The 72,089-nt window shown below is 37.1% G+C and overlaps 3 protein-coding genes across 3 annotated transcripts; 2 read left to right on the top strand and 1 right to left on the bottom strand.

The window, feature by feature from the left end:
- The first annotated feature begins 13,587 nt into the window (after positions 1-13,587).
- Positions 13,588-18,670, top strand: LOC127836453 (perlucin-like). The gene is made up of 5 exons (XM_052363097.1): positions 13,588-13,752; positions 15,724-15,812; positions 17,290-17,380; positions 17,828-18,065; positions 18,550-18,670. Exons 1-5 carry the CDS (start codon positions 13,701-13,703, stop codon positions 18,578-18,580), a joined length of 501 nt encoding a protein of 166 aa, XP_052219057.1. The 5' UTR covers positions 13,588-13,700; the 3' UTR covers positions 18,581-18,670.
- Positions 18,671-22,131: 3,461 nt separating this feature from the next.
- LOC127833727 (ubiquilin-1-like) lies at positions 22,132-48,601 on the top strand. The gene is made up of 16 exons (XM_052359148.1): positions 22,132-22,288; positions 31,093-31,245; positions 32,819-32,875; positions 33,322-33,456; positions 33,855-33,980; positions 34,487-34,537; positions 35,279-35,356; positions 35,722-35,839; positions 36,801-36,941; positions 37,763-37,902; positions 39,765-39,848; positions 41,216-41,331; positions 42,504-42,625; positions 44,059-44,186; positions 44,873-44,957; positions 45,384-48,601. The coding sequence occupies exons 1-16, from the start codon at positions 22,175-22,177 to the stop codon at positions 45,455-45,457; spliced, it is 1,722 nt and encodes a 573-aa protein (XP_052215108.1). The 5' UTR covers positions 22,132-22,174; the 3' UTR covers positions 45,458-48,601.
- A 374-nt stretch (positions 48,602-48,975) lies between these two features.
- On the bottom strand, positions 48,976-60,849 carry LOC127833728 (aldehyde dehydrogenase, mitochondrial-like). The gene is made up of 14 exons (XM_052359149.1): positions 60,682-60,849; positions 58,447-58,551; positions 57,633-57,773; positions 55,026-55,155; positions 54,529-54,590; positions 53,960-54,088; positions 53,195-53,308; positions 52,873-52,975; positions 52,153-52,337; positions 51,725-51,889; positions 51,235-51,392; positions 50,221-50,295; positions 49,781-49,820; positions 48,976-49,537 (listed from the first exon to the last, which is right to left on the bottom strand). The coding sequence occupies exons 1-14, from the start codon at positions 60,730-60,732 to the stop codon at positions 49,508-49,510; spliced, it is 1,488 nt and encodes a 495-aa protein (XP_052215109.1). The 5' UTR covers positions 60,733-60,849; the 3' UTR covers positions 48,976-49,507.
- Positions 60,850-72,089: the final 11,240 nt, after the last annotated feature.

The following is a 72,089-nucleotide window of genomic DNA, read 5'->3' as shown; positions in this document are numbered from 1 at the left end:
AAAAAACAACAACTCAGAGCCTGGTATACGAAGATCAAAACATAAGTCAACATCAAGATAAAACAAATCTCTGTAAGTGAATAGTATTTTGCCAACAAAGATGTCATAAACGTTAAATATTAAGGCCTTTAAGTGAAACTTTATTTGCATGTATTCATGATTTTTTTGTTAGAAAGGGGCGTAACTGTGTTAGCAGAGGAAAGCTCTTAAGCACGTGCGTAGCATGATAGGTAGCTATACTTGGAATGAAAGACACAGTATGTTATGTATCGATATTATATTTAAACATTATTGTATATTATTTAAATTACATGCTAAGTTTTACCCGATAGATTGGTACTAATTTCTGAAAGACATCGTAGGAGTATACTCCATTTGTTTAATGTTTATTTTACAATATTTAACGTTATTGTATATTATTGTATATTATGATTTTTTATTGTAAATTATTGTATATGATATATTATTTGCTAAATACATCTGTTAATTTACACGCAATTAATTAGTAATAATTTCTGAAAGACATCATGGGAGCATACTTCTTACATGGACATATATACACATTGTTTAATCGGTTGATACACGCATGTGATAGAGAAAAAAAATAAAAATAAACAAGATGCACAGTTTCTACAAATTATTTACGGTTTGATGGTACCCTGGATCTTTGACCATCGGGGTTTTCAACACAGTCGGAGTACAGTTTTTTTTTTGGCCAAGGCTTTTCCAACCAGTTTTTGAACTCTGAGTGTTTAATTTGCGTTGCATTTTGATTTCCTTTAAACAACGCAAATATTTTCCCTTCGAACGACCACGACTTTTCAACGGTGTCAGGCTGCTTTAGTCGCACGGATGCCAACACCTCTGCATTTAATTTCGTAAGGTCTTCATTTACATAAATTCCAGACCCTTTGAATAATTTTGCCTTTTGTAGTATATCAATTTTTGTCTGTCTCCTCACGAACCTTACAATTACGGGCCGATTTGAGTTGGGTCTGAACTTTCCGAGCCTGTGCGCTATGTCTATGTCATAAGGCTGAATTGGGATTCTCAAATGCGAGTTTACTAGCTCGACGATTTTTTGTGTCACAAACATGGAGGATTGACGGTCCTGGTCCTGTGGAACACCGGCTATTCTGATGTTATTCCGCCGGCTATACTGTTCAGTGTTGTTTGCGAATTCTTCGTGGTTAAGTGTGTCACAGGGCTGTTTGTTCCCTAAAGCTGCGTTTTGCGATTTTAGATCTTCAATCTGTTTGCTTTTTGATTCGCTTTCCTTTTTAAGCTGCTCAATTTCTCGTTTCTGCTCGAAAACGTCATTTTCTAAAATTTCTATACGTCGGATGACGTTACCTAGAAGTTTCTCTTTAAGCTGTTCCACGGTTTCTTTAATAATGTCTTTTATAAATGTTGAGTCATCTTTGGTAAGGACGTTTGATAGTTTGTTACTAATTTCTTCAAGACGTTTGTCTATTGTTAATTCACTTGAATCGCGATTTTCGTTTTTCGTGTTGGTGACGAAAGTTGACATGGTTTTTTGTTTTTTGGGGTCCGGTTTTGATTTTCCTTTAGCACTTTTGGTTTTGTAACTACTTTTAGCCGAGAGCTCGCTTTTCTCAAAAACTGATGTCTCCAGCAAGCTTGTATTCGTAGATGCTTCACTTGCTGTAGACGATAATGACCGCTTGCCTTTATTCATTTGCACTGAATTGAGCGCCCTTTTAGGCGTGAAAAATTGGGGTTTACAACTAACGGTAGATATTGCAGCCTATATCGAGCTGCTTGCACTATTTAATTATTCAATTATGCTTCTTCAAGCGTGACGATCGATCTGTCATGTAGAGCGTGACGGATGAACGGTACTCGCAAGCCGCTCAAACCCGCTAAAAACCGCTCACAATAGCGCCATATAGGAAAAAAATACCCCACCCAATGTATTTTACATAGACAGATTACAGTTTATCAAAGTACTACTTTGCTTTCATTTATTTTCACACGTTTTTATACATACATTTTTGAAAGTCTGTCCTTATTCACATAATAACACTTTTAATTCTTCAAACTACACTGATTGCACACGTTAAAAAAAAATAAAGTCTACATTTTATTTCTGTACTGTTTACACCGGAAACGGAAGCCTCTCTCCTCTCTAATTTCCCTTGGAATTATGTCAATTGTTTAATGTGACCCCTTTCAATCACATAATCTTCTACGGTAATGTCGTGTACTACACAATTAAAAAACGTCTATTTTTAACATTTGTTTACACTTGCGCTTAAGTAAGCCTCTGCAACAGACGATGATCATATAATTTGTGAATTTCAACGCCTACATGTGCGTATGTGTTCATTGGCAATGTTGTATTCGATATAATAAAGCCATGTACATGTATGTATTACGAATTGAAGATAAACGCATTTGAGTCATTCGTTTTGATTGCGAATACTAGTATATGTGTGCCCCTTTGATACTCTTTCGGCACGTGTGTTTTGTCCATTCACTGCATGATGTTTTGTTATGGTGCGATCACACTATTTCCCCCATTGATAACAGAACAGAAAATAATATTTTATTTTGACTTTTAAGCATATATACAGCTCATCATCATAAACACCCGGGGGTGACAAGAAGCCGAGCTAAGAATCGGCTTCCAGTCACCAGTGTATTTTTTCGGCGTTAGCTGTATACGCCAGCTTTTCACCTTAGCCTGACCTTTGTTAGCGTCCAATAGAATTCAAATAAAACTTCCCGCGGCCAAGTACAGATGAATGCACTTCATTGACTGCATTGGCTGATTTGAGAATACGACCAGAACATTGGAAACATGTCCGCGTCTTTGTAACACCGTTTTACTGCGTGTTCAGCATGAAACAATTTTATATCTAATGAAAAGGCTTAATAGATAGAACAGTTTTACACTCAATCTCGACATCAATACAGTTTGTGCGTCCACCTTTTATTTTCAGAAGATTTTCAGCGCGAGAACTTTTGCACTTAAAGGCTATGTTCTCATATTTAGTACTAACTTCCATATTCCTGTCAACATGTTAACATGTTTAAGTATAGAGAGCAGTGGAAGCGAAGACTCACTTTAATGCATTGCATTTCAACTCGCGAGGGATATCGGGTCAATTGACCAGTCGCCAAATTATCGATCGCTCCGCCCACATAGTCACGTGGTCTAGTGATTATAAAACTCCGACAAGCAGATCGCAATTATAGCGGATTACGTGAGGGAAATTCTATATTTGTAATGCTGTATTATGCTCTTTTCTATAATATAAATTATTAAAGCCGCACACTAAACTAAACTGCTTTGTAAAACATTAATACAATCATAAAAACTTAGAGAGAAATGGCGTAATCAAAATAAATGAGTTAACGGCAGACTGACTATCAGAAACGTTTCTTTTACATATTATATAGGGAGTTGATGAAAAATCCGTTGTAAAAATTAGCATTTATTTCATATTGATTTTGAACGTGTATTCAACCGTCTGACAGTGAACCCGGTGGCTATTCAAATATAATTTTGAAAATATTTTTATTAAATGCAAATGACATATCCATATCATGATGGGTTTTTTGTTTATTAAAAATGTTTGGATCTTTGTTTTATTGTATTATTTTTAAAAAGACACCGATTTTTTTTATTTAGATATAAATTAAATTTTGATTGTAACCATAATTTAATACAGGCCTAATTTCGTGGTTTCATTAACAGATAGTCTAATATGCATTTTTTTCATTTATGTTTAATGCGAACCTGTTTCATTTCACTATCAAAAATGAAATGTTGGTATTACGGTGCTGTTCACGAACATTCGAACTGAATACATTTAGCATATTATGCATTTGCTTATTTATAACAAGATGGCCCTTATATGTTAATTGCAATGTTTACATTTCTCCCCGTATCAATATATGTTGTATTAGAAATGTTGTTGTTGTATTATAAGCCGTACATTTTACACTTGAAGTCGCTTTAAGCTGGCTAAGCCGCGTTGAAATCACCTTTTTGTTGTTTACTTTAGTTAAAACAATATTTAAGATAACAATTTATAATGAATTCCCTTGTTTATGATCCACAGAAAATAAATATATAATTGGAAATCATTTAAGTAACTAAATAGTTTTCTTTTCTTGTGTACAGTACCTTACAATGCCTTAATGTTCCTTCATTTTGAGATCCACGCAACATACTATCATTTATTAATCATCGACAATTACGCTGAGATTAATAAGCACGTGCGGCAATTATATTATGTTGCCCAAACTGCTTAATAATATTGTGCATCAAACGGTATAACACGTTTTATAGAACACACACCTGGTGTGTTTAAACTATTTATTGTGTTTGTTTTCTCATTACTCGTTCATATGTTCAAGAAATAAAGATAAAATAATAACCTTTTATAAAGTATGTATAGCACCTACAATTTTGAATAATGATCGAACAGTAATGATCATGCATTTGATATAAAATCTGTGTAAACTCTTAAAAATTACGTCCATTCCATATGTACAACGCGCTTTGTTTGTCGGACAAAATGGCGGCCAGATAAGCGTTGCTGAGGGGTGTGTGAAAAATCGATATCTGATTGGCTGATCGACAAAATGTGGGCGGAGTTGGCGACTGGTCAATTTGACCAGTCGCCAAATTATCGATCGCTCCGCCCACATAGTCACGTGGTCTAGTGATTAGAAAACTCCGACAAGCAGATCGCAATTATAGCGGATTACGTGAGGGAAATTCTATATTTGTAATGCTGTATTATGCTCTTTTCTATAATATAAATTATTAAAGCCGCACACTAAACTAAACTGCTTTGTAAAACATTAATACAATCATAAAAACTTAGAGAGAAATGGCGTAATCAAAATAAATGAGTTAACGGCAGACTGACTATCAGAAACGTTTCTTTTACATATTATATAGGGAGTTGATGAAAAATCCGTTGTAAAAATTAGCATTTATTTCATATTGATTTTGAACGTGTATTCAACCGTCTGACAGTGAACCCGGTGGCTATTCAAATATAATTTTGAAAATATTTTTATTAAATGCAAATGACATATCCATATCATGATGGGTTTTTTGTTTATTAAACATGTTTGGATCTTTGTTTTATTGTATTATTTTTAAAAAGACACCGATTTTTTTTATTTAGATATAAATTAAATTTTGATTGTAACCATAATTTAATACAGGCCTAATTTCGTGGTTTCATTAACAGATAGTCTAATATGCATTTTATTTCATTTATGTTTAATGCGAACCTGTTTCATTTCACTATCAAAAATGAAATGTTGGTATTACGGTGCTGTTCACGAACATTCGAACTGAATACATTTAGCATATTATGCATTTGCTTATTTATAACAAGATGGCCCTTATATGTTAATTGCAATGTTTACATTTCTCCCCGTATCAATATATGTTGTATTAGAAATGTTGTTGTTGTATTATAAGCCGTACATTTTACACTTGAAGTCGCTTTAAGCTGGCTAAGCCGCGTTGAAATCACCTTTTTGTTGTTTACTTTAGTTAAAACAATATTTAAGATAACAATTTATAATGAATTCCCTTGTTTATGATCCACAGAAAATAAATATATAATTGGAAATCATTTAAGTAACTAAATAGTTTTCTTTTCTTGTGTACAGTACCTTACAATGCCTTAATGTTCCTTCATTTTGAGATCCACGCAACATACTATCATTTATTAATCATCGACAATTACGCTGAGATTAATAAGCACGTGCGGCAATTATATTATGTTGCCCAAACTGCTTAATAATATTGTGCATCAAACGGTATAACACGTTTTATAGAACACACACCTGGTGTGCTTAAACTATTTATTGTGTTTGTTTTCTCATTACTCGTTCATATGTTCAAGAAATAAAGATAAAATAATAACCTTTTATAAAGTATGTATAGCACCTACAATTTTGAATAATGATCGAACAGTAATGATCATGCATTTGATATAAAATCTGTGTAAACTCTTAAAAATTACGTCCATTCCATATGTACAACGCGCTTTGTTTGTCGGACAAAATGGCGGCCAGATAAGCGTTGCTGAGGGGTGTGTGAAAAATCGATATCTGATTGGCTGATCGACAAAATGTGGGCGGAGTTGGCGACTGGTCAATTTGACCAGTCGCCAAATTATCGATCGCTCCGCCCACATAGTCACGTGGTCTAGTGATTAGAAAACTCCGACAATCAGATCGCAATTATAGCGGATTACGTGAGGGAAATTCTATATTTGTAATGCTGTATTATGCTCTTTTCTATAATATAAATTATTAAAGCCGCACACTAAACTAAACTGCTTTGTAAAACATTAATACAATCATAAAAACTTAGAGAGAAATGGCGTAATCAAAATAAATGAGTTAACGGCAGACTGACTATCAGAAACGTTTCTTTTACATATTATATAGGGAGTTGATGAAAAATCCGTTGTAAAAATTAGCATTTATTTCATATTGATTTTGAACGTGTATTCAACCGTCTGACAGTGAACCCGGTGGCTATTCAAATATAATTTTGAAAATATTTTTATTAAATGCAAATGACATATCCATATCATGATGGGTTTTTTGTTTATTAAAAATGTTTGGATCTTTGTTTTATTGTATTATTTTTAAAAAGACACCGATTTTTTTTATTTAGATATAAATTAAATTTTGATTGTAACCATAATTTGATACAGGCCTAATTTCGTGGTTTCATTAACAGATAGTCTAATATGCATTTTTTTCATTTATGTTTAATGCGAACCTGTTTCATTTCACTATCAAAAATGAAATGTTGGTATTACGGTGCTGTTCACGAACATTCGAACTGAATACATTTAGCATATTATGCATTTGCTTATTTATAACAAGATGGCCCTTATATGTTAATTGCAATGTTTACATTTCTCCCCGTATCAATATATGTTGTATTAGAAATGTTGTTGTTGTATTATAAGCCGTACATTTTACACTTGAAGTCGCTTTAAGCTGGCTAAGCCGCGTTGAAATCACCTTTTTGTTGTTTACTTTAGTTAAAACAATATTTAAGATAACAATTTATAATGAATTCCCTTGTTTATGATCCACAGAAAATAAATATATAATTGGAAATCATTTAAGTAACTAAATAGTTTTCTTTTCTTGTGTACAGTACCTTACAATGCCTTAATGTTCCTTCATTTTGAGATCCACGCAACATACTATCATTTATTAATCATCGACAATTACGCTGAGATTAATAAGCACGTGCGGCAATTATATTATGTTGCCCAAACTGCTTAATAATATTGTGCATCAAACGGTATAACACGTTTTATAGAACACACACCTGGTGTGTTTAAACTATTTATTGTGTTTGTTTTCTCATTACTCGTTCATATGTTCAAGAAATAAAGATAAAATAATAACCTTTTATAAAGTATGTATAGCACCTACAATTTTGAATAATGATCGAACAGTAATGATCATGCATTTGATATAAAATCTGTGTAAACTCTTAAAAATTACGTCCATTCCATATGTACAACGCGCTTTGTTTGTCGGACAAAATGGCGGCCAGATAAGCGTTGCTGAGGGGTGTGTGAAAAATCGATATCTGATTGGCTGATCGACAAAATGTGGGCGGAGTTGGCGACTGGTCAATTTGACCAGTCGCCAAATTATCGATCGCTCCGCCCACATAGTCACGTGGTCTAGTGATTAGAAAACTCCGACAAGCAGATCGCAATTATAGCGGATTACGTGAGGGAAATTCTATATTTGTAATGCTGTATTATGCTCTTTTCTATAATATAAATTATTAAAGCCGCACACTAAACTAAACTGCTTTGTAAAACATTAATACAATCATAAAAACTTAGAGAGAAATGGCGTAATCAAAATAAATGAGTTAACGGCAGACTGACTATCAGAAACGTTTCTTTTACATATTATATAGGGAGTTGATGAAAAATCCGTTGTAAAAATTAGCATTTATTTCATATTGATTTTGAACGTGTATTCAACCGTCTGACAGTGAACCCGGTGGCTATTCAAATATAATTTTGAAAATATTTTTATTAAATGCAAATGACATATCCATATCATGATGGGTTTTTTGTTTATTAAAAATGTTTGGATCTTTGTTTTATTGTATTATTTTTAAAAAGACACCGATTTTTTTTATTTAGATATAAATTAAATTTTGATTGTAACCATAATTTAATACAGGCCTAATTTCGTGGTTTCATTAACAGATAGTCTAATATGCATTTTATTTCATTTATGTTTAATGCGAACCTGTTTCATTTCACTATCAAAAATGAAATGTTGGTATTACGGTGCTGTTCACGAACATTCGAACTGAATACATTTAGCATATTATGCATTTGCTTATTTATAACAAGATGGCCCTTATATGTTAATTGCAATGTTTACATTTCTCCCCGTATCAATATATGTTGTATTAGAAATGTTGTTGTTGTATTATAAGCCGTACATTTTACACTTGAAGTCGCTTTAAGCTGGCTAAGCCGCGTTGAAATCACCTTTTTGTTGTTTACTTTAGTTAAAACAATATTTAAGATAACAATTTATAATGAATTCCCTTGTTTATGATCCACAGAAAATAAATATATAATTGGAAATCATTTAAGTAACTAAATAGTTTTCTTTTCTTGTGTACAGTACCTTACAATGCCTTAATGTTCCTTCATTTTGAGATCCACGCAACATACTATCATTTATTAATCATCGACAATTACGCTGAGATTAATAAGCACGTGCGGCAATTATATTATGTTGCCCAAACTGCTTAATAATATTGTGCATCAAACGGTATAACACGTTTTATAGAACACACACCTGGTGTGTTTAAACTATTTATTGTGTTTGTTTTCTCATTACTCGTTCATATGTTCAAGAAATAAAGATAAAATAATAACCTTTTATAAAGTATGTATAGCACCTACAATTTTGAATAATGATCGAACAGTAATGATCATGCATTTGATATAAAATCTGTGTAAACTCTTAAAAATTACGTCCATTCCATATGTACAACGCGCTTTGTTTGTCGGACAAAATGGCGGCCAGATAAGCGTTGCTGAGGGGTGTGTGAAAAATCGATATCTGATTGGCTGATCGACAAAATGTGGGCGGAGTTGGCGACTGGTCAATTTGACCAGTCGCCAAATTATCGATCGCTCCGCCCACATAGTCACGTGGTCTAGTGATTAGAAAACTCCGACAAGCAGATCGCAATTATAGCGGATTACGTGAGGGAAATTCTATATTTGTAATGCTGTATTATGCTCTTTTCTATAATATAAATTATTAAAGCCGCACACTAAACTAAACTGCTTTGTAAAACATTAATACAATCATAAAAACTTAGAGAGAAATGGCGTAATCAAAATAAATGAGTTAACGGCAGACTGACTATCAGAAACGTTTCTTTTACATATTATATAGGGAGTTGATGAAAAATCCGTTGTAAAAATTAGCATTTATTTCATATTGATTTTGAACGTGTATTCAACCGTCTGACAGTGAACCCGGTGGCTATTCAAATATAATTTTGAAAATATTTTTATTAAATGCAAATGACATATCCATATCATGATGGGTTTTTTGTTTATTAAAAATGTTTGGATCTTTGTTTTATTGTATTATTTTTAAAAAGACACCGATTTTTTTTATTTAGATATAAATTAAATTTTGATTGTAACCATAATTTAATACAGGCCTAATTTCGTGGTTTCATTAACAGATAGTCTAATATGCATTTTTTTCATTTATGTTTAATGCGAACCTGTTTCATTTCACTATCAAAAATGAAATGTTGGTATTACGGTGCTGTTCACGAACATTCGAACTGAATACATTTAGCATATTATGCATTTGCTTATTTATAACAAGATGGCCCTTATATGTTAATTGCAATGTTTACATTTCTCCCCGTATCAATATATGTTGTATTAGAAATGTTGTTGTTGTATTATAAGCCGTACATTTTACACTTGAAGTCGCTTTAAGCTGGCTAAGCCGCGTTGAAATCACCTTTTTGTTGTTTACTTTAGTTAAAACAATATTTAAGATAACAATTTATAATGAATTCCCTTGTTTATGATCCACAGAAAATAAATATATAATTGGAAATCATTTAAGTAACTAAATAGTTTTCTTTTCTTGTGTACAGTACCTTACAATGCCTTAATGTTCCTTCATTTTGAGATCCACGCAACATACTATCATTTATTAATCATCGACAATTACGCTGAGATTAATAAGCACGTGCGGCAATTATATTATGTTGCCCAAACTGCTTAATAATATTGTGCATCAAACGGTATAACACGTTTTATAGAACACACACCTGGTGTGTTTAAACTATTTATTGTGTTTGTTTTCTCATTACTCGTTCATATGTTCAAGAAATAAAGATAAAATAATAACCTTTTATAAAGTATGTATAGCACCTACAATTTTGAATAATGATCGAACAGTAATGATCATGCATTTGATATAAAATCTGTGTAAACTCTTAAAAATTACGTCCATTCCATATGTACAACGCGCTTTGTTTGTCGGACAAAATGGCGGCCAGATAAGCGTTGCTGAGGGGTGTGTGAAAAATCGATATCTGATTGGCTGATCGACAAAATGTGGGCGGAGTTGGCGACTGGTCAATTTGACCAGTCGCCAAATTATCGATCGCTCCGCCCACATAGTCACGTGGTCTAGTGATTAGAAAACTCCGACAAGCAGATCGCAATTATAGCGGATTACGTGAGGGAAATTCTATATTTGTAATGCTGTATTATGCTCTTTTCTATAATATAAATTATTAAAGCCGCACACTAAACTAAACTGCTTTGTAAAACATTAATACAATCATAAAAACTTAGAGAGAAATGGCGTAATCAAAATAAATGAGTTAACGGCAGACTGACTATCAGAAACGTTTCTTTTACATATTATATAGGGAGTTGATGAAAAATCCGTTGTAAAAATTAGCATTTATTTCATATTGATTTTGAACGTGTATTCAACCGTCTGACAGTGAACCCGGTGGCTATTCAAATATAATTTTGAAAATATTTTTATTAAATGCAAATGACATATCCATATCATGATGGGTTTTTTGTTTATTAAAAATGTTTGGATCTTTGTTTTATTGTATTATTTTTAAAAAGACACCGATTTTTTTTATTTAGATATAAATTAAATTTTGATTGTAACCATAATTTAATACAGGCCTAATTTCGTGGTTTCATTAACAGATAGTCTAATATGCATTTTATTTCATTTATGTTTAATGCGAACCTGTTTCATTTCACTATCAAAAATGAAATGTTGGTATTACGGTGCTGTTCACGAACATTCGAACTGAATACATTTAGCATATTATGCATTTGCTTATTTATAACAAGATGGCCCTTATATGTTAATTGCAATGTTTACATTTCTCCCCGTATCAATATATGTTGTATTAGAAATGTTGTTGTTGTATTATAAGCCGTACATTTTACACTTGAAGTCGCTTTAAGCTGGCTAAGCCGCGTTGAAATCACCTTTTTGTTGTTTACTTTAGTTAAAACAATATTTAAGATAACAATTTATAATGAATTCCCTTGTTTATGATCCACAGAAAATAAATATATAATTGGAAATCATTTAAGTAACTAAATAGTTTTCTTTTCTTGTGTACAGTACCTTACAATGCCTTAATGTTCCTTCATTTTGAGATCCACGCAACATACTATCATTTATTAATCATCGACAATTACGCTGAGATTAATAAGCACGTGCGGCAATTATATTATGTTGCCCAAACTGCTTAATAATATTGTGCATCAAACGGTATAACACGTTTTATAGAACACACACCTGGTGTGTTTAAACTATTTATTGTGTTTGTTTTCTCATTACTCGTTCATATGTTCAAGAAATAAAGATAAAATAATAACCTTTTATAAAGTATGTATAGCACCTACAATTTTGAATAATGATCGAACAGTAATGATCATGCATTTGATATAAAATCTGTGTAAACTCTTAAAAATTACGTCCATTCCATATGTACAACGCGCTTTGTTTGTCGGACAAAATGGCGGCCAGATAAGCGTTGCTGAGGGGTGTGTGAAAAATCGATATCTGATTGGCTGATCGACAAAATGTGGGCGGAGTTGGCGACTGGTCAATTTGCGGCCACTGTGTGTGAATGTCAGAGTTTACATACAGGTCATCGCTGCGTCTCTACCCTATGTGCTGATCGGAGTTCGCGGCCAGGAAAATAATCGTTACATAATAAAGACGCTATAGCGTGAACTAGGTGAACTGGAATTTTCTTTAGACCAGACAGATGTTAAATGAAGATATCCAGCGATATCATATGGTATGTCAATAATAGATTCTAAATGTGTTTTACAACAATACCATTATTAATATTATTTTTAATTAATTTAACAAGAATTATGTCATCATATTGACTAATGAATTGAGCGCAATGATTCTCGATACTGTTAATAATCGAATCAAAAAGCAACGCCAGACAAACCACTCAAACAGGTTTGTTCGAAGAACGCGCGTATAAATATTTAAAATATGTACGGATACTTCGCGTGTGGCCGATTGACTCATATGTTTTATATTTCACTTCCATTCTTCTTTTGGTTTTCTGTTTTGTATCTATACGTTTATGACCAGCAATATGTAATAATGTAAAATAAGCCGCGAAAACTCCGCGTATCATCCCGTACTGCGTTTGCTGCAGCTAAGAACTGCACAGAAAAAGACATTCGCTATCTTTGATCTCATTCATTGAAGTCTTTACCTTTCATTAACTGCAACCACAATCAACGACGTATATCTTTTTTAAAGATATTTCTTGTTTATCATACGGCACCGCATCCAGGTATCTAATATAGGCTATTGTGGCTTGTTTTTTTTTAGACATTTAGCTCTACGTTCGTGTTTGTAGTATTTTTACACAAAATCCCTCGCATGTGAACGACCAAATCATGTATTTTTTGTTGAAAAAGTAAAATTGTTGCCGAGGGTGACTTTATGCTGATTTCGAGGGTGACTAAAATCTTTACATTTAATATTTATTTACAAAATTTGCGATGGACGCGCTTAATGTTTTCCGCTTTGATAAATCCCCAAACCTCACAGTTATAGTTCAGAATTGATAATACATATGCGTAAAATAAATTTAATATGACATTTATAGATACGTCCATGTCTTTTGTAAAGGTGAACAAAAAATGAATCGCTTTTAAAGATTTGCCATACAGTGTATTTGTTGCGTCCACAATTGGTCCACCGCTTGACATGACCATTCCCAGGTAACTAAAATTGTTAACAATTTCTAGCTCTTGACCTTAATATGTCGATTGCAATGTTTTACTGATTGTACCTCCTTTTCGGAATACCATGACCTTAGTTTTTTCAATGTTAACCGTTAAATTCCACTTATCGCAGTAGGTTTCTAAACTATTTAATGATTCTTGAATCCCCTCCTTGGATCATCGTACATTGATCGAATAAGTGTTAAATGTTTACCGTCGATGCCCACATTTATCATTTTGCTCCATAATTGACTGCGATAACGGACAGATAAGAAATTTCTGTCATAACTTATACACGAAGTTTCTTGTAGGAAAAGCACACGTGTGTTGGTCGTCAGAATGAAATTTCTAAAGAGCTTGGTTATACTAGTAGTTCAGTTGTGTGTACTCGGTAAGTAAGTCAAAATGAATCTAACAGCTTCAATAACAGAATTTTTTAAATCCTGCATAAATTGTATTTAAAGAATGATTAGTACATAGCAGGACCGTAGTTCTCAAAGTGTACAGGAATGGTATTAGTTATTAAATATTTCAGTTTCATCTTTGTGGAATCTTTATATAGATTGTATTAAAATAACATGATATGATCAGATGTTATAACCTCACAGAATCACGATAAATACGAGTACTCTTACTCTCACTCTCAACTCTCGCGCGCGAGATAGGAAGCGATGATGTAAAGTATGAGGAGCGAGGCGTCGCGCGCGTCGCGAGCGAGAGTCAGGAGGACGCTAGAGAGAGAGCGAGAGAGAGAGAGAGCGCGAGAGAGAGAGGCTCGCGCGCGAGAGAGCGCGCACGAGCTCGCACGCGCAGCGCACTCTCGCACTCGATCTCATCGCTCTCTCTCGCTCTCTCTCGCGCTCTCTCACTCTCTCTCTCTCCTCTCTCTCACTCTCTCTCACTCTCTCTCTCTCTCTCTCTCTCACTCTCTCACTCACTCTCTCTCTCTCTCTCACTCTCATTATCACTCTCACTCTCTCTCTCTCACACTCTCTCTCTCTCACTCTCTCTCTCTCTCTCTCTCACTCTTCATTCTCACTCTCACTCTCTCACTTGTGTAACGTAATGTACATATAATATATATAATAATAGAATTTATCTCATAGAACCTTCGGGTAGGGTATACATATAATATATAATAATAGAAAAAAATCATTTGAAAGAGTGAGTTGTGTAACGTCATAGAACTTTCGGGTAGGGTATACATATAATATATATAATAATAGAATTTATATCATTGTACATTATTGTGTTATTATAGAATTTATCTCATTGTACATTATTGTGTTGTTATTGTCGTGTTATTGTTGTATAAACAAACTAATTTAGGAAATAGAACCTTCGGGTAGGGTGTAATGAAATTTGAAAATTGATTATGTAGATGTGTAATGTAATGGTTTATAATGAATATATTACTTTATGAAAAGTCAATAGAAATATTTCAACGAGATGTAACTAACAGAAAACATGGGGGTCGTGACTCTCAAAATGCATATAAGCAATTAGTGAATACATTAAGCGGGAGGACCAGAAAACATAAGATTCGTGACTCGTAAAATGCATATAAATGGTTGGTAAATACGTTAAGCGGGAGGACTGACGTTCCGATGCGTGTTCCAGGTGTGAATACACCTGTGAACACAAATTGGCTTGTCAAATTACATAGGGGCCCGCGATTACAGGCGCTGTAAAATCTGTAGGGATCATACATCATCTGTCTATATACGTCAAGATACACACGTTGACGTCCATTACTTGTTGACAGGCGTGGGTCACGAATTAAGCGAATACACAACGGGAGCAGTATAAATAACCCTCAAAATAGGCAGACGGTACCTCGCTTTCTCTTAGGAATTATTCACGTTATGTTATTTACTTTGACTTTGAAATTATTATAGTACAATTTTGGTGTTAGGGAATAGAGTACAATAAAAGAAATATTTTAGAAATCAGAGACTTGTTTTATCTTCACTAAAGTACATCTGATTACGTGACACACTCTCTCTCTCTCTCTCTCTCTCTCTCTCTCTCTCTCTCTCTCTCTCTCTTCTCTCTCTCTCTCTCTCTCTCTCTCTCTCTCTCTCTCTCTCTCAATCTCTCTTTCTCTCTCTCACTCTTACTCTCTCTCGAGGGTTTAAACAGAGGTTTCAAAACATAAGCATATGTTAATATCAATAGTGAACCACCCTAGTTTCAAGGAGCATTTTATTCTTACAAAAAAACAGGTACCGGTATACTAAGAAAAAGTAGCTTTTTTGTACAAAAAAAACGTTCATCTTAAATAATAATTATAACACCCAAAGAATGACAATTTACTGCTTGTGTTATGTTGTACTTCTTTCTTGTCGGACTTTCTTTCCAGTATCTGGCCAGTGTCCCAACGGTTTCGAGCTCAATGACAACTCATGTTACAAGGTGTCGGCGCTTGAGGCGAGCTGGATAGAGGCCAAGGTCAGTACTTACGGTACACGTGCACTAACAAATACCGGTAAGTGTCATTCATTAATTCAAGTAGTACGTTTAAGTTTTTTTAGTATTTGATTTCCGATTTTTTAAATTGTCGTTGACAACAACTACCTGTAATGACTTGACCAAGTAGAAACGATTGAACTCCAAATATGTCGAAGTGGAAGTTATTGCCTATTTCGCCCGTTCTTATGTCTATTTTTAAAATAAAGAGCTTCACACTGAAATTTTAACTCTTTGATCATAGCTTGAAAAACTTATTGGTTTTGGCTTATTGTACGGATATTTTACGGATATTTTATCAATTCATATATAGGGATGAGTGGATTTTATCTAATTCTAAAAGGTCTATATTCGGATGTGTCGGACTACGGATAAGTCGAAATGCGGATATTTCAAACCCTTTTCGGAATTCCCAGCGAGTCGAGATAACGAGCTTAAGCTGTACATATCAGTAAAAGAATTATATGTTTGAAGTTCAGTTTTCAAGAAAAAGCCAATTGATTTTCATCAATTCTTCGACAAATAGCAATTCCGCGTGCTCCGTATGCGTCTACTGATGGTTATGTGTTTGTCCACCAAGTGTGTGCAATTCAGAAGATTATTTACAGATCGTAGCTTAGTCATCACGACTACAGTATGTGCATATCTGCCCCTGTGACCTTTAATGAGAAAATATTAAATTTTACCCCGGCTTCCCGCATACTCGCCAAAAAATATTTTTAATCCAAAAAGACCAGTGCACTGTGGCCAATGAGACCTTAATAGTGAATTTAAAGACATTTCATGCCTGGTCGCCTTTAGAAGAACAATGCTACTCCGCAAAGGGAGTGCTGAAAATTAACAAAGACCTCATTCCCGCCTCTCGCGCGCTGCACAGCCTTTATGGCCTCTCTAGACGTCACGAGTGTCGACCCGACCCCCAGAACGGCTTCCCGAGCAAATTGAGCGTACTGGGTACCGCCGTCCTGGGACTTCATCATCTTCATAGGGCCACCCCTCGAGGTTCTGGTCTGCATTTCTGCCCCAGGTCCGCCTCTTAGGCGATGTGGTGAAACCACTATCCACTTACGGACAATTACCTTTCCGCTTGACGATCATTCCAAGTTTTGGGAGTCAGCGAAGTCAGCGGGAGAGGACATCCGGTTCGAGGAATGACGGTAATCGATGGATAAGCAGATCCGACCGCGAAAGTTCCCATATCTGGCCCTTCTCAGACGATTAAATGAAACCACTATCCACCTACGGACAATTACCGTTCCGATTGTTGATTCTTTTAATAAGTCTTCAAGAAAATCTTCTGCTGGTGACTCTCGTCGCGGTCGCAACGTACACGCCTCAGCTACTCACCGATTTTTTGTTTACCGTGTTATGTACTATTATTAATACGGTACATCTGAAGATATTAGCACTAAAAAACGTTTACCCACGCAGATAAAAAAAATATAATTTCTTTCAACAGAGCTTCTGTCGTCTTCTTGGCTCTGAGCTGCTGGTGATCGAAACTGCGACAGAGGAGGCCATAGTGGAGGGTCTTTTAACCAAGCTGCACGGTACGATACAGCTAGCTAGGGCGAACAATAATCAACGACTATTTCAATATTGATTGTTTTAGTCATACAAAACTATGAGCAATATTTGTTAGATAAAGGATATGGGTAACTGTTTCCACTGTTTGTTGACTTTTTCACGTGTACTTTGGTTGCTGTTAAATTAAACGTTGGAAATAAAATTTGCTTAACGTATTTGTCCGCGATTGCAGAAGAGTGTGGTATCATGTGTTTGTCACGAATGCTTTGCACTCATTTAAAAACGGCGACTAAAGGTTATCCTCACACTTAAGATTGGGCGCGTTTATCAGTGCCGACTAGTGAGAAAGAGTCATAGTCAATATATTACACACCATCCATAATTATACGACTTTCACTCACAGTGGCAACGGAACGTTTATCTCTTAAACTGGCATCGTGCATCACCTTAAATACCGGTATTTTACACAGGCTCGCACATCGATGAGGATTACTGGGCCTCGGGTGCGGACATCGCGCGGGAGAACGACTGGCGATGGATGACATCGGACGGGGTGAGCTTCCGAATGAACTATACGCACTGGGGAGCGGGGCAGCCTGACAACGGGGGCGGTAACTCAAATTGCCTGGTCATCCACTTTCATGGGGTTCGGACCATTTGGAACGACACCCTCTGCAGCCAACTGCACAGTTTCATATGTGAAGCCAGGTACGCTAGTATGAGTTTAGTATGCTATATACAGACACGGCTACTTAAGAAAGTAAACTTATATGTACCGTTATATCAGATTGAAAGTGTAGTTGTAGTGTTACGTTGAAGTGTAAAGATTACGTTTCCAACGCGTTATTGTCATAGAGGAAGGACGAATACCTACAGAATTCTTAACCTTATTGACAAGTTGCAGACAGGAAATACTGCATTTCTTCTTGGTCGTACTTTAGACTAAAACATCGAGCATGCTCGTATCATTGACTGGGCTGCTTCTTTCTCCACTCTGTTAGTGTACACATGTGGTCCATTCTCATGAGAAGGACTATTAATAAACCTCAATTATAAAAGCGTTTGTCGTATGTTGAGCATGAACTAGAATTAACACTGATGCATTAGTTAAGCCAAAACATGTGTAACTCAAACGGGAAAGAACAGATTCGCTATTCAGATGTTTATAGATATGGCTATGGTTGTCTTTCAGAGCTCAGGAACAAGAAGTCATAGTAGGCTGAAGTGACCCAAATACATACTGGTAGATGCATGGTGTTGTTGCCACATATTGATTGTGTATTTATTCAAATAAAGACGAATTTTGAAATATATTTCATAGTTGTTTTTCGCCACTCAAAGTACACATACAATTTAAAAACAGTTATAAACCCAACTATACAATATCCAACATACATGTAACACATTCCTAATGGCATTCGACTGGGGAACAATATTAAATTAAGAACATATATTGAAGAGAATAATGTAGAATGTAAAAAGCATAGCAAAATTGTGTGTTAAACCACAGGAATACGTTGTACTGAAGTGAAGCAGACACTAGCTGTTTCCTCGAGATACATGTATATTGATTTAAGCAAATTTTATATTGCTAATATTTAGAACATTAAACGAACCAAACGTGAATTCATATGCCCATAATTAATTAAATTAAATAACTGATGAGCGTCAAATATATATATATATATATATATATATATATATATATATATATATATATATATATATATATATATATATATATATATAAAGTAAATATATTTCCTGTTTTTCAGTAGCATATCGACTAGTTTACCATTTACATCACAGAACAAATACGCAAATTCTCAACTTAACCATCAGACATTCATCACATTTTGGGGTATAAAATAGTAATCAAACCGTTATAAACAAATGAACCTACCTTCGTTATCAGAATGTTGTTATATGAAGTGTAGTCTTCTTCTGTCCTTTTCTGGTTGACTTGCTGTTAGCGCAGATCTGTCTGGTTTGAGAGACCGCATGGAGGTATTAATTAATGACAATGGAATTCATAAACCAACACAGCATTTAATAATCTGTCCAAGCTTGTACCAAATGGTCTCATTATACCACAAACTAAAGAATGGATTCAGGTTTGTCAATTCAAAGGTCTACAGAAACAAGCTTCCAGCTGGCAAAATGGTGTAATCAACGCCATCATCCGGAAAGTATGAGTAATGAACGCTGTGGAAGGGTGTTTTGTTTTCACCATTTATCTTTGAACTGAATGTGTACCGGGCTAAATAAATTGACTTAAAGTGTCTGGACAATGGGGCGGAAGCGACGATCACTGCATTATTTTGTCCTCTAGACGTTAATACATGTTTTTTTTTGCCCCCAACGTGTGTTTAAAATATGTACATTCATGCATACAATTCAGACCTTAAGTTTTCAATAGTCAGAATTCGACTTGAATGGAATGGTCATAGATGTCATAAGCGAAGTTGTCAAAAGTCATATGTCGATGTGCATGGAATGGTCATAGCTGTCGTAAGCGAAGTTGTCAAAAGTCATATGTCGACTTGCATGGAAAAGTCATTGCTGTCGTTAGCGACGTTGTCAAAAGTCATATGTCGATGTGCATGCAATGGTCATAGCTGTCGTAAGCGAAGTTGTCAAAAGTCATATGTCGACTTGCATGGAAAGGTCATAGCTGTCGTAAGCGAAGTTGTCAAAAGTCATATGTCGACTTGCATGGAAAGGTCATAGAGTGGTGGCATCTAATGCCGAACGTGCATCTAATACCAAACACTTTACAAGCCTGTTCTCTCTCCGACAGAGGAAAAACGTATCGTGCAGTGGGCTGTCGGTATGTCTCGCATTGGCTACGGACGCACCCGTTTAGAGCTTGCTTCAACAGTAAAGAAGATTCTGACGGTCGTCCTTATCCGTTCAAGGACAACAGGCCTGGAAAACAATGGCTCAGGTTTTTTTAAACGCAATCCCGAATTAAGCCTGCGAACTACAATCCAGATAGGGAAGAAACGCGCCCTTGTCACACGAGAAAATGTAATGAAAAGGTTCACGGACTTCCGTAACTACATTGAGGTTGAAGTTGGTGACAGTGACCTCCTTAAAGACCCATCCAGGATCTATAATACTGACGAGAATGGGTTTGCCCTATGTACCAAGGGAAACCGGGAAATTGGTTGTCGGGGGGCACCGGTAGTCTACCATTTCGCAAACAGCGACAAGTCACAGCTTACAGTCATGGCAGCTGTAAGCGCAACTGCACACTATATACCGCCAATAATTTTTTATCCCTGTCAACGATTCACGTACACCCCCTCGAAGGATTCGAAGATGCAGCATTTGGAAGATCTGAAAACGGCTGGATTGACTCCGAGTTATTTGCGACGTGGCTGTAGGACGTATTTGTACCCTCGATTAATGAAAGGCAAGTAAAGAAGCCAGTGCTCCTCCTTCTTTATGGTCACAAGACACATGTCACCATGCAAGCGCCTGACATCAGCAGATCCAACGGAATATAACTGCATTGTCTACTTGAACATGCATCCCATGTCATCCAGCCGTTGGATTTTCGTTTGTTTGGGTCACTGAAGCGCAATTGGAAACAGTCTGTTCGTGAATGGCAGCTTGAAAATATTGGTAAAGTCGTTACAAAGCGCAAATTTGCCTCTGTGTTTCGCAAGTCTTGTGACCGCAGTACAATCGTTGATGTTGCCGTCAATGGCTTTAAGGAAGCCGGACAATGTCCTTTAAACCCCGACGTTGTATTACGTTCTGTTGAACTGGACCCATAGCATTTTTCGTTATAAAATCGGCATTTGACCTTTAAGCCAGCGCTAAGGACACTGTAACAGAAATGGGTGCAGCTCAACCCACGGTTTCGCCAGATGCCGGCAATTCAGACATACCGCACATTTCTGCTAATGCAGTTCAACCCTCCGTTTCTTCTGTTTCCGGCAACGCAGACGTATCGCATATTTCTGATGAAATGATCCAAGGTGCACCATGTGAACCAAAAGAATCGGCAACTGAGTCTCGCTCAGACGTAAACCCCGCACCACAATCACCGATGAGCAAAATATTAGTCATACCAAAAGTACAAGAAACAAATAATAACAAAGTGAAACATACACCACCACCCAAAGCTGTAACTGGGCAAAGTTTCGTGACATTATAGAACAGAAACGTCTAGATAAGGAGGCCGAGGAAAAGGCCATGATGGAGCACCAGGCAGATCGGGAACGGAAACGAAAAGAGCATGAAGAGGCGAAAGAAAAGAAGAAAGCTTAGAAAGATGAAAAGCGAAGAGAGAAGATCAACGTCGCACGAGAGAAAAAAAAAACGAAGGAGGTTGGAAATGCGAGCACGAATTCTTCAGGCAATTGAGGAGTCGTCTGATGACGAAGGCATTAAGGTAGCAGACGGTCACTGCTACGCTTTTGTGAGCGTTCATATGATGTGTACATTGAGTGCAATGTCGAAGGTTTCATATGGAATGTGTCGACGATGACTAACTGGATGATGTGCCTTTCATGTTTCATTTACCAAAGGTCTTAAATTGTATCCTGTATTGAACTGGCAGGTTGTCTAGTACCGTGAATCAAATTTCATCGATCTCCGTGAAATAAGTAATAGTTTTGAACTAAAAAGAAACCCTTAACGAACGTTTACTTCAGAACCCTATGATTAATGCTAACACGCAAGAAAGGTAACCTCACGGCTGAGAGGAGTTTAAATTGATATTATATCGACATTTCTTACAACGTGTTGACTCTAGACCGGCTTGACCTCAACCTAACAGGAAGTACGCCATAAAAATAATCAAAATGGCCGACGTGACAGAAAATGCCGAAAATTCTGGAAAAGAGATTACAATTACGGTTAAGACACCTAAGGAAAAACAGGAAGTTAAAATACACGAAGATGCAGATGTTAAACAGGTATAACCGGTGTTCGTGTTTCCTCTAAATATATCTCCGTTTGAAACTTGTGAAAAGTGTATATTCCAAAAGCACACGTCATTTTTATTGAATATCCTCCAATTACATTGAATCGAGCGGTTTAGGGAACAAGTAAAATAATTTATGAATAAATGCAAACAATTACCTTTAGGCTTTAAAGATTTATTTAATTCCTATTAAATCCTTCTTAAAATTGTTTATTTACATGGTCTTTAACCTCGCAAAGCCAATGGTTCTATACACACCCGCAAATTACATCCACTACTTGCGTTAGATGTAGTGGATACCACTACCTGGTATCGAGTCGTCACATCCAAAAAGCAAGAGTGCTCTATTGTGATAGGCTTTCGACCAACAAAACTTCGAAAATTTGATTCACTGAACACATTTATACAAACTGAAACAGTAATTAAACCTTTTTTACAACCACTATTTACAATTTTGAGCATAATTGACACATAAAAGTGATCAAGATTTAAGTCAAATCCAAACTAGTCAAATTTTTACATGATAGTAGGTCTTGTTAAATGGGAAAAAATACAGGACCTCCTCTTTTTTTACAGGACCTACCGGCTACAGATTATAATAGTAAAATAACTTGTGTCTCATTGCTGGGATCAAGGTGTTTATGATATTACATGATAAATGATAAAAAAAGCTTTTAATTTCAAGGTCATACGTTTGTATCTGACATTAAATAATAATACAGGCCATAAGTGGTACTAGTCTTGTTTAGTTAAAATACATCAAAAAAAATGTTGAACAAATGTTACAGTACACTCCACGCGTTTTCCCCAAAAAACGCGCTCCCTCCGCGGGTTTTTTCTGCTAGCGAGTGTTCACGCGGCGTTGGAAGAGCGAGGTGAACTCGATAAAACGCTCGGCGTTACGCCGCGTTCGCTAATTCCCGCGGCGTGTATTACTTAAGGCTAGTCGGTAAATGCAGACTCTTTCCGTTCTTATCAGTGATCGCCGCGCAACGCCGCGTTAGCAGTGTGCTACTGGGCATGCCAAAAAATAAAAACATTGTTATAATAAATTGTTTAAATACTGTAGTACATGTATAAAAAAGATAATTGTATAGAAAATTAATATGTATAAAAATTATGTTTTTTAATTCACAGGTACGTCTACAATATGAAATAGTCTTATAAAATACATTTGACAAATTAATATTTAAATCATAACACATATGACACAAGAATAAATGTTCCGTAAAATTTCCAAATGAGATTAATAATTAGTAATCCGAAACACACTACGATTTTTTAATTGTTAACACGACGTTTACAAATGCTTCCAATATACAGTTATCATTAGATTTCCAGACAAAAGCGCGCGAAAATTATGCTGCAATGTACAAGGTCAAGGTACAATGTATACTTCGCAAAGCGTGCGTGTATTGATTTTGTGATACAAACTTTGTAGCGCAGAGAACATTGAATTTTGTTGATTTCGGTTAAAAGTTTCTTTGGTATTTATTAACGAAATTATATCGCGAATAAGTTGATATTTCCTCTAAAATTATTTCAAATCGAACACGCCGAATCTTTAACGTTACGGTATTTTAGTAGAGTAATTATTTTAACACTGTAATTGTACTGTAAACGGATTAAAGAAGACATCTGGGCGGAACTGGATTTAAAGTGTTTGACGTTATGAAAACACGCAAAGCTTGTCTACTGACCTATTGTGTAGACTGCTGTCTGCGGTGTTTTGACAAAAGGGATTAACATGTGTGAATGTCACTCTGCCGATTTGGTCCATAATTACTGATTAACATTGCTTAGAATGTCGACGCAACAAGAATACAACTGTGAATATTAAATGCAATTATCAACTCAATAGTTACCACCTTTTAGCAATCAATAGAATAACCTACAAACAAAGAGAAAATCAATGCATTAGCGAGCAGAGAATTGACTTTGTTCCGCCAATTAAAACCATTCCTTATGCATTCGTTGAACGTGTTTACTTGAGTAAGTAATGCCTTTAGACAGGAAGCGGCTTTTCTTTAATTACGTCAAACTGTCAATTCACACAGATTTGCGAGATTTTTAAGGTCCTTGGTCATTTGTATACATGTTCAGTATAGAAAATCACCTGCTAACATGAAAACTTTGGATTAAATTATCAAAATAAAAACAATGTTGCAAACTGTGTTTATATTAATTGGTAAGTATTAGTTAAAAGACGACGTTTTGTGTGTCGTAAATCAACGAGTTTTCTATACAACAACAACTACTTCTACAACCACGTCGGGATCGATCTATCTTGGTTGTTTTTTTTTATTGTAAATATTATACTACATGTACATGTATGTACTTGTAATAAATGTTGTTTTATTTGAAAATCAGGAATCAACAAAATTAAATTGATTGTTATCTCGTAAAACGCGGAGTTTCCCCCGCGTTGCCAACGCGGAGGGCCGCCGCGTCGGTTTATCAGTTTTGCCGATCGTTAACCGCCGCGTCCAAAATCATGCAAACGCCGCGTATAGCGTGATTTTCTTAATCTCCCTCCAGGTCGAAACCCGCGGAGTATGGAGGGAAATTGGGGAAAACGCGTGGAGTGTACTGTAACAGTAAATATACATTTTCTCATTAATCATTCTAATTGCACTCTGTACACAACATTTTTAACAGGGTTTCATTTTCTTTTTCATTTTGAAAATCCACACTTCAATCATCCTGATACAAAAGGTCGCAGTAAACTGTGTTCAAAATGTCAATGTCAGTATCCGCCGGGAATCGCTCTTTCGTAATATCTTAAGAACATTTTCCAAAACGAAAGTAGCCGATACTTGTTTACCTCAACCATGCTTAGCGCGCATGTCAGATAGCAGTCTGGTCAATACAGCATAAACAGACAACTGCCTCAATGAATGACGACCAGCCTTTTTCACGCATTGATTGACAGCCAAGATAATAACGGTTTGAATGACAATGATCATTATTTTACATTACTATTGCTATTACAACCACGCAAACTGATATCTATATCATTTAATAAACAGATTTATGATTATCTTGTTAAGCGACTAGGCTGTCATGGATTTGGACTGTCCTGACCCGCATTCGTAAGTTGCACAAAAACAGACCAATCAGACGCCCTCGGAAAATTCTGTCAGCAGAAAGAGCGTTGGTACGGAAAAGCACATGTATAAAGACGCTTTCGCTATTTTTGCAACTCATAGAAAATGTCAGAGCCGTAAACAAACCTATACAAACCAACGAATTTGTTCTTCATTTTTTACCGGACAATCGGTCCTGTAAATTTAACCAACTGGCCGAACCTTTCCAAATTTTACAGGACATGTCCGTCGGTCCGGCCATGTTTGGCTGAGACTGAGAAATGCAAGAACACAAATGTTCGCAATGTGTTCAAATAAAATTTTGGCATGTTTATTACTTTTAAATGATTAGATCAAATTATCATCCAATCGGGACAGGGTATACCCACTGAACATGTGCAGGGCTCAACATTAACCTAAAAACCAACTTGCCCTGCCGGGCAAGTACTTAGAAAATCTGAACGTAAAGCCATTTGCCCAAACATGAAATATCACATTAACTGTTAACCTCATATTTTTTAATGAAGATCAAAATGATACACCACAAAACCTTTTTTATTTTTGCACATTTAACAAAATGATTACAGCAATTAAAGTCTAATTAAAGTCTAAATTATATGCTTTGTTTTTTTTGTACTTGCCTGGGCTAACAACTAGATAATAAAGTAACTTGCCCGGACCCAACTTTTACTTGCCAGGGGCAATAGGACAACCGTTAATGTTGAGCCCTGATGTGTATATGGTCAAGTCACCTATTTAAAAGAATTTTACTTTAAAATAAATAAAATACATGTAAGTGTTGTGTTTACACTAGCGCAGTTGTCTGCAATTTATGTGCAAGTTAAATGAAGAGTACCGAAAAAAATGAGTGGAATAGCGCTAAATTTTGATAATTTCAGTTGAAGTAAGATTTTGAAATGCAATTATACTTTTCCTCATGATAGTTGCGCCTTTATTTATTTTCCAAGTGTAGTAGTGTTAGTGAGACAAAATACTCGTGGCGCATGTGTGTGACGTCATCACGAGATCCGCGTTTAAATGTAAACAAAGTGATTGAAATTAGGCTACGCTCGATATAAGGAAATCATACGATATATGAATATGTACTTGGTTGGTTGACACATTATTAGTAATCGGATTATCCAGTTTCTAAATATTGTGAGCATATAAAACAGCAGAAAAAATTATTTGCAATTGAATAACACTTTTCATTTGTTTTTTTCTGCAACAACATCTTCAGCCAGTTATTATCATACGGTTTCCTAATATCAAGCATCTGGTATCCATCATTTTGTTTACATTAAGAACTAGGTTATGGTGGTGACATCATATGCATGCGCTCCAATTATTTTGTTTCACTAATATTATAATGCTTGAACATATAAAAAACACAACCAATATGAGGAAAACACAGGTATACCGGTAATTTCATTTCAAAATCTTACTTCAACTATAATAATCCAAATACTTTCACTTTCTCCCGATTCTCAGAAAATATTGCTTGAAAAATCAGCAATTTTTTTTTTCCCTACTGTGAGGCCATCAGTTCTAAAAATTCTCCAGTTACCAAACAAATCCAATTTTGAGCTCGGCTGTTTTCGGAGAAACCCGAGGTATTTTCATAGCCAGCTCGTCGTCCGCCGTCCGCGTCGTGCTAAAACCTTAACATTTTGTTAAGGTTTTGAATCAAAAGCAAAGTGCTTCAACCTACAACTTTGAAACTTCATATGTAGCAGCACCTTGATGAGTTCTACATGCTACACCCATTTTTGGGTCACTAGGTCAAAGGTCAAGGTCACTGTGACCTCAAAAAAAAATCTGACAAGCTTTCATTTATTCATAACTGCAGCTGAGCATGGCATCCGTTATGCGGTTCTGTTGTTAAGTTAAGTTGGCCTAATGTCTTGTGCAATCCAGTTCTCTCCGTTTCCAATGAGATGTCTTGATACAAGGTAACTTTAAGTGCAGTGAATGTTATTTCAGGTGTGTGTGGATCTATGGGCTTAAACACACCCATAAATAGGTTAGCAAGTTATGATGTAAAATATTCCCTTAGGCAATTGTTATGCCCCCGGATTGAATGATCGGGGGTATATTGATTTTGGCCTGTCTGTCTGTCATTCTGTCCCAAAACTTTAACCTTGCATGAAAGTTTTACAATAACTTTTGCAATATTGAAGATAGCAACTTGATATTTAGCATGCATGTGTATCTCATGAAGCTGCACATTTTGAGTGGTGAAAGGTCAAGGTCATCCTTCAAGGTCAAAAGTCAAAATATACAATCCAAGTGAAGTTATAAGCTTTTAAAGGGAGACAATTTCTGAACCTGCCAATTTTATTTCATTTTTTTTTTCAAAGCGGAGCAATACAGTAGGGGGCATTGTGTTTCTGACTAACACATCCCTTGTTTTATCAAATGTGTCCTTTTTATCAGCCGCTCTGTACAAGGAATGATCCCCCTTTTCACCAATTTTATTGTTGTTTCATTGGGATATATGATTGCAAGATACATGTAATTATAATGTATCAGAAAGAAAAAACTTTTAGAGATGTTATTGTTAAAGCAAAATTAAAATGTTACACATACCCCCATCTTTCCAACAATTCAAAATAAATATTTGATTTTTGTTATCCCCACGCTGCTTTTTGAAAAGCGTGGGGATATTGTGGTTATCTCCGCCGTCTGTCCGTCCTGGCCACTATCTCCTCCTACACTATTTGCACTAGAACCTTGAAACTTACACACATGGTAGCTATGAGCATATGTGCGACCCTGCACTATTTGGAATTTTGATTTGACCCCTGGGTCAAAAGTTATGGGGGTTGGGCTGGGGCTGGGTCAGAGATTTTCACTCATTTGTTTAGGTGATTTCACATTAACTTCTTCATTTTTGATACTGAACTTCTCTTATGACAATACGGTAAATCTCAACTATGCATGGCCCCATTACCAACCCTGGGGTGCCCCACTCACATAGGCCACACCCACCCAAAATTGCCTTTTACTATAATTTCTTCATTTCTACACCAATTCACTTCTAATTGATACTGAACTTCTCTTATGACATTACGGTCCATATCAACTATGCATGGCTCCAATACCAACCCTAGGGCGCCCCGCCCACATAGGCCACACCCACCCAAAATTGCCTTTTACTATAACTTCTTCATTTCTACACCGATTCACCTCTAATTGATACTGAACTTCTCTTATGACAATACGGTCAATCTCAACTATGCATGGCCCCATTACCAACCCTGGGGCACTCCTGGGTCAAACATGCGGCGTGGGGATACGCCTCTGCCGCGCCATTTCTAGTTCAAGATGGGAGGGTCTATGAGGTGAATATATTATGCTTATTTATACACACTTAAATGCTATGGTTGCTATGAGTTGTTTCTTTAATTGTTTTCTTTTTACTTGTTGGTAAATTGAATTAAGAATTAAGATAATTGAATGCATATAATTTATGACTGACATTTTCTGTTCAATATTTTGAAATAGTAAAATAATGAAGCTCATTGCAAGATATGCATCAAATAACTCTAAAAATATGTCCTGTTTGTTTTTTTTCTCTGAATTTTTAATGCCAGTTAAGTTGAAAGTGACTCCTCCAGGGATAATTTTAGGCCTGCGTCCTGTGCGCATAGAAATCGCAGGGGACATAAACATTTGCTATATATGCGTCCTGCGGACAAACAATCCTAAAAGTGTATAAATTATGATACTGAAAAATATTTTGTGAACGGAGAAGAAAGAATTTAAGACCAAAAAACTTGCAAATCAACCAAAAATGGCCGCCATTTTACTATTGCACAATCAATAATCCAGGTCATTGAAAAGCTTAATTTTGTTTTCAACAACATGAAGCGTCATTATGATACGGAGCATGGGTTGCATTGCACTATATTTTTCTGACAATTTTGTAATTTTCTAGCAACAAATTAACAGTCCCCGTGCATTTCATGTAAAACATGCAAAAATAAGAAATCATGTTATTCTTCCTTGGGAAAAGCCTGGGGTTTTAATTTGAATGATGAATAAAAACTTGTAGTGCTTTGTTTTTAAGTGGAAACTTTTATGTTCATTACGCTGCATCTTAATTGCTACAGTTGTTGAGAATCTCAACTTGAGATATGTCAGTATTGACGTAAAACTGCTCATCTATTATAATGGTCAAGTGGGGTTATTGTTTGTCGCATTACACACGCGTTAATGTGATGTACAAAGGCCTTTTTAAGTCTTGAAAATAATCTAGACATAGAACTGTTGAGTTGCCTTTTAAAGTTTCTTGTTTAATTGCGACTAGATAGCCATTTGATGTCATTAAAATGTTGTAATACTATGGTCCACTATGTTTTTCTTCTGCTCATAGATGGGACCCATACTTTTTCTCAGGGACCCATAGATTTAAAACCTATTAGTCCCTGGGACTCATACTTGTGATTTCAAAAATTATCACTGCTCCTCCAAGACTTAACCCAACTAGCTTACCTACTGAAGTAGTAGGATAATTCAAATCATAGACACTTCATTTAACCCTTTACCATTTAGATATGTATTTTGACGCATGTGTAGTCCCTTAGAAAGTTACATTTAATTTAAGACCTTTCTTAATGGAATCAAGTTTTAAATGCTTCATTTCCAATCTTTAGATACTGATGAGCAGCAAACAGCATAAAACCTGAACAGTCTGATATTTACTCGCAGGCTGTTCTGGTTTTATGCTGATTGCACATAGTCATTTTCACTTTGCTTCTGAGTGGGAAAGGATTAACAAATGAAAAACTGTAAAAAGTGTTTTAAAAGACAGATGTAGGTCTTTTGCCGTTATCCATTGAATTGGAAGTTATATGTTTGGACTGCTGAAAGTGTACAGGAGTAGAACTTCAAGTTTAAAATAAGGCATCTACATTAACAATGTATGAGTTTGAAATTGAATGATGAATATCACTATGAATGTATAATTTTCCTCAAGCTTTGTGACTTTCTGAAAAGCTATTAAAAGTTTAATAGGCAAGGAACCAGGTTTTTTTTCGTAAAATTTCCAGGCCATTATATGGCCCAAAACCCAACAGAACAAAGTAATATATATATATTTAATTCATCTCCCATCCTCTTCTGTAAGTTGAACCTTAGTTAATATAATATTAAAAACACTTTTATTTTTAATTTTTGAAGTTTTTGTCAATGAAAAAACAACAGCACTAATTTCCCAAATGTCAAAACTACATGTACATGACTTTATACCAATAATTAAGGTGACAAAAACACTGGGAACAGTAAATTAAACATCTGAACTCTAATTGAATGCTGTTAATTTTTGTTCTCTTGCACTATTGTGTTGTATTATTAAACTGTGATACATATGCATGTATCTGGGTCTGCTTAGATACTCTTTGACCATAGGCAATTTTCTAACATGACACCAGGGTCTGTATTCAAGAACATGAGACTCCCGTTCTGTAATTGATGTTAAATCTGGTAACAGTTTAATGGTTACATTAAGAATCCAATTCGCATTTGCTCAGTCTGGTCAGGAGCTTGCCTTCCCTGTCCTTCATAAAGTAATTTAGGGTTTCGTGGTCTGAGTAGCGTACAAGGCAACTCCTGTGCAGACTACACAAATGGTAAACATAGTCTTGAGCTATACTGGCTGCTTACATTCTTGTATGAAACTCTGTTAAAATGTCATAATCCGTTGCAGTTGAAGGCAAAGGTATCTGAGAAGTTTGGAGCCCCAGTGGAGCAGCTATGCCTGATCTTCGCTGGCAAGATCCTGAAGGACAACGACACACTGAAGCAGAATGTCATCAAGGATGGCCTTACTGTGCATCTAGTCATCAAATCTGCCAACAGGGTAAACCTTTGCAGCAATTTTTTTAACCAAACAAACAAATTTCGAGATGTGGTACATAGGCTTGTTGGTCCTTCAGTTGAATTCTCCGTAAAAAATGTTTTAACCTTTTGGAGCAAAGTTTTTTAAAGCAATTTAATTTAAACTTAGAATATAATTATTATTGCCTAGAGGTTCAGATGATTAAGACACTTTTACATTCCTAGCGATCCATACATTCATTATTGATTTGCCCTTAAACAGAGCTAATAAATAGATTCAAAGATTAGTTAAGTTTGTTCTAGCTTGCTGCTTTTGGGACTTGGTCCAAAACTGATTCAAACGGAATTGTGTGTTATGTGAAAATTTATCATTTGATTCATCATTAAATTCATGGAGCAGGAAAAAAACTCAATATGATTGTCTCTATTAGTATTACTTTTTGTTTGTAGTTTGTTAATAAGTAAATAGTAGAATGCAGAAGTCTCTGGCCAACATTTTCAAAAGTTTTTTATAAAGGCTTCGTATTACCATTTAAGTCTGAGAGGGAATATGGGTATTGTAGTACCTGGTAATCTATCTTTCTTTATCAAATTTAATTCTTATATATTACATGGTGATGGTTGATAGTAACGATAATTATTATACCCCCACAAACGAAGTTTAAGGGGGTATATAGGAGTGAACTTGTCGGTCGGTCGGTCCGTCTGTCGGTCCGTATTAAGTGTCCGCTCTCTAATTCAAGTTGTTTTCGTCCGATCTTCACCAAACTTGGCCAGAAGTTGTATCTAGATGATGCCTAGGTCAAGTTCGAATATGGGTCATGCGGGGTCAAAAACTAGGTCACGGGGTCACTTAGTGCATTTTAAAAATTAAGCATGTTGCCTGCTCTCTAATTTAAGTAATTTTTATCCAATCTTCACCAAACTTGGTCAGAAGTTTTATAGAGATGATGTCTAGGTCAAGTTCAAATATGGGTCATGCCGGGTCAAAAACTAGGTCACGGGGTCACTTAGTGCGTTTTAAACATCACCATGTTGACCGCTCTCTAATTCAAGTAGTTTTCATCCAATTTTCACCTTACTTGGTCAGAAGTTGTATCTAGATGATGTCTAGGTCAAGTCTGAATATGGGTCATTTTTTTAACATTGCGTTTTTTAACATTGCGCATGGCGTCCGCTCTCTAATTCAAGTAGTTTTCATCTGATCTTCACCAAAGTTGGTCAGAAGTTTTATCTAGATGATCTTAAGGCCAAGTTCGAACATGGGCCATGCCTGATCAAACTAGGTCACGGGGTCACTTAGTACGTTATACAAATTCAGCATAGTGTCCGCTCTTTAATTCAAGTAGTTGTCATTCTATCTTCACCTCGCTTGGTCAGAAGTTGTATCTAGATGATGTGTAGGTCAAGTTTGAACATGGACCATGCCAGGTCAAAAACTAGGTCACGGGGTCACACTTAGTGCGTTTTAAACATTGGGCATGGTTTCCGCTGTTTTTTGTGAAGACAACATGCAAAATATTCTGTGTCAGTGCGGCATGTGGGGGTATTCGTCACGTCTGTGACAAAGCTCTAGTTAGACTTGATGTTTATAGACTGCAGGGACCACTAGTCCAGTGCCCGATCAGACATCCTCATCTGCAAGCCCAGCGGTGAGTAGCCAGATATTGAAGAGTTTAGTGTTTTACACACATGCTTATGTTGCAAAAATAGTAACTGTAAACAATTATTCATTCCCTGCAGCAAAGTGGGAGAGGTATTTTATGGATGCCTTTTATCTGTCTGTCCATAACATTTAAGTGTCAACTCTAAATCTCTTATACTCTTTGACAGATTTTAATGAAATTGGCCTCAAGTCAAATGTTATGAGCATTGAGTTGATGAGCAGAAGTAATGTTACTTGGGCTGAAGCTCAAGATCATGCTTCAAGGTCTAAAACTTTAGCCTCTATTTTTGTGCCTTCCTCATTTCTGACACTTTTTGAAGCACTTTCATTAAACTTTTAACAAATAATGAAAATTGACATTTTTTATTATCACATTGTATTGTTTGTCATGATACATCTTACCATACATACCCAGGTGTTCTGTGCTTGCAGGCAGGTGTGAGGTCTGCTCCGGATGTCAGTGCCTCTCCATTTGGCCTTGGCAGCCTAGGCGGGTTGGCAGGCCTCGGCAACGTGGGGATGGGCTCTGCCAACTTCATGGAGATGCAGCAGCGTATGCAACAGGAAGTATGGGATTGTCACTTGGTTGTTTAGACTTTCTTCTTTTTTAACCTCCATTGTATTAAAAACTTCAAGTTTATTGAGACATTTTCAAGTTTTAATGTTATAGATCCAGTACTAACTATTTAAAAGATCCTAAGAAGGTTTTTCATTTTGGTACCTCCCCCAACCCCCAACAAACTATGGCCCCTTGTTTGCTAGGTAGACAACATATTTACTTTGCCATGGTGACCTTAACCTGCCGTTTCCTGATTGCTAGGTGGACAACATATTCACGATGCTGTGGTGACCTCAGGAATTGACAAAATTAATAAATTTTTAGGGACTATGAACGATAGAAAATTATGTGAAACAATCTATTTAGTTTGCATAGAAATTGAATCGACATAACTCATCTTCACCAGGTGATGCAGAACCCTGAGATGCTGCGCCAGATGATGGAGAACCCGTTCGTCCAGCAGATGATGTCCAACCCTGACATCATGCGACAGCTCATGATGGCAAACCCACAGATGAGGGAGGTCATGGAGGTGAGGCAGTCTTCATTTGGTGGTTTTTTTATGTCCCCCACCACTATAGTGGGGGACATATTGTTTTTGCCCTGTCTGTTGGTTGGTTGGTTTGTGTGTTTATTTGCTCCAACTTTAACATTTTGCCATAACTTTTGCAATATAGAAAATAGAAACTTCATATTTGGCATGCATGTGCATCTCATGTAGCTGCACATTTTGAGTGCTGAAAGGTCAAGGTCATCCTTCAAGGTCAAAGGACAAATATATAGCTTCAAAGCGGTGCAGAAGGGAACATAGTGTTTCTGACAAACACATATCTTGTTTTGCCAATTTTTGTCCTCAAAATAAAAATGTGCCTAGCAATTAAATATTTATGTGTCATAACGTACTTTAATTGTTCTTAACTGCACTTTCTCAGAATAGTTAAATTGGTTTGGGTCTCAAGTGAGCACCTTATCGATGATGGTCCTCTTGTTAAGGATATAATAGCCAAAAAGTGTTGACCTTTTATGTTTATTTTGTAGAGAAATCCAGAAATCACCCATATGCTGAACAATCCAGAACTGATGAGACAGGTGTGTACTGAAAATATAGTTCAAAAGAACCATTGATGAAAAGTTGTTTCTATCTTGTATAGAAATAAGTCATTATTCTCTGTTTTTATCAATTAATTTGTGTCCTTATTTTATTGCAAATAGTTATGATTATTTTTCTTTTATTTAATGTGTTTCAGTGTCCACAAAGACTAACATACTATTTTTTGACCGAAAAATTGAGCATATTCAATGACCACAGGTGAATTGAATAAAGAAAGTAAGGTGTTTTAAAGGCAGTGGTGTTTTTGTAAAGGAAGTAGTGTGTTGATGGAAGAAATGTGTAAGCAGTAGTGTGTTTTAGTCGAGTATTATGTTTCAAAGGAAGAAAATGTGTATTAAATGTAGTAGTGTGCGTGTTAAGAGAGAAGGTTGTTTAAAAAGTAGTTTGGTGTTGTTCCTGAAGTGTTTACCAGAATCACGCTCAGCCTGGTCGTCTATCTCTGTGGTAGAGTGCTGAACTGCAAATCAGAGAGTCACAGGTTTGACTCACAATCCACCAACAAAACAACAGGAGATTAGACATGAAATTATTGTAAAGGCTATTCTCTCCATTATCTCTGATTTAAGTAGTTGTCAGTAATTGGCATATACTAGCTAAAACACTAAAAAGTGGGAGTAGGTTATTTGACTACTGCAATAATGACTAAAATATTATTGAAACAGCAACAAGTATTCAAACAACAAACCAAATACCTGAACGTGTTTGTTGCGCTGTTTCAGACCCTGGAGTTGGCTCGTAACCCAGCCATGCTACAGGAGCTGATGAGATCTCAGGACCGTGCCATGAGCAATCTTGAGGTACCCTTCATCAAATTTATGCATATAGTGCTAATTTTTATCATATTAATATTTCTTTATTAACTTCCTTTTATAAGTTTTAACTGACAGTGCACAGGTGTTCAATCATTAATCAATGAGTTAAAGCTAAGCATGGTTAATTGATTAACTCACTTGAGATTTAAAAGTCCTTGATAAATTCAAAACTGACCGAAAGCATCAAAGTACTATCTCTGATCTAAGCCTTCATATCAAAATGTATCCCAGGAAAAAACACAAACAATTGTTTCATGTATTATGCCATATTTAATTCAAATAATGGATACACATTATGAAATCTGGGAATTTAAGGGCATAATTGTTTTACATCCCGCTCTTGTTTACAGAGTATACCTGGGGGCTTCAATGCCCTACAGAGAATGTACACTGACATCCAGGAGCCCATGATGAACGCGGCCCAAGAAGGCTTCGGGTCCAACCCTTTCTCTGGGCTAATGGCGAACAGTAGGTTTAAAAAAATGAATCTGCAGAAATCTCTTTTAATTTACATACTTTGTATAATGTATATCTACAAAATAATAACAATTTTATAATTTGTATTAGCCAGTTTAAAGGCATAAATAATGAAACACTTGCTGCGATCTGGCAGACAGTTTTTCTGAAAATATCCACTACATAACAGAAAAGTTTAAAATTGAACATCATATAACTTGGCGATAAGGTTTTCGGGCATAATATCTTTGCTGAGTTAAATAAACAGATAGATTGCCAGAAGCATTTCTATATGATATACATTTTACTACAAAAGTTTTAATGATATCATTGTCCAACTTGGTGATAATGTGTTGGGATATTACATGTACATGTTACTGTATATCATATGCAAATTCATTAGTCAGCCAAATCGCCTGAAGCACTAGTGAATTCGGTCCGTTGAGTTATTTTCAATGTGACTTTTTTACCACAAACTAATTCATCCCTCACAGATACCCCAGGCTTTTACTGGCATATTTTGTGAAAAGCTTAAGTTTTTGTTTATCAAATGGCTTCAGTATTTGCTAACTGGTTATTCATTGGGTGTAAATAAGTGTGTTCATAACTCAATATTCTGTTCTAACCAAGAGTATTCGAACAATTACATAATGATATGCATTTAAAAGGAAAAGCTTCATCAAAGTAACTGATGTCAATGAGAACTAGTGCCTATTGAAAATTATTTGAATGGCCTTGAAATAAAGTGTTTGATTACTGCCATACAAAAGTGTGCTAGTTCTTCTGTCAGCTGCTTTTATCCTTGTTTACAGTTTGTGAGCCACTTTTATTGGTTCAAACTGGTTAAAACTATTGTATAGTTGCCAAATAAGCAAGTGTGTCTCAAATATAAATGCCTTGACAAGATGTGTGCATGGATTGTGATCCTGCCACAGATGTTAAATAGCTTATGCTGCACTGTAACTTCCTCCAGATACAGGTAACATCCAGGCTGGGCGTGAGAATACAGACCCCCTCCCCAACCCATGGGCCCCTCGCACAACCAGTTCCACCTCCAGTACCACAACAGGGGCTGGCACTTCCCCCACCTCACAGGCTGATGCAGGCCAGTTTGGTAAGTGTGTTCAAATCTACACACATGGAGCATGATATATGTGTTGGGATTGAGTGCTAATTGCTGAAGTGCATCCATATTAAGTAAGAAAGTAATTACAAGTGGCTTTTTCCTTCTGCTTTTTAGAAAAAATAGTAGGCTACAATTGCAGTGGTTTCTTGAAGCTTTAGATGTCATGTAAATCGCTCTGCTACTTTTACAAAAATATTTGATACCACTGTGTTTTTTTTAATCTTTAGTAAAAATGATATTCAATTCACTTGCTTCTTTTGGAAATAATCCACTTATATTCAATCTGAAATCCCTGCAATTTTAATGTTTTGTTTGGAAATTTGTTAAATTGGGTAAATCAATACCACTTATAATGGTGTATTTGGTGCCTTATCTGAAAAGGGTATTTGAAGATCCAAATATTCATTTGCATTAACAGAAATTATGTTTAACAATAACAATATCTTTACTTGCTATTTTTTGCTCACCTGAGCAAGAATTTTGTAAAATAACTTTTTTACCAGGTCAAAATTAAAACTACAAAATGTGTTTATTTATTAGTCTTTATGAAACTTGGTCAGCATGTTTATCTTAACATTATCTAGGTCGAGTTAAAATTAGGGTAAAGTTAGGTTTAAAACTAGATTACCTGGTCAAAAAAATGCGAAATAAATGTTTACAACTTATGACTAAAAATTGTATCATCTAGCAATTTCTACGAATATAAGGGGATTTTCCATATATGTACCCTCAGATCGTTTAGTAAACATAACTCCAACAACTCCATTGTTGCAATAACTGAATTAAAAAAAAGTATTTTTGTGTTTCAGGCATGTTCAACAGCCCTGGTATGTCTAGTCTCATGTCCCAGATGACAGCTAATCCCCAGCTGATGCAGAATATGCTCCAGGCACCCTACATGCAGTCCATGATGGAGTCCATGACGGCAAACCCGGACCTTGCTAACCAGGTACAATATAGATAGGCCGCATAACCACTAGAAATGTCAGTATCTAATTTGATAGATAGGCCGCATAACCACTAGAGATGTCAGTATCTAATTTGATAGATAGGCCGCATAACCACTGGAGATGTCAGTATCTAATTTGATAGATAGGCCGCATAACCACTAGAGATGTCAGTATCTAATTTGATAGATAGGCCGCATAACCACTAGAGATGTCAGTATCTAATTTGATAGATAGGCCGCATAACCACTAGAGATGTCAGTATCTAATTTGATAGATAGGCCGCATAACCACTGGAGATGTCAGTATCTAATTTGATAGATAGGCCGCATAACCACTGGAGATGTCAGTATCTAATTTGATAGATAGGCCGCATAACCACTGGAGATGTCAGTATCTAATTTGATAGATAGGCCGCATAACCACTGGAGTTGTCAGTATCTAATTTGATAGATAGGCCGCATAACCACTGGAGATGTCAGTATCTAATTTGATAGATAGGCCGCATAACCACTAGAGATGTCAGTATCTAATTTGATAGATAGGCCGCATAACCACTAGAGATGTCAGTATCTAATTTGATAGATAGGCCGCATAACCACTGGAGATGTCAGTATCTAATTTGATAGATAGGCCGCATAACCACTGGAGATGTCAGTATCTAATTTGATAGATAGGCCGCATAACCACTGGAGATGTCAGTATCTAATTTGATAGATAGGCCGCATAACCACTGTAGATGTCAGTATCTAATTTGATAGATAGGCCGCATAACCACTGGAGATGTCAGTATCTAATTTGATAGATAGGCCGCATAACCACTAGAGATGTCAGTATCTAATTTGATAGATAGGCCGCATAACCACTGGAGATGTCAGTATCTAATTTGATAGATAGGCCGCATAACCACTAGAGATGTCAGTATCTAATTTGATAGATAGGCCGCATAACCACTAGAGATGTCAGTATCTAATTTGATAAGATGTTTTGCAAATATATTTTTCAAAATAAAACAGGGCTTTAAAAAGTCTCTTTAAGTCAATATTAAATTATATCAATGGACATTTTTATTTGGAAAAAACAATAACAATCACATACATTCAGAAATACATACATACATACTACATTCAAACTTGCAGGCATTGTTCCTAATGGTCCATGTGCAATTTTTATCATCTCATAACTTTATAAATTTCACTGGCTTTGTCCCTTTTTCAAGTCTGACATTTGTTAACAGAAAGCTATAAATAACACTATTTGGCAGTGTGGCCATATCTATTTTACACTTTTCCTTTTCCTTTTAGATACAATTACAGCACACAGTGTATGCTTCACTTAACCATGTGATCTATATTGAAACCGTAGTGTAGAATCACTTGAATGTTTGGCGACGAATGTTACAGAAATGTTTTTGTGGTCTTATATTCTTGCTAATTCAAATTTTATAAAATGTGTATCAATTGTTTACGTAGGTATTAGTTACACAATTGAACTTACCAAAAGTAACTAAGGCAATTTTATGAATAATTAATTCTCTTCATATGCAACTGGATGACGTCTCGTCTGTGATTATGAACACAAATAGACTGTTTCAATATTCATGGTGGTCATAAATCTGCGCATAAGCAGATGTGCTAACAAGCATAAAAGATATACATCCACAAAAATGTGTGATTTCACAGTAAATCTCAATAGCACTGGGTTCAGTAGAAAAGTTATTGAATATGTCACACAAGTTCAGCCAATCACAATTTGATCAATTTTAATTAAAAATTAATTTTAAGTCTTTAGAATAAAAATAATGAATCTTCCTCTCCATCGAGTTCAACAGGTGGTACATGTTCATCACACGGGCTTGTTTCAGATTCTTGGCACCAATCCGATGTTTGCTAGCAATCCACAGCTGAGAGAACAGTTCCAGCAACAACTTCCTACCATGTTGCAGCAGGTACATTTTGTGTTCACACATTTATTGTTTTTATTGTGTCAATATACATAGTGCTCGACATCAAGAGTAGTCTGCCTATCCAGGACAATACAAATAAGAGGTCAAAATGGAATCTGCTAGCCTCATGGGACAAATAAACGAACAGGGTTTTTTCGCTAATAAACTGTTTTGAATATTGGTTTTTAAAAAGCAGATGATTAGCCTGGAATTTTCTTCCAAAAATTACTGTTGACATTTAAATTTAAAAGTGCAAGGTATTCTGATAAAACCACTTTTGCTAGGTTTCCCTGAAAATAATTTGTACAATACATTACTTTTAATCCAAATTTTAATTCACTAGTGGATTAGTCACAAGCTCACATAACAATTTATGATCTACACATGTTCAATGGAATACCCCCATTCCGTTGGAAGTCATGTACATCAAATTATGTGATAGAAACATCAAATGAATTTTTCACTTTCGGAAATAAAAGTTTATTTTAATGAAAGTCTTAAAGGGATCTTTTCACGCTTTGGTAAATTGACAAAATTGAAAAAAGTTGTTTCAGATTCGCAAATTTTCGTTTTAGTTATGATATTTGTGAGGAAACAGTAATACTGAACATTTACCATGGTCTAATATAGCCATTATATGCATCTTTTGACGATTTTAAAACCTAAAAATTATAAAGCGTTGCAACGCGAAACGATTGAATAATTTGGAGAGTTCTGTTTTTGTCGTTAAGTTTTGTGAAACTACGAAGATTGCTTAAATAATGTATGAAATACGTCTATTAAGTGTACTCGGCGGAATAGCTCAGTAGGCTAAAGCGTTTTTACTTCAGGACTCTGGCAGGACTCCAGGGGTCACTGGTTCGAAACCTGGTCCGGGCAATGTTCTTTTCCTTTTTTTACTTTTATTCTTGATTTTTTACTGGAGCTTTTACGATCCAATGTTTACATTTATCGATATAAAGCATTTAATGAATAAGTTAAAAAATGCCAAAATCTGTGAAAAGGCACCTTTAAACACATATTAAATCAATAGGGTCAGTATTTTCTATTAATAAGGAAGTTGTAATAAAGCGATTATATCTGGTAATGTCAAGAACAATAGTAGAAAGATTTTTGTCAAATAAGAGCGGCTTAAGGCATTTTTAAAATAAAACTTAAAACATTTATTTCCCATATTGAAATGACAAAAAAGGCAATCTGTGGTATTTCTAGTTTAAAATTTGTTAACTTAGTTCCATACATACAAAATTGGCAGTATAATTTATTTTTTAAGCTAAATTCTCATTTGTGGCTTTAGAAATTTCATTCAGCATTGAGCATATTTCCCATATAAAAGTGTCTAAATATTTTTAAAACTTGTCCAACATCAGATGCAGAACCCCGCTGTACAGTCAGTGATGACAAACCCGCGGGCGTTACAGGCCATGCAGCAGGTCATGCAGGGAATGCAGACCCTCAACACTGAGGCACCCGGGCTCTTTCCTAAGTAAGGATGCATCTATGCAAGCTAGCTATAATAACAAAGATTTCTTTTCTCTTTTGATTGCTGGTCCTTTATACAGACATTAAAACTTTGTCTTGGGTTTGAACTAGCGATTGTTATGCCCCTGGATCGAATGATTGTTTTTGGCCTGTCTGTCTGTCTGTCTGTCATTCTGTGGAACCTTGGTTAAAGTTTTGCAATTACTTTTGCAATATTGAAGATAGCAACTTGATATTTGGCATGCATGTGTATCTCATGGAGCTGCATATTTTGAGTGGTGAAAGGTAAAGATCAGGGTCATCCATCAAGGTCAAAGGTAAAATAAAAATGTAGAAAAAATAATCAAAGCGGCACAGTAGGGAGCATTGTGTTTCTGACAAACACATCTCTTCTTTTAAAGGATAGCTGTATAATTACTCATAGGGACCCGTGCAAGCCTTAGAATCTTGATTTAACTTTAATTTCTTTCCACATTTGTTTTGAATAATCTTTTTGTCAGAAAATTTTAACTTTGTCAGACCTAAAAAAAATAACATGAGAAAAAGTTGTATTTTAAGAAATAATTGTTGTTGATGTGCAAATTTACCATGAATTAGAGTTAAGATGTGCAGGAATTCAACCATGGTGGCTATTTAGCTTGTGTGGTTTCATGCTGGCAACTATGTGTTGTTTGGGTTGAATTTGGTGCCAATATTCGATCCCATTCCCAAATTTCAAAAAATATTTATTTTTCCCAAATTAAGGTCTTAAATAAAAGAAATATTTTTTTTTGCTAAATAAAATTTAAATTTATTTTATTTTCATATCCAGCTTTAATGGTTGACATTATTTGATATAATATTAAAAACACATATGATCAATTGTATAGTATTTGTTACATGTATCTAAATAAACACCAATTTCACAATTGTCAAAATAACATGATTTTATCTCAATCCAAAGTACCTAGATCCCATTTGCAAAACGTTGAGAAAAACAACATTCATTTATAATAACTTTATGGACACAAAAATTCTTAATTAGGTTCCCATATATTAATTTGAAAAAAAAATCTTCTTGAACAAATTTCTTAAATTAGATGTATTTTGCATTGGTAATATACTGAGTAGACAAATTCATTGCAAATTGTTGTAAAACTACCACATCTTCATGTATCTAAATGCCGTGCCTTTCAGCATGGGTTTGCCAGGCGGTATTGCCCCCTCCTTCCCCCCAGGAATGTTTTTACCTGCCACCACCAGCGCCACGACGACAGCATCAGCAACATCAACAACAACAACCTCCACCACCACTGCTGGTAGGCTATCTGGGTTTGATTATTCTAATTACATCCTCAGAGGGGGTGGATACATCGCATTCACTCTGATAGTTTGTGATATGGTCGGTCTGTCTGCCTTCACAACTTGAGTATTGAGCATGCTACGTCCAGATTTCTCAATTCAAATGGAACTTAAAATATCGCCATGAAGTACAGATGTGCAAGACAATTTTCATGCCCAATTATTCAAAGATTGCAGAGACATATATCCTGTAACATAGTTGACAATGATGGTTGAGTAGCTGTGCAGATGTATTTGTTTTGTTTGACACAAAGCTCTTGTAATAAAGAGATTATTTTATAATTACACGTGGTCATTTACTCTTTCCACACATATTTATTTTTTTACTCAATATAAGATGTTACCTAAATTATAATTAAATGTATGCCCCTTTTAAAACAAACTTTAATTTAAGGTGATCAATATCAATGATGTGTTAAAATAACAAACAGCCACACCACAAAGACTCAGAAAACTTGTGAAGCTGACAAAAGCTCATTTCAATAATATTTTATGCTTTTTTGCATTAAAGGCCACCTGTAAGTGCAATGTCACTTTTGAAGTATCATATTTTACACTATATAAGAGAAAGAAACCAGTTCAAAAAAGCTTTGTTTCTTACCACTGAATGATAAACCTCACCAGATATATTTAGTTTATTATTATATTATTATAATAGGCGTTGTCCTTCCGTCCTTCTGTTCGTCTGGCACTTTTTGTGTCTGGAGCCATATCTTGGAAGTGCTTTGGCGGATTTCATTGAAACTTGGTATGAGTATATACATGGATAAGAGGATGCTGTTGGCGTTGTCCATCCGTCCAGAAATATTTGTGTCAAGAAGTATTTTGGCAGGGGATATCAATTCAACGAATTTGCTTGTTTAGAATTATTTCTATTTTGGAAGCTTCAGACAAGTGTGTTACTTTAAAGACTATTGCAGGATTTCTTATGTGTCAAAAGAAAACTGACAACTTGAGGCACTACACCACAAAATTTCCGTATATTTAGTGTCATAAAATAGTATGACCCAGGTAATGCCAATTTGTATCTTGTGCCTTATAAATGCGGTCTGGTTAGAAGCTTCATTGTTTGCTAATAGGTCACTTAGGGTTTTTCTTGGACAAAGATGAAATAATGCTCAGGCCATTGTGAAGCATCCATGGCAGCTCATCATGGCATGAGACCAGTTTGTGTATGAATTTGCCATTATATTGAGTTTTCTGTGTGCAATAATTACATCTCATTTAGTCAGCTGGATTTAGTACTTTACCTGAATTTTTATCCTATCATGAGGGCCAGTATTCTTTGAATAATTCCTTAACCTAGTGAAGCTTTACTGGCTTTGTCCAAGTGCAAACAAACTTGTGAAGATCGCTTGATATCACTATGTTTCTGTGTTGGCATCTTCAGGTACAACCACACCTACGAGTCCCCAGGAGCCAGGGCGTCCCACCACCAACCCAGCAACCCCCGGGGGTCACGATCCCTTCACCCACATGATGACTCAGATGATGGGAATGATGGCGCAAGGCAACCAGGTAACGTCACACCTGCACAGTTGATGTGGTGTCCACTTACTGACCGGAAGATTTTGAGATCAAATCCCACCATGGGAACGTTACAGAGAGCCAATTTAATGCAGGAAAATGAAATTGAAGTGTGTTTAAAAGCCTAAATATTTTTTTAATGGAATTGGGCTTAAATAAATATGTTGAATATATTTAATATTATCAAAGTTATATGCTTGAAATAAACTGTGAAACTCAATGTCCTAAATAAAACACTTTATTACTTTACAGTAAAAAGTAATTGGCTTACGCTTTTTCTGGTTTCATCTTACTTTCATGTGCCTAGTTTTTTTAGAACCAGCTCCCAGTAAGCTCTACCATTAACAGTAGGTATCACGCATGTTTTTTCAGATTCCTATAATTATTTGCCCACTGTAAACCAAGTTTTAGAGGGTCTTTATTGGTCGGTTGCTCAGTCAGCATCAAATGCTTTAAATTTGTGGTGTAAACTACTTCCACATTTCCCCAACAATAAAATGGAGACTTCAAATGTTTCATGACCTTTAATTATGTTATGTGCAAAACAGTTGTTTTATTCCCAAAGATTTCCACAACCTGAGTTTTTTACCATTGGCTATGGCTGATAAAGCTGCAAGTGGTTATTGGTATGTTTTTGAGAAAGCTTTTGTTGATTGTTTGCCTGTGTATATTTATAGAACCAACCCCCTGAGCAGAGGTACGCCAATCAGCTCGAGCAACTCGCCATGATGGGATTTGTGGACAGGGAGGCCAATATCAGAGGTAGGAAAATACACATGTTGAGTAACGGTGCAGAAACATGGAGATAAATTGTATAGATACATTGGGATAAACCCAATATACTTGGAGTCGAACCATATAGATAGATGGGGATTAATGCTATGAACACATATTAATGTTTAATGCTCAAGATGCACGATGATCATTGGTTTCTGATTTGTAAAGTACATATTGTAACATGACTTGTGTCATTTAAACCAAACATTGATCTAGCAATTTCCTTGGTAGATATTTAGTAAGTGTACTCCACCAATAACCTTGGCAGTCATATGTAATATTTGAATATAAATATTCATATTTTTGACAATAAGTGTCTGTATTGCTTTAATGCTCTTGTCAATTGACATTACTGTTGGTTTATATTTACTCTACTATTTGATTCAAGTCATTTTATCTTGTGTCTTACAGCATTACAAGCTACCTTTGGAGATGTTAATTTAGCAATAGAAAGACTTCTACAGCAAAGACAGTTAGATTTATAGCTGCTAGCCAGTACATTGAGCACACATTCAGCCACCACTATGAAATCAGCATGATGCTCTTTTAAGCATTGGAGTCCACAGTCAAGATGCAAGATGGCATCCAGAACAAAAAAACAGGCACTGGAGTTTTGCTCTGGGAAAACAGGGCAAACTGCCCAGGCTACTTTAGGACAACACTTTTAACTGAAGCATTAAGCCCTGTTGTCCTAGAACAAGGATCATTTTATTTTTTTGAAATTTGAATATTAAATTTGTGTTCTGTATAAAGTCATTTAACAATTTTGATATTTCAGTACGGTTCATATACAAATTGAAGCATGTCTAGTTTTACGGTGTATTTCTTCATGATGTACCATTAGGTTTTCAAGATAAGCAAATACTTTCATGGTATAAACTATATTAAACTTGCAGATGGATTTATGAGCCATTCTCTGTAAAAAAGGGGGTTTAATGCATGTGCATAAAGTGTCATCCCAGATTAGTTTGTGCAGTCTGGACAGGCTAATCAGGGAGGACACTTTCTGCTTTAATGGTATTTTTCGTTTACAGAAAGTCTCTTCTAAGCAAAAAACCAGTTTAGGCGAAAAGTGTCAAAAGGACAAAACTTTACCCTTATGCATTATTCACTTTTTCAAAGAGCACAAACCATATGTTTTTGGAGATTCAAAATGCACTCGGTATAGTTGAGATATTACGATGCATTCAGTGTATTTGTCATGGGTCTGTGTCCTATTTTCAAAGATTCACATGTTTTGTGTCTCAAAGTTTCTTTTCTCTGAAGGTAAAAGAAGGAACTTAAAATATAAACTGTTTAGTTAGTATACTTGGGTTTATATAATTATTGACATTCAGATTATATAAAGTACACAAATATGCTTTGAAATATATATACAGATGAATAAATTAGCATACAAATTGTATTTTTTAGCTGTGACCATACATGTGATTTCTGGCTGTTAAACATATTAAATCCACTTGTAAATAAAATATATGTATACTTTGATGGTCAGCTTTTGGTAATGGTTCCATTATGATACTTTCCAGGTCTACATCAAAGCTTTCTCTTCGGCTTATAGTATTATTTTTTGTATAAAATCCACAGGTTTTTTTCTTCATGCTTCAACTAAATGCCTATCTTTCTTGTGGCAATATTTTCTTTTTCTTTTTTTTCACATGTTGCATGCTGCTTGAAAGTTTAGTCAGCCATTATGAATATTTTTATCTTGTATGTGTAATATAACAAATGGAGCAATTTCATTGGCTTCCTATTTTTTGAGAGACCAGTCTGTGTAGTTCAAAGAGGCTAATCACGGATGACACAGTCTGCTCTAATGGAATGTTCTTGTAAAGGAAGTCTCTTTTAAACGAAAATATCAAGGTAAAAAGCAGACTGATCTGGGACAATACTGAAAATGAATAAATGAAGCCTGGGTTTCCCAGAGTGCGGGACATTTCATGAAGCAAGTTCAGGAATATAGCAGGAAAGCTAGCCTATTGTATTTTATAATGATGGAATTTCAAAATTCTTGTTAGATGTCTTTTTTATGTTATTTACTCATTCATTTTTTTCTAAGTTGAACAAGTATTGATATAACTATTTCTGAGTTACCAATATGTTACGTAGCTCTGTGCACACATACTGTCGTTGCCAAGGCTCGTGATAACATATTAGAAAAGCACATCATGTATAGATGACCAGACCGTTTTGTGTTATGTGATATTTCAGCAGTTGAAAGTGTAAAATGGTACTTAAATTGACTCTGTAAAAATAACTGCCATACACTAAGCAGCCATTTCATTGTTTTAATTAATCAGTAGAAAAACAAGATCTCTTTGAACAAAACATATATTGCTTCTCTGTGGATTTGATATTGGAGTATCCAGCATGTGCTCTTGTTTACTTCCCAAATATTCCAACCAGTTGGTCATGTAATGTCTGTATAATAAGTATCCACTGGTCAATTTTTAGTGATTTTTTGTAATAAATGTCTCATTTTGTTGTGTAGAATACAACATCCGCTGCTTGCGAAAATGCATATTTCCAACCATGCAATTCTTATCCGTTATTGTTGAAATTTCAAATTTCGACTGCTATCACAAATTTTAAACTCCCTTCTCTTATTTGGTCATGGAATCTCCTAACATGGTGTATTTCCTAATTTATATATTTTTTGTTGTAATGATATTACTTCTCATATTATCGTCTATTGTTAAGCAGATGTTTTGGAAAAGAATATTGCTTGTTTATTGTTTGGTTTGAACCATATTCTATTTTAGGACGTCATCAAACATATTATTTTGTATTTCCTTTGAAGGGTGTATTGTGACTTTTTTTCATGGTCCAATTTGACATTTGGTAGAGTCCTATATTCAACACATGAGCAGGTACAAAGGTAGAATTAACTTGTTTATACTAGTATTTGACCCGCGTCATGCGAAAATGGCGCTTATGCTATATGCAGCCTGCTGGCTTAGCTGGAGCTCCCTGGCCGCATATGTCATAAAGATCCATTTTCGCATGACACGGGTCATATTTGTTAAGTCATTAAATCGGCATGAGTTATGATTTTTAGCTCGGTTGTTTTCGGAGAAAACCCGAGGTATTGTCATAGCCAGCTCGTCGTGTCCGTCGTCGTGTCGTCCGCTTTGTGCTAAAACCTTTACATTTTGTCAAGGTTTTGAACATTGCCTCTAAAATCAAAGTGCTTCCACCTACAACTTTGAAACTTCGTTTTTATCTGCACCTTGACTAGCTCTACATGCCTCACCCATTTTTGGGTCGCTAGGTCAAAGGTTAAGGTCACTGTGACCACTTAAAAAAATTCTGACAAGCTTTCATTTATTCAAAACTGCACCAGCAGCCGAGCGTGGCACCCGTTATGCGGTGCTCTTGTTCGTCTAGTTCCGTTGTCAAGCAAGTTGTGATTCTTCTTAATAACACAATATGCATTTATTTGGAATGATTCTTTTCACCTCTGAACATATTTGTAAAAGGGATGATCTCCCTGTCTAATTCATTTACACATGATGCTAATGCGGTGGATGCATTTCGTTTTTCTAATGTTTTGTTATTGCTGACTTTGTACCTGTATGTTGCTCTGTAATTTCATTGTCCTTGTAAAATACAGAGAGGAGTATATCGTGCGAACGTGTTGTTGTTGGTTCTCTTGCATTCCATTGTAATTACATGTACATGGCTGGACTTGTATTATATTAATAGTTGAATGTTATTTAAAGGACTGGGGGAAAACTTGGAAAACACATACATAAGACGATAACATAGCGTCTCTTAAAATGCCACTTACAGTGATAGGGATTCGGACTTAAATTTTAAGCCTGCTACTCACGTGAAATGTTTCAAACTAACAATGCGCATATAATCTTAGTATTATATAAATGGTTAAATGCTCGTACGAATCTAAACATTTAAACAAACGGGAATACTCGTATTTCATTCGGCATGAAGTCCCGGTTTGTACCGAACCAGAGGCGGGGTATATATTTAAATATATCCGGCATAGTGAAAGTATTCTTTATTTAGATACCGGTGACCCGCAAAAACCATGAAAGAATATGTTATAAATATAAAATGTCAATATTAAATTTTGAAGTTTATAAATATTCATACATATCAATTTAAAGAGCCGATCCAGTAGCGTCGTATTGAATGCGTTTTATTGTCCCCTACCGGTTGCACGTCATTTTATTTTGTTCCTACGTCAACAATTCTGGTTGTTATGGCAACAAATAAAAAAATAATCTGACAATGGTAGAGCCGGTAGGGACATATATTGCTTGGCAATAGTCTTGTTACGTATGGTTAACACTTGTCAGCTGTACACTGCCGCGGTTTCAGCAACTACATTCTACCAGTCATTGCGACACCTGATTCATTTAAATACAATGTCCAAGAGATCACAAATGTCGAGTTCTCACGAGTTCATGGTGAAGGTGATAATGCATGAATATACAGGATAGATTATACATCGGTTATTTGAGAATGTCTTCACGTCCTTTCTCGGTTCAGTGTTGACTCGTCAGTCACGTGTTCTACAGTTTCATCGGGGTTTTAACAAACACCTGAAAGGGCAAAGTAGGCAGTGACGTTTAACAATATATATATTGGTCACCTATATACACTCACGTGCTTTCGTATAGTCTGATGCATGTCTAAATGAAAACTTGTGTTAAAAAGAATTTTACAATTAATTATGATGAACAAATGAGCACATATCGCCAATACTAATGTAAACCAACTTTTCCATAATCGCACATCACGAGTCAGTTCTTAATGATTCTCAAGATGCTGGATATACTACTTACATTTTTTACTTCCGTGTACTGTGTCAAGCCATACTCGCCTCTGAAAAAACGATTATCAAATTTAAGTTAAAATAATACAATATTTAGTAAATTTATTCTAAATCCACAAAATATTGTTAAAAAATGAAACACCAAAATCATGTGTGCTAGCTTCACATGACGAAGGGTTGGTAATGGTTGTATTGACTATATCGGTCGTGTCATGTGAAAACGCCATATGCGTTCAGCATACCTCCAGACTAGCCTACGGAATCGCGCAGTCTGGTCAGGTGTTGACTTATTCATTATAAAGTCATTATGTGGTCTCATTAGCGGGCAGGGCGCTCCTTAACAGACTGATTCGCTTTCCTAATGACCATGGCATAGTACCCATTTTCGCATGTTCTACTTCTAAACATCACCGGGTCCTTGCAATCATTTAAATACAAGCATATACTCACAGTTCCCGACCGATGCCCGACATCTTGAAGCCTCCGAAAGGGGCGTGGGCTTGGAACACGTTGAAACAGTTCACCCTGAAAAGCGAATTATAACAGCTGTATATTAGCAAATATGTATTGACAATCAAATCATTCACGTCGCATTACTTGTGAAAGACCAAACTTCATAGCAAATTATTGGTGAACGTCACGACGTTACTTCTGCTCTATTGTATAGGGACACTTTCACGTTAATGGTCCCAGTACATAATACATGTGTTCTATGTAACTAAGAACCATTGCGCGCATGTGTTAAGAGTTGCGCGGCGGCGCGTCTATTTCTTTAAATGCACCGAAAAACTACAAAAAAATAACACCAGTCATTCACAAAACTGACTCTAATTTGAATGTTTCTGCAATTTTGCAAAAACGGCCGCAAGTTTAAAACGATTGTCAGAAAGCTCATGGAGCGAATCATAGTTGTAAATTGTCAGTGATAAATCAAGTAAGTTAATGATACCAAAACGAATATAACAAACGACACAAAATAATGATCAGGGATGTTCATAAAAATAAGAGAGAATCTTTAAGTCGACCAACTTTTTTGCATCAGCTGCAAAATGAGATGTCGAAAAAACGAAGGAAGTGAAACATTTAGTCACTGTTAATTAGCGAAATGAATTGTTTTGGGGAGCCGTCGCCTCCACGCCGCCGCTCACTAACACTCAAAAGCCGCATGGCTACATTTACAAATTTTACTGAAAATTGTGCATCAAATGCATGGCTAAATGGTGAAAATATGGCGGCCGAACAGACAAAATCAGTCATGCGTGGCAACGAAAACATGCTTAAACGTGGTTACATATAGTATGTTCTGGGGTCGCTTAATTGCAAACTAGCCTAATGGTAATCCTAACGGTTTTGTTACCGCATCGTGTAGGACTTACTAACCGATGTTTGATCTTTAAGCAGTGGGGGCCCTTCCCATCTACAATAGCCAATGAAATATTAACCACATAAACCATTGCTGCTCACCACACGGTGCCTGCCTCGACCCTGCTGGTGAAGGTGTTGGCGGTGTCAAGGTCTTTGGTGAAGCAAGCGGCCGCCAGACCGTAGTTCGTGTCATTGGCGCGTGCCACCACTTCTTCCATGTCCTTGAACTTGATGATCTGCTGCACGGGCCCGAAGATCTGACGCGGGACAGGAGCGAGAGTAAGTTTTATCATTACCTTCGTGAGTGTTGTAAATTAAATAACATGCTGATATGTTTTCCAAAAAACATATTAAAATAGCCAATGTGAAGGGTTCCCTAGTGTGATAACGCGTCAAATAGTACGTATTCCTTAAATATTCTGAATAACAAAAATATATATATTAAACAATGTTGAATAAAACTGCCAGTTTCCAAAACTGAAAACGTACACTGTAGACAACGGAAAACTCCGTTCGTGTTCACCTTTCCGCATAATTACCCGTATATGTATGGCTTTCGTTGGTATATTTATACCATGTGTACATATACCTCTTCTCTGGCGATGCGCATGTTGTCAGTGACCCCTGAGAAGACGGTGGGCTGGATGAAGTAGCCCTCGGTGCCCAGTCTGGCCCCTCCACACTCCAGCTTGGCCCCTTCCGCCTTGCCACTCTCGATTAGCGACAGGATCTTCTCAAACTGCTCCTCGCTTACCTGCGATCAAAGACGTATATTTATTATGCAATATGAAGCTATTTTAATTAGACGTTCCAACGGGGAATATGATTAGATGGCGTGCTAGGTACTTTGAAAGTATCCCGAGTCATTATGAAGGTATTTCCAAGTTTTCCAATAGAACATCAATTTGCAGTTTTCCAGTCAAATATCGAGTTATTTGCGAGTTTGTCAAATAAACATATGGCTTATTAAAAGTTTTAAAATGCAAACTGAATTAATTTCATAGTTTATCTATTCACTTGTGCGCCGGAATCGTTCTTGGGATCAAACGGGTCTCCGACCGGCCTGGCCTTCGCACGTGTCACGGCTCGCTTGACGAACTCGTCATAGATGTCCTCGTGCACGTAGGTCCGCGAGCCTGCCGTGCACACCTGACCCATGTTAAAGAACAACGCCTGGTGCGCGAGCTCGACGACTTTGTCCACTGAAAATGTAGTTGGCCAATTCTTATGCACAAAGGTAAATCACATGCAAACTAAAAGCGTTTGTGGCAATGACGGAAAATAGTTTTTAAAGTTAAAAGGCTGACTTAACAAGGCATGTTTTGCAAAATTTATGCCCGGCTTTGTGTCGCGAACCATTTTGTGCATGCCCATATATACTTTACAGAGCGACGTTGAGAGGGCACGATACGACATTGAGAAGATACTATAAGAAGGTTAGAAGATACGTGGCGAAATCGATGAAGCGAAAAAAAAAATTAATCTCGATAACGAACCTGACTTTGCTTTGTCGTACCATGTTATCGCTCTTGTTTATCCAAAAGTCGACAATAAAACACAAAGTTGACCGTAATGGAATAACGAATCTTCATCTATAAGTCGAAATGTTTAACTATGAAAAGACGTTGACCCTCTCGGTAGAATGTGTTTTTCTTAACTGTTATATGAAATTTGAGCCATGGTTACCATGCGAACAATACTACTTATTCACAAACATAGGTCACGTGCTGTACTTACGATCGGCGTCCTTGAAGATGACGACAGGACTCTTGCCTCCCAGCTCCAGGGTCACGCGCTTCAGGTTACTCTTAGCCGCACCCTCCATGATCAGTTGACCCACCTGCAGGTCAAGGTCACAAGGTAATAGACAGCAGTTCAATGTTATAATGTTAGCGTCATTATTTCAATATTATATTTCCTTTATTTTTAAATCAAAACTTATTCTGAATAATAGATAAGATGACATAATACAATAATGACCCCAAGTTGGGTGAAAAAATAGCATTTCTCGTGCTACATGTGAGAAGGATTGCTTCGGAATTCAAACCGGATATTGTACCTCGGTGGATCCAGTGAATGCCACCTTCCTCACGTCCGGATGGTAAGTGATGGCGGCGCCTGCGGTAGGCCCGTAGCCCGGGACAATGTTGACAACACCTGGCGGGAAACCGGCCTACAGCCGAATTTAATAATGTTGACGATGAAATATGCAAATGATTTTTAGTTTTACTGTCTATGTCGTCGCTGTTGCTACTGATGATGCTGTTGAAGATGATACGTTATTGTTGCTACTTATTACGAATACTGCTGCGAAAACGATTCAAACATTGACACTGATTGTGACGATGATGAATATTGTAATTTTAAAACGGTGCTCCACGTTCAGCTGATGATGTTGTTGACGCCGTTGTAGCGGTCACAATCGAGGGGTTTCATCACAGCCATTACACGCGTGATGATGATGGTGGTCGTTATGATGATCACGATAATAATAAAGATACTGCTGTTGATGACGATGGTGGTACTGTTGCTGATGATATTAAAGAAGGTGATCCGTGTGAAGTTGATACTACTACTAATAATAATAATCATGATAATAAACAATATACTACTACTACTACTACTACTACTACTACTACTACTACTACTACTAATAATAATAATAATAATAATAATAATAATAATAATTTAATAATAATATTATTATTATTAATAATAATAATAATAATACTTGCAATAATCATAATGGAAGCAACAATAAAAAATAATAATGAATATTAGTGAAAATAACACTTCACTATTGCTGCTACTAAGTACCACTCACCTCTTTGATGAGGGAGCCGGCGTACATGGCTGTTAGGGGCGTCTGCTCGGCGGGTTTTAGCACAATTGTGTTGCCGCAGGCGAGAGCGGGGCCTATCTTCCACGCCATCATCAGAAGCGGGAAGTTCCACTGGAATACAACACTTAGGAGTATAAAGTTGAGTGTGGGACGGGCTTTACAACACATTGTCGACAAGTACATTTATTTACACAATTTCGTGTTTTGCTAAAGACACGGAGAAATATATTATATTACTAGAAAATAACATATACATTACTTGTTAGAGGAAATGTTATTTATTCAAGCTAGACTTTATGATAATAAGACATATAAAGTCTTGTTTTATTTATTACGTATCGAAACAAAACAAATATACCCGGACACATGGCGCTAGTCTAAATATCTAAAATAATAGTTCGAATGTGTATGTTGCAAAGGTTGTACCAAATGGAAAAAAAACACCAACAACAAAAGAACATTATACATATACGTTGATTAAATGAATTATGCCATATATCGCGATGAACGACTACACCTAGACACGACCTAACACATTAATGCGCCCCTACCGGTATGATCTGGCCGCATACTCCGACGGGCTCATGACGGGTGTAGCAAAAGAAGTCGCCGTCTGCAAATACAGGTCATTCTCTGGTTATTTTGTCTTAACTGCCATTTCGGTGTAGAAAGAATAGCTTTAAATTGGTGACTTTATATTGTAAATAGGCTATTATGTTGCTGTATAACGGAGCGACTTGATAACAAACTTCCTTTGGGGAAGGTTAATTATTATAAATGTACACTAAATAAAATAAATTTCCGTTTCAAATGTTTACGCGTGCACTTGTGGCTGTAAAGGTGTACACCTTTTATCGTTAGCAAAAAAAAATAACTTGAATGACAATCAGTGTTTTTCTTAACAGCTCTCTTTCAGTATGAACGGAAAAACATGAGCGGTAAATTATGTAAAAGTTATCACAAGTGTACTCTTAATGTATCATCTGCTATAAATGTTATAACTTGTAGTAACCCAGCAGCCACTCAGCGGTGTCTGCTTCTAACTCACCGACGGGAATGGTTTTTCCCATGACTTTGTCTGCCCAGCCTGCAAAGTATCGGATGGTTCCCAGCACCAGGCGCATGTCCACTGTGTACGAGTCTTTGTAAGGCTTCCCGTTGTCAAGCGTCTCAAGACTCTGAACATACAGTTTGAGTTGCTCGCAGATATTCGTATTTTTTAATTTCTTTTAAAGTAACACAAATTCTCAAAATCCACGAATGTTTCGCAAAATATTTCGTTAAATTAAGTTAACCCATAAAAAAAATCAGTGTTCCTAATAGCAATAGCCAAAATGTGAACTCTAGATGTGGTATGGTAACATAGATTTAACGAGATATAAACTGCTCGTCTTTAATCTGTTGTGGAACAATATATATTCCGTTTTAATTTCCCGCAACGACATCTATTCATACGACACACGAACAATAACATGGTACATGAAAATAAGGTAAAAATATTGTCCCATAATTTCGCAAAATATTTCGTTAAATAAATTTAACCTATACACAGGAACATTAACATGGTACGTGAACATGTGTTGAATATATTGTCCCATAAAATAAAAAAAAACTGTTTGCATCTTGTTAAATCTATTTTACCAGACAACATCTAGCGTTATTTTGCTTGCCTTCTCCAGGATACAAATCATGGACTCGGGGAGCGAAATATTATGCGCTACATGTGAGTTATACTTTATACCAATCCAAAAGTTATAAATGGTAACATGTAAGAGATATCGTGCGCTTTACAATTTAAATTTCGACACATGATGCTGCGTTTTTCAGTGCGTGTGTGATATTAGATTGCTATCTAAGATAAGCGGGTTCATCTAATTAACCCATTTATGCCTGCTGGACTCTCCCATCCTTCTTAATTGGATCAATCTATTTCCAAAACTAGGGATGTCTAGTATATTTATTTCTATATTTAGAATATTTCTTACAGAAATTCCTTGAAGCAAACAGCGCAGACCCAGATGAGACGCCGCATCATGCGGCGTCTCATCTGGGTCTACGCTGTTTTCCAAGGCCTTTTTTCTAGACGCTAGGCATAAATGGGTTAAAATGTCATGTGTGCGTACATACCTTTATATAGTTATCGATTTAAAAGTGTATTTTTAATGAACAATTACAACTGTATTATGTTCCCATAATCCAGCCAACATACGCATTCGATGTTGATGAACAAAGAAGACACACACGCACAGATCCCGTATTTTTAATCAAAGCGCTGAAGGCACTGAAGTTGTTCGCTGTTGTCGTTCTTGATAAGCTTGTGCGCATTGCACAGGCTAATCAGTGTTCACAGGCTAATCAGTGTGCACAGGCTAATCTTATTTGACATGCATTAAGCCCCGTTTTTCCTGAAAACAGCCAATATGTACAGATTACAATGATAAACACTAGACTGGCCAATGTCGACTTATAAGCTGGTAAATACACCCACTGCAGTAGTATAGCAGACGCGCCTAAGCATTTGTCGTCTGCAGTGCAGACAGGCAGCGGTAATCGTACCTAGCATAGTGATTTACAGCCTTTAGCGTAGCTAAGCTAGCTAAGCACATACTGATTTGCAAAACATGCTCTGTAAATTTAGTCGGCCGCTAACGAGACCAACTAAAAATAGGCTTCATGATTATCAATGATTTCAAGATGACATAACTGCTATAGAGTCACGCATGTTTTTTTAATCTAAATAGCGGTAATGGTAGCTCCTTACCGGACATCGCGATTGCATAGTGCATAAGACCACTATCGCATGATGCTTTTTATAATTTGAACGTAAACAAGTATTACACGGAAATAAACAATTTAATTGCCTCTTGAGATATGAAATGCCTGATTAATAGCAAGTAGAAAATATTGTGCCTGGGCGGAAACTTTTTAAGTTTAAGTATGATAAATAGCTGCTTAGTAATCAACTCAAAAGCACTTAACCATACACTGTTGTGTACACGTGCTAAAGAAACGTTTTACTTGATCGATATTGTTGTCGAGTTTCCCACTTTCATCTTGTTCAATTTAACAGTACATAAACAGTTCGGATTTTGACATGTTTCGTTATAAACTGGTATTAAAATAACGGCGAATTTCAGATGTGACCCGGCCAATACTGTTAAGATTTATTTTGATATTTTCAAGCTCTACAATGTTTTTAGACTTGATCGGATGTTTTAAACAACTTAATGCAATATTAAAGGGACATATCGGCGGTCGCTACCACAATATAAGCGTTAGTCAATGTTGTTGTTTTGTCTGCGTTAAATGGAGATGAAAAACGTGTAGAATCCTGTGATACTGCATAAGCAATTGAAATCCCAATTTATTGATGGAGATGTCTTTACGGTGACTATCATGGTTCGACATGCGAATTAATAGAATATATACGATGACTGTTCCAAGTATGGGGCAGAACTCACATCGATATAGTAGATGCCTCTTTCAAGTACTTGTTATAACTTACATCGATATAAACGATGTCCCTCTCAAATACATTGTATACCACGAAGCAATATAGACGATGTATCGCTCAAGTAAGTTTTTATCACCGCGGTACAGACGCTGTCCCTCTCAAAAAGGTTAGTGTGTCTCTCATGTAAGGTATGTGACTCACCGCGATATAGACAATGTCTCTCTCAATGAGGTCGGCCAGTTTATTGAGGAGTTGTCCTCTCTTGCTGGCGTCCATGCTCCGCCAGGTGGATCCAAACTGGAACGCCGCCTTGGCCGCCGCTACCGCCTTGTCCACATCCGCCTGGAATAGAACAAGAATAAACAACTAGCACGCATAGTTCTTAAAGCAAACAAAAAATACTCCACCACCAATTTTGATACGATTATATAAACAAAGGTGTTGGAATTGCATGTACCGTCGATATGTGATGAAGATCTTTAGTACTTATAGTATTTACAAACGGAGCAGGTGTATTATATAGTAGTAGGAGATCTTTTATGACAAAATCAATAATATCTAAAGTATAATTTGAACTTTTACATTTATAAAATGTTCTTTCTTTTGCAACAATATAAAATGCTTTGATTATAAAAACCGTGAGTATGAAGAATAACCGTCGTGGAGTCACCAATATCAGCCGTATAGTATACGCGTGGCAATAACAAGAGACATGTGACGTAATTTTGGATAGCATCTGAAGTAAACGTTGTTCAACTTATAATTTCGAAAGCTGTCTACGTTTATCATTTCGATAAAATAGAGCACTTGTAACAATGAAAAGTGCGTACTTCTTTCTGCTATATATGTAGATATACTTGTCACCAGATCTAAAGTCTTTTTTATAATTCGAGGCAAACTATTTTGCTAAAATACGCACTTTATTGCCGTACTAGCGGAAACGTTTCAAATACCGTTATGAAAACATCGTTAATCACTTTTCTGTAATATAAAGAAGAAAATTGTAGTGTTTAACCTTGTCTCCTTCCTGCACATCGCAGATTTTCTGTCCGGTAGTTGGGTTGACCACTGGGAATGTTTTACCGCTCGCGGAGTTTACCCATTCGTTGTTGATGAAGATCTACATAAAACATCAACCAAAAGGCGTGGTACAAGTGAAACGAAAAGGAAATATCAATTAAAGTTGCTTTTTTGCTGTCAATTATCTTGGCTAATAGTACACGTGTCTCTCTCATAAATAAACTAGTGATGGGACCAAATATTCGAAAATCGGCCGAATATTCAAATCAAAAATTCATATTCGAATATTCTATTTTTATGCAAAGATACTTCCAAAAAAGTTATAAGTACATGTACAAAGTCGCAGTTTTGGTTTCCATTATAAGTCATTGCTTTGATAACAGCTTCCATCAATGAACGAGATGATAATTGGCAGACGGAATAATATAATGAGAGGGACCAATCGTCAATTTACTATCATTCTATTCATAAAAGGATTCTTTAAAAGGATCTGTCTGGTTATGAGGTTTACGCATTGAATCGCAAAACTATTGTGGTTAGTCTACATTAGCGACACGGTAATTCACATGGACCGAAGTAGGGTGCAATGAAGCAAAACAACGAAACGAACACATATTTTTTTTAAATATGTTGTCACAAGATTTACTATCGAATCCCGGGAGAATACAGTTTCATGCTTTTGTACATAGTTTCACAAAATTATTATCGAATCCCGGCTGTATAAAGTTTGAAGCAATAAAAGTGTGCGTTTTGCAACACTGCGTTTTACAAGATAGAATCTATATTTGAAATATGAAATGAGTAAAATAGACATCAAATCATTCTTTGGAACGAAATCACTTGCATTGCGTATCAAATTAATTGAAGTTTGCATATAAATAGCTAATACGTATTTAATGTTCATTCCATTAAGCATTAAATATTGGGGACTTAAATGATAACTTCATTCGTTTCAATTTACCGAATTAATATACGTAACATCACTAAAATTGTGTTTCAATTAAGCTTTATTTAATTTAATTCTTATATAGTTGATAAGTGTACGTATTGCTTTGTTCACTTAGCTTACTGTACCTTATACATATTGAAGAGTACAGAAATCAGAACATTGTTTAAGCTTTGAAAATGCTGATTTTTTCTCGCGATTGGTTAACCTTAAATCTTAAATGCAGTCTAACAGAGCTGTCTACGCCTAACATACCGGTAATGTTGCACTCGAGAAGTAGAAGTTGGTTGTCAATAGGGGGCAATAAAGGGATTAGCGGTGGTAACTTTTAGCCAGACAGAGCTTGAATAGCGAATTTTATTGTGAACTTATAAAACGTTTTAACGAATATCTGGATAAATTGTCTCATATCGGGACGCCGGAACAATCACCAAACTGGCGGGACTGTCCCGTCGAGATCTGGCATGTTTGTTTTAATTCCGTTATCCATATATCAAATCAATGATTATCTAATAAGAGTTTAGTTTCTCAAATCTAAACCAATTAAATCGTTCTTAAAGGGTTCTTTATTCCAGAAAAAATAGCGAAACCAAAAGAATAAATATTATCGATGGAAAGTAATCCATATGAATTATAAGTATTGAAATAAATTACAATTACGGTAATGTGTTTTCCTGAAATATCTTACATCTAATGAAACTTAACAGTATTTATTTAAAAAAAAGAGCATAATAATCAATGATCTTTATTTTTTTTTACTCTATCCTGTTTTTCAAGGCCACACATTCGATACGATTTATAGTTTATTTGTCGGCCATTTTAATATAAGGTTTAAAAATCGAATATTCGAATATATTCGAATAATGACAAGCGAACATTCGAATATCGTTTCCAGTATTCGTTCCCATCCCTAAAATAAACATATGAAATGTGAAGTGCGCAGCCGTTTCGGGGGGAGGGGGAAATCACGCCTAAAACAAATGAGCATTAATAACCTCCCGACAACGGCTTAAAATATCAGATTTTATTGCAAATTAACAACTGGAAAAGTCAGAAACCTTTCAAAATGGCTAAAGTTGTAAATTCAGAAAATTAAGTCAGTTTACTAGTTTCCTATATAATCATTGTACACAAACATTATTTTTCGTTCTGTCGCGCGCATATGAAACATCTTATCCCCCCGACTCTAACCGCCTAAATCCATAAGAATTATAACTTTATATAATTTATTATTAACACTAGAAATTGGAAAACAAACACAAACACTTTTACAAGAACACATACCTGTGTGAATTTTATTTCAGGATTTCTTATCGGTGGAGGTAAGGTAGCCATTTTCTTATTATCTTTAAACAATTTGACCACTTCGAACGCGGATAATTGCTTAAACCACAAACTCAGAAAGCCATGTACAACGGCGGCGGAAATTTATTATTTCCGCATGTTGTTTACTTCTTTGCACTCAACAAGGATATCCGAATTTTGCACACACAAAAACAACAACAAACAACACTGCACAAAACAACTTAAAATCTGTATATAATTATGTTTATGTATAAGTTATATTACAATACTTTAAACACAGCTATGTTTTGTGCTAATGAATTAGATGACATGATGTCAGTCGTGCGCATCCGTCCGTAAATGTTTTATTCAAACGACATCTTAGATCCATCACCCACACTGATATATCATCTATTCCGTTTAAAACAAATAATGGAAAACGAGCGTTTTCTTTTTTGTGCACGAACCATTTGGAAATCATTTGGAATTTGATTCTAATAAGCATCCGACAAGTGTCTTTGAAAACTACATTCAAAATAAAATTTAAAGAATACCTTAAAACAAATCATTGATATACATGTATGCTCATTTTTCTATGTTAATACTTTGTTGTGAGTGTCTGATGTGATTTATTTTGAAATATTGATTTTTGAAAGATTGATTTTTGATTTTTGTATCAAATTGCATATTTTGTATTATCATCATCATCGTCATTATTATGATCGTCGGCGTTGTCTTCGTCGTCGGCCACGTCGTCGGAATTGATAAGGAAGTTATTATACCATTTAAATTTATAGTTCATTTTCTTTTTTCCCTTGTATGCTCGTATGCATGTTTCAAAATATATACTTGTGTTATGTAACTGAAGACCACATTGTAAAAAAGAAATTATTTCTTAATGTGAATTCTTCATGGAATAAAGTTATTATTATTATTATTATTATATATTATACATCTTAACCCGAACAACAAGTCTGATAATGACGAAGTACGATCCTTGGCAATTCCTTTATAACAATTTTTCGAATAGTCCGGTTAATTAATTGTGTCTTGTTCTGAGAAAACTGGGCATAATGCATGTGCGTAAAGTGTCGCCCCAGAATAGCCTGTGCAGTCCGCACAGGCTAATCAGGGACGACACTTTCAGCTTAAGCTAGATGTTCGGTAAAAAGGGACTTCCTTTAAACGAAAAGTACCATTATAGCGGAAAGTGTCGTCCCTGATTAGCCTGTGCGGACTGCACAGGCTAATCTGGGACGACACTTTACGCACATGGATTTTGCCCAATTTTCACAGAACAAGATACAATTTATTGGGTCACGGGGCCCAAACAGTGTTAAAAAACTTCAAAAAAAAATCTTTTGTAAGAGCCTAGGCCTAGAGTTTAGTTAATGGTATATAACATCATATTGTGTTCCTCTACAAGGTCGTTTAAATTAAGTTACTGTGGTAACAACTAGCCTAGTCCGATTGCAACCGATTTATAATACACTTGTATATGGAAAATCTTCCCCCTTTAAAATCTTCTTGGCTGACACTGCAAAGCAAAGGCTTCCATATTTGGTATGTAACATCATCTAGAAGTCCTCTACACGGATTGTTCAAATGATGCCCGTTTGGTCGAAGGGGTCGCATCGGGGATCATAGACTATATATTAATCTTCATAAGAAAATTCTACGAAATCGCAAAGCCCTCGGCTTCAATATGTTGTATGTTGCAGCATCTACAGGTCCTCTACAAAGTTGTTCAAATCATGCCCCTGGGGTCAAAGCTGATCGCGCCTCATGTTTCCCGTTTTTAAGATGGATATATTGACAACTTATTAATAATCGTCGCCGAAACAAGACGGCCAAGAGCTTAGATACGGTGGATGTAACATCATATACAGGTCCTTAACAAAGTATGCTCAAATTATGCTACTGGGATCAAAACTGAACTTGTCTCACATAGTGGACCTGTTTAAAGTTTGTTTAAACCATGCTTCTGGAGTCAAAATTTGCCTGCACAAGAAACACCCTGATATTTTTAAATAGATTACATGGCAAAATAACGACATATCGTTAAAAAATGAATTAACCTAGAGGTGTTAAAATTTCTTTTAAGTTTATTCAAATTATGCCCCTATATGTCACGGGAATGCCCCAAACCATGAGTCTCCAGTAATAAACAACCGAGCTACAGTTTCTCAGGTTAATGTTCATTGATTCTCAAGGTCTTCTTTTTAACTACATTAGTTCGTAAGTTAAAATTGGATTCCCATAATCTTATCGGGTCAAATAACGGCTTGTCAAAAATCTATTTGATAATCTTTCTAATTGATGCATAAACTATGTAAATGTAAGAGAATAGAAGCAGAATAAATGCACTCTGTGTCAGTTTAAGTTGAAATCCATGTATATAATTGCGTATTTCTTTATTATATAGTCTCACGTTCCATTGATTTTTTGACGATTAGAGTTTATAGAAAGAAGCGCTCTTCTTGGAGTTTCTTTTTCTCGCCGACAACTGTAATTGGTGCTTTTAAATATGCCGATTTAAACAATTCCATTTTGTCTGCTTATTAAGTAACCGATTTTAACCTAAAATTTGCGTCATAATACTCGGAAGTGAAAGAAATTAACATTAAGCGGAAGATAAACGACAAAACCATTGTGTACACACCGGTCTTACCGACAATAACCTAGTGACGTCAAGGTGCGTGAAGTTGGCATTGACATCGGCATTCGGCAAACGACATTCGAATATCGACTGGGACGAATGTCGAGCCAGCTCTGACATCGACATTCGGCAAAACCCCGAATATCGAGATGGGGCGAATGTCGAGCCTGCTCTGACATCGACATTCGGCAAAAGTCCCGAATATCGAGCTGAGGCGAATGTCGAGCCAGCTCTGACATCGACATTCGGCAAAAGTCCCGAATATCGAGCTGGGGCGAGTGTCGAGCAAGCTATGCCATCAACATTCGGAAAAGTCCCGATATCGAGGTGGGACGAATGTCGAGCCAGCTCTGACATCGACATTCGGTAAAAATCCCGCATATCTAGCTGGGACGAATGTCGAGCCAGCTGTGATATCGACATTCGGCAAAAGTCCCGAATAGCGAGCTGGGACGAATGTCGAGCCAGACATGATATCCACATTCGGCAAAAGTCCCGAATATCGAGCTGAGGCGAATGTCGAGACAGCTCTGACATCGACATTCGGCAAAAGTCCCGAATATCGAGCTGGGGCGAGTGTCGAGCCAGCTATGTCATCAACATTCGGAAAAGTCCCGAATATCGAGGTGGTATGAATGTCGAGCTAGCTCTGACATCGACATTCGATAAAAATCTCGCATATATAGCTGGGACGAATGTCGAGCCAGCTGTGATATCGACATTCGGCAAAAGTCCCGAATAGCGAGCTGGAACGAATGTCGAGCCAGACATGATATCCACATTCGGCAAAATTCCCGAATATCGAGCTGAGGCGAATGTCGAGACAGCTCTGACATCAACATTCGGCAAAAGTCCCGAATATCGAGCTGGGCAAATGTCGAGCAAGCTATGACATCAACATTCGAAAAAGTCCCGAATATCGATGTGGGACGAATGTCGAGCCAGCTCTGACATCGACATTCGGTAAAAGTCCCGCATATCGAGCTGGGACGAATTTCGAGCCAGCTGTGACATCGACATTCGGCAAAAGTCCCGAATATCGAGCTGGGACGAATGTTGAGCCAGCTCTGACATGGACATTTGAAACTAGTACCGAACATCGAGCTGGGGCGAATGTCGAGCCAGCTCTGACATCGGCATTTGGCAAAAGTCCCGAATATCGAGCAGGGCGAATGTCGAGCCAGCTCTGACATCCACATTCGGCAAAAGTCCCGAATAACGAGCTGGGGCAAATGTCGAGCCAGCTCTGACATTGACATTCGGCAAAAGCCCCGAATATCGATCTGGGACGAATGTTGAGCCAGCTTTGACATCGACATTTGAAACTAGTCCCAAATATCGAGCTGGGGCGAATGTCGAACCATCTCTGACATCGACATTCGGCAAAATTCCCGAATATCGATCTGGGACGCATGTTTAGCCAGCTCTGACATCGACATTTGAAACAAGTCCCGAATATCGAGCTGGGGCGAATGTCGAGCCAGCTCTGACATCGACATTCGGCAAAAGTCCTGAATATCGAGCAGGGGCGAATGTCGAGCCAGCTCTGACATCGACATTCGGTAAAGGTCCCGAATATCGAGCTGGGACGAATGTGGAGCCAGCTCTGACATCGTCATTCGGCAAAAGTCCCGAATATCGAGCTGGGGCGAATGTCGAGCCAGCTCTGACATCGACATTCGGCAAAGTCCTGAATATTAAGCAGAGACGAATGTCAAGCCAGTTCTGACATCGACATTCGGCAAAAGTCCCGAATACCGAGCTGGGACGAATGTCGAGCCAGCTCTGACATCGATATTCGCCAAAGTCCCGAATATCGAGCTGGGGCGAATGTCGAACAAGCTCTGACATCGAAATTCGGCAAAAGTCCCGAATATCGAGTTGGGGCGAATATCGAGGCAGCTCTGACATCGACATTCGACAACAGTCCCGAATATCGAGCTGGGACAAATGTCGAGTCAGCTCTGACATCGACATTCGGCACAAGACCCGAATATCGAGCTTGGACAAATGACGAGCCAGCTCTGACATCGACATTTGGCAAATGTCCCAAATATCGATGAGGGGTGAATGTCGAGCCAGCTGTGACATCGACATTCGGCAAATGTCCCGAATATCGAGCTGGGACAATGTCGCGCCAGCTATGACATCGACATTCGGCAAAAGAACCGAATATCCAGCAGGGGCGAATGTAGAGCCAGCTCTGACACCGGCATTCAGCACAATTCCCGGATATCGAGCTTGGGCGAATGTCGAGCCAGCTTTGACATCGACATTCGGCAAAAGTCTCGAATATCGAGCTGGGGCGAGTGTCGAGCCAGCTATGCCATCAACATTCGGAAAAGTCCCGAATATCGAGGTGGGACGAATGTCGAGCCAGCTCTGACATCGACATTCGGTAAAAATCCCGCATATCTAGCTGGGACGAATGTCGAGCCAGCTGTGACATCGACATTCGGCAAAAGTCCCGAATATCGAGCTGGAACGAATGTCGAGACAGCTCTGACATCGTCATTCGGCAAAAGTCCCGAATAGCGAGCTGGGACGAATGTCGAGCCAGAAATGATATCCACATTCGGCAAAAGTCCCGAATATCGAGCTGAGGCGAATGTCGAGACAGCTCTGACTTCGACATCGGCAAAAGTCCCGAATATCGAGCTGGGCAAATGTCGAGCTAGCTATGACACCAACATTCGGAAAAGTCCCGAATATCGATGTGGGACAATTGTCGAGCCAGCTGCGACATCGACATTCGGCAAAAGTCCCGAATATCGAGCTGGAACGAATGTCGAGACAGCTCTGACATCGACATTCGGCAAAAGTCCCGAATAGCGAGCTGGGACGAATGTCGAGCCAGAAATGATATCCAAATTTGGCAAAAGTCCCGAATATCGAGCTGAGGGGAATGTCGAGCCAGCTCTGACATCGACATTCGGCAAAAGTCCCGAATATCGAGCTGGGCAAATGTCGAGCCAGCTATGACATCAACATTCGGAAAAGTCCCGAATATCGATGTGGGACGAATGCCGAGCCAGCTCTGACATCGACATTCGGTAAAAGTCCCGCATATCGAGCTGGGACGAATGTCGAGCCAGCTGTGACATCGACATTCGGCAAAAGTCCCGAATATCGAGCTGGGACGAATGTCGAGACAGCTCTGACATCGACATTCGGCAAAAGTCCCGAATATTGAGCTGGGACGAATGTTGAGCCAGCTCTGACATGGACATTTGAAACTAGTCCCGAACATCGAGCTGGGGCGAATGTCGAGCCAGCTCTGACATCGACTTTTGGCAAAAGTCCCGAATATCGAGCTGGGGCGAATGTCGAGCAAGCTCTGACATTGACATTCGGCAAAAGCCCCGAATACCGATCTGGGACGAATGTTGAGCCAGCTTTGACATTGACATTTGAAACTAGTCCCAAATATCGAGCTGGGGCGAATGTCGAGCCATCTCTGACATCGACATTTGTCAAAATTCCGAATATCGATTTGGGACGAATGTTGAGCCAGCTCTGACATCGACATTTGAAACTAGTCCCGAATATCGAGCTGGGTTGAATGTCGAGCCAGCTCTGACATCGACATTCGGCAAAAGTCCTGAATATCGAGCAGGGGCGAATGTCGAGCCAGCTCTGACATCGACATTCGGTAAAGGTCCCGAATATCGAGCTGGGACGAATGTGGAGCCAGCTCTGACAGCGTCATTCGGCAAAAGTCCTGAATATCGAGCTGGGGCGAATGTCGAGCCAGCTCTGACATCGACATTCGGCAAAGTCCTGAATATCAAGCAGAGACAAATGTCGAGCCAGTTCTGACATCGACATTCGGCAAAAGACCCGAATACCGAGCTGGGACGAATGTCGAACAAGCTCTGACATCGAAATTCGGCAAAAGTCCCGAATATCGAGCTGGGGTGAATGTCGAGCCAGCTCTGACATCAAAACTCGGCAAAAGTCCCGAATATCAAGATGGGGCGAATATCGAGGCAGCTCTGATATCGACATTCGACAACAGTCCCGAATATCGAGCTGGGACGAATGTCGAGTCAGCTCTGACATCGACATTCGGCACAAGACCCAAATATCGAGATGATGCAAATGTCGAGCCAGCTCTGTCATCGACACTCGGCAAAAGTCTCGAATATCGAGCTTGGTCAAATGACGAGCCAGCTCTGACATCGACATTTGGCAAAAGTCGCAAATATCGATAAGGGGCGAATGTCGAGCCAGCTGTGACATCGACATTCAGCAAAAGTCCCATATATCGAGATGGGGCAATGTCGAGCCATCTCTGACATCGACATTCGGAAAAAGTACCGAATATCCAGCTGGGGCGAATGTCGAGTCAGCTCTGACACCGGCATTCAGCACTAGTCCCGAATATCGAGCTTGGGCGAATGTCGAGACAGCTCTGACATCGACATTCGGCAAAAGTCGAATATCGAGCTGGGGCGAGTGTCGAGCCAGCTATGACATCAACATTCGGAAAAGTCCCGAATATCGAGGTGGGACATATGTCGAGCCAGCTCTGACATCGACATTCGGTAAAAGTCCCGCATATCGAGCTGGGACGAATGTCGAGCCAGCTGTGACATCGAAATTCGGCAAAATTCCCGAATATCGAGCTGGAACGAATATCGAGCCAGCTCTGACATCGACATTTGGCAAAAGTCCCGAATATCGAGCAGGGCGAATGTCGAGCCAGCTCCGACATCCACATTCGGCAAAAGTCCCGAATATCGAGCTGGGGCGAATGTCGAGCCAGCTCTGACATTGACATTCGGCAAAAGCCCCGAATATCGATCTAGGACGAATGTTGAGCCAGCTCTGACATCGACATTTGAAACTTGTCCCAAATATCGAGCTGGGGCGAATGTCTAGCCAGCTCTGACATCGACATTCGGTAAAAGTTCCGAATATCGAGCTGGGGCGAATGTCTCGCCAGCTCTGACATCGTTTTTCTGTAAAGGTCCCGAATATCGAGCTAGGACGAATGTCGAGCCAGCTCTGACATTGACATTCGGCAAAAGACCCGAATATCTAGCTGGGACATGTGTCGAGCCAGCTCTGACATCGACATTCGGTAAAGTCCTGAATATCGAGCAGAGACGAATGTCGAGCCAGTTCTGACATCGACATTCGGCAAAAGTCCCGAATACCGAGCTGGGACGAATGTCGAGCCAGCTCTGACATCGACATTTGGCAAAAGTCCCGAATATCGAGCTGGGACGAATGTCAAGCCAGCTCTGACATAGACATTCGGCACTAGTCCAGAATATCGAGCTGGATCGAATGTCGAGCCAGCTCTGACATCTATATTCGGCACTTGTCCCGAATATCGAGCTGGGGCGAATGTGTAGTCAGCTCCGATATCGACATTTTGCAAAAGTCCCGATTATCGAGCAGGGGCAAATGTCGAACAATCTCTGACAACGACATTCCGCCAAAGTCCCGAATATCGAGCTGGGGCGTATGTCAAGTCAGCTCTGACATCGATATTCGGTACTAGTCCCGAATATCGAGCTTGGGCAAATGACGAACAAGCTCTTACATCGCAATGCGGAAAAAGTTTCGAATATCGAGCTTGGGCGAATGTCGAGCAAACTCTAACATCGACACTCTGAATAAGTCCCGAATATCGAGCTGGGGTGAATATCGAGCCAGCTCTGACATTAACATTCGACAAAAGTCCCGAATATCGAGCTTGGGCGTATGTCGAGCCAGCTCTGATACGACATTCGACACTAGTTTCGAATATCGAGCTGGGGCGAATGTCGAGCCAGCCCTGACATCGACATTCGGCAAAAGTCCTGAATAACGAGTTGAGGCGAATGTCGAGCCAGCTCTGACATCGACATTCGGATAAAACTCCGAATATCGAGCTGGGACGAATATCGAGCCAGCTCTGACATCGACATTCGGCACTATTCCCAAATATGAAGCTGATGCGAATGTGGTCCAGTCGAAAGTAGTGCATATCACTAAAGAGTTACCTTTCTATTCTAAAATTTAGACCATTTATCATCGTCAGCTTTTGTTTTCATGTTTATTTATAAAATTCTATGCCTCGTTATGCCTGTATTCAAGTAATATGACATATCGTTTTCATTGCAATTTGCGATATATGACATAATTATCTTCAAACTGATACTAGACTTACATCATCTGAAATAACGGAAATGCTCGAAAAAACTGCATCGAATCATTGCCGTTTTATAGTGGGACACTTTGGGAATTGGAATTCGTGGTATCTAACCTTGATGCTTCATAAGAATAGATTGTGTTATCTGGATTGTATTTGACCATTTCGATAGATTTGAATTTTAGTAAAACATAAGAGCCTTTCAGTGTGTATTAAGTTGAACTGAATCTGATCACAACTGTTTTATTGCCTATGTACAAGAAACATTTTTGAACACATAGTGTACCGTAGACGCACAAGTAGTATTAAGGATGTGTATGGTTTACAAAAAATTACTTTGGTATGAGCAGAAATGTTGCATCTGTTGCATAACGGCAGAGTTTTACGTATTTTAAACTGTTTTAAGTATAATGTTTTATATTTATATATTGATGCTTAAATAAAAAAGAAGCTCATGTTGAAGCAAAATATTTAGGCTCCAACAAAACAGTTTCCTGAACATGTGATCTGGATATTAAATGACCTGTCTGAAGATATATGTGCCCGTGTGTGAAGCATTGTCAACTCATGAATATTTGTTTTGTTTTGATGTTAAATAAGTGCTGACACAACAATCGTTCTGTATGTATCTAGTATACACTATTACAAGCGTACATGCAAAATATGTTGGAATGAAGAGTGATGTAGACTGATGAAGTAACGCGCGAGTTGTTTAACCTTCCTAAATTTGTTCATACTAAACAAAATTCCCTAATACAATTTAAATGGTATATATTTTTATCGTATATAAATTCACGTTTACATATTGTTAAATATTTCAAATTAAAATAAGGTTTTATAAATTAAAATGTCGATGTTAGAGCTGACTCGACCTTCGCTCCAGCTCGATATTCGGGATAAGTGCCGAGTGTCGTTATCAGAGCTGGCTCGGAATTCGTCCCAGCTCGATATTCGGGAATTTTGCCGAATGTCGATGTCAGAGCTTGTTCGACATTCGCCCCAGCTCGATATTCGGAACTTTTGCCGAATGTCGATGTCAGAGCTGGCTCGACATTCGCTTCAGCTCGATATTCGGGACTTTTGCCGAATGTCGATGTCAGAGCTGGCTCGACATTCGCACCAGCTCGATATTCGGGACTTTTGCCGAATGTCGATGTCAGAGCTGGCTCGACATTCGCACCAGCTCGATATTCGGGACTTTTGCCGAATTTCGATGTCAGAGCTTGTTCGGCATTCGCCCCAGCTCGATATCCGGAACTTTTGCCGAATGTCGATGTCAGAGCTGGCTCGACATTTGGCCCAGCTCGATATTCGGGACTTTTGCCCAATCTCGATGTCAGAGCTGGCTCTACATTTGGCCCAGCTCGATATTCGGGACTTTTGCCGAAAGTCGATGTCAGAGCTGGCTTGATATTCGCCCAAGCTCGATATTCGGGGTTTGTGCCGAAAGTCGATGTCAGAGCTGGCTCGTCATTCGTCCCAGCTCGATATTCGAATGTCAAATGTCGATTTCCGATGTTAGTTCCAACTTCACGCACCTGTTTGAATGCGTTTTGATGATTGCTGTTTACAGCTCACTGCCCATCGAAAGCGGCTCAGTTAATGCTTCTGAAAAATAATAATTGTAATTTAATGGCCTCGATCTTGGGTTTAGTGATTTATTTTGGAATAACTACGAGGTTCGTCATGCGTATGCCCCGATGTAAACCCCAATGCTAAGCGATCGTTCCAAGTCGGCTACCCAAGCTTTGATAATGTTATGTTTATTGCTATTTGTATGTATTATACTTTATTAAAAAAATATTGGCAATTGCCCAAACTTAACGTTTAGCAAATGTTAGCATGAATTTCCTTCCAAAAAATATTTCTGGAGTTTAACAATGTCTACAGTGTATTTTATAATGTTATGTAATATTGTCTCACTAAAAAGCAACAACAACAAAAGCCATCGTCTGCATTCAGTACAGTTAATAATCAACTTAATGACATTTCACTATGATAAATAAATCCCAGGAAACACCACATTCAACAACATCATCGAGTGTTTCATGTAGTATTTAAACGCAACACAATACTCACACGTTATAAACATTTAAAATCGACAAGCGTTCGATACGTGGTTTATATTGAATCTGTCTGGGCTTTGTTACATAACTACTGTAACAAAACGTTTCGTTAAATATTCAAAAATCTTTGGGGTCAATGAATTGCACACACCTAATATTTCATGCGTTTTGTTCTGTCGTTCATGTCATAATGGGAAGAATCTAAAGGCTTGAGTACGCACAAAAGATACGTACCAAACAATAAACGACTGATTAACATTTTTATTAAGTCGTTTGATTTAACGATTAACGTATAAACATTATCATTTTATTTCCTCACGCCGTATGCAAACTGGATATACAGGACATTTAAATGAACAAAAATCTTCAGTTAAAACTTAAATGTAAATTGTCCCCCGTAATAGACAACAATTTCACGATAAATCAGTGATATTAGTTTTCATATTAAGTAATGTATGATCGTTTCAGGCATATTAATTTGTTTCCAGAATCTTATAATTGTCTGTATTATGAATGCCACTTGTCACTTATATACTTG

This window comes from Dreissena polymorpha, chromosome 6 (genome assembly GCF_020536995.1).
Source record: "Dreissena polymorpha isolate Duluth1 chromosome 6, UMN_Dpol_1.0, whole genome shotgun sequence".
NCBI lineage: Eukaryota > Metazoa > Mollusca > Bivalvia > Myida > Dreissenidae > Dreissena > Dreissena polymorpha.
The sequence above is the reverse complement of the archived record's forward strand: the minus strand, read 5'-3'. Positions and strand labels throughout refer to the sequence as shown.

Bases quoted from the DNA above. Each gene is read 5' to 3' on its own strand.
- LOC127833728 (XM_052359149.1), bottom strand. From the start codon at position 60,732: ATGGCTACCTTACCTCCACCGATAAGAAATCCTGAAATAAAATTCACA. The intron at 52,976-53,194 runs GTACAATATCCG...CTTGACCTGCAG, and splicing joins CATTCACTGGATCCACCGAG to GTGGGTCAACTGATCATGGA. The intron at 49,538-49,780 runs GTAAGTAGTATA...TTGCCCTTTCAG, and splicing joins AGTACACGGAAGTAAAAAAT to GTGTTTGTTAAAACCCCGAT.
- LOC127833727 (XM_052359148.1), top strand. From the start codon at position 22,175: ATGGCCGACGTGACAGAAAATGCCGAAAATTCTGGAAAAGAGATTACA. The intron at 32,876-33,321 runs GTGAGTAGCCAG...CTGTGCTTGCAG, and splicing joins CCTCATCTGCAAGCCCAGCG to GCAGGTGTGAGGTCTGCTCC. The intron at 35,840-36,800 runs GTAGGTTTAAAA...AACTTCCTCCAG, and splicing joins CTCTGGGCTAATGGCGAACA to ATACAGGTAACATCCAGGCT.
- LOC127836453 (XM_052363097.1), top strand. From the start codon at position 13,701: ATGAAATTTCTAAAGAGCTTGGTTATACTAGTAGTTCAGTTGTGTGTA. The intron at 15,813-17,289 runs GTCAGTACTTAC...TTCTTTCAACAG, and splicing joins CGAGCTGGATAGAGGCCAAG to AGCTTCTGTCGTCTTCTTGG. The intron at 17,381-17,827 runs GTACGATACAGC...TATTTTACACAG, and splicing joins TCTTTTAACCAAGCTGCACG to GCTCGCACATCGATGAGGAT.